The sequence below is a fragment of the Oncorhynchus masou genome, chromosome 32 (genome assembly GCF_036934945.1).
Source record: "Oncorhynchus masou masou isolate Uvic2021 chromosome 32, UVic_Omas_1.1, whole genome shotgun sequence".
NCBI classification, from domain to species: domain Eukaryota; kingdom Metazoa; phylum Chordata; class Actinopteri; order Salmoniformes; family Salmonidae; genus Oncorhynchus; species Oncorhynchus masou.
In genome coordinates, this window is record NC_088243.1 from 33,954,042 (window position 1) to 34,026,130 (window position 72,089).

At 40.7% G+C, this 72,089-nt stretch overlaps 1 protein-coding gene and 2 long non-coding RNA genes across 6 annotated transcripts; 1 reads left to right on the forward strand and 2 right to left on the reverse strand.

The window, feature by feature from the left end:
- Positions 1–7,582: 7,582 nt before the first annotated feature.
- On the reverse strand, positions 7,583–21,571 carry LOC135525990 (uncharacterized). Of its 4 annotated transcripts, XR_010453229.1 has the most exons (7): positions 21,430–21,571; positions 20,527–20,685; positions 20,152–20,260; positions 19,738–19,948; positions 15,392–15,423; positions 14,064–14,202; positions 7,583–11,890 (listed from the first exon to the last, which is right to left on the reverse strand). It is a non-coding gene; the product is annotated as an uncharacterized LOC135525990 (long non-coding RNA). The 4 variants fall into 4 exon arrangements; XR_010453227.1 differs by having other exon boundaries at positions 7,583–14,202; XR_010453228.1 differs by having other exon boundaries at positions 7,583–14,202; positions 20,141–20,260.
- Positions 21,572–21,690: 119 nt separating this feature from the next.
- On the forward strand, positions 21,691–26,537 carry LOC135525989 (paired box protein Pax-1-like). Its single transcript, XM_064953990.1, has 5 exons — positions 21,691–21,932; positions 22,398–23,024; positions 23,978–24,111; positions 24,440–24,647; positions 25,850–26,537. The coding sequence occupies exons 1-5, from the start codon at positions 21,929–21,931 to the stop codon at positions 25,942–25,944; spliced, it is 1,068 nt and encodes a 355-aa protein (XP_064810062.1). The 5' UTR covers positions 21,691–21,928; the 3' UTR covers positions 25,945–26,537.
- A 3,481-nt stretch (positions 26,538–30,018) lies between these two features.
- On the reverse strand, positions 30,019–59,288 carry LOC135526979 (uncharacterized). The gene is made up of 5 exons (XR_010453376.1): positions 59,222–59,288; positions 49,481–49,654; positions 42,212–42,309; positions 35,271–35,332; positions 30,019–30,727 (listed from the first exon to the last, which is right to left on the reverse strand). It is a non-coding gene; the product is annotated as an uncharacterized LOC135526979 (long non-coding RNA).
- Positions 59,289–72,089: the final 12,801 nt, after the last annotated feature.

Here is a 72,089-nt window from a genome sequence, read left to right on the forward strand (position 1 = left end):
CTTTCTACGCATTACTACCTTAGATCTTTCTACGCATTATCACCTTAGACCTTTCTACGCATTACTACCTTAGACCTATCTACGCATTACTACCTTAGACCTTTCTACGCATTATCACTGTAGACCTTTCTACGCATTATCACCTTAGACCTTTCTACGCATTACTACCTTAGACCTTTCTACGCATTATTACGTTAGACCTTTTCTACGCATTACTACCTTAGACCTGTGTACGCATTATCACCTTAGATCGTTCTGCGCATGATCACCTTAGACCTTTCTACGCATTATCACATTAGACCGTTCTACGCAGTATCACCTTAGACCGTTCTACGCATTATCACCTTAGACCGTTCGACGCATTATCGCCTTAGACCGTTCTACGCATTATCTTTGTGGACATTTCTACACATTATCACCTTAGACCTTTCTGCGCATTACTACCTTAGACATTTCTACACATTATCACCTTAGACCTTTCTACGCATTACTACCTTAGACATTTCTATACATTATCACCTTAGACCTTTCTACGCATTACTACCTTAGACCTATCTACGCATTACCACCTTAGATCTTTGTGCATAATTACCTTAGACCTTTCACGCATTATCACCTTAGACCTTTATATACATTATTTGTCATCTAGACAGAAATTGTCCTTGTATGTGTTCTTCTGTCACACAATGCTTTGTCTTACTGTAACTTTATTCCTTCTTGTTCAAAATCATTACGATGTTCATAATATCATCCTATGTTATATAGAAACAAATGTTTGATAATAAAGTTGCAATGTGTTCAGTGATTACTGGTTCATCAAGCACAAAGATGATATAATAACAAAGTTGTCAGTGTTACGTGGCAAAAGACAAGTGGAGTCATAAGAGATTGTTCAAGTCCAAGTCTGTCTGAAAAATTCCACTGTTTGTGTGTTGGCCAGAATTCTATTTATTCACCCCCATAGGCCCTTATTTCCACCTGCATGTTCAGGGTGTTTATATGTAAACTACTATGGGGGGGGGTTCACCCCAGGGCCTATTTACTGTTAAGGAGCAAGGCTCGGTCATGCTTTCTCCCTCTCTCTCTCTCTAACACACACAAACATGCATGCAAGCACATACACACATTCTCTCTCTCTCTCTCTGTGTGGTGTGAAGCGATAACTGGTGCTGGAATTCTCCGACAAATGAAAACAAACTGTTCTTTATGGCCCTTTGGCACGATTTTAATTCAGTGGTTTCAGCACTCTTCAAACAGTTCTTCAGTAAAAGCATTTCATTTGAATTGTGGAATGAGGACACAAGATCATCAGAGGATACAATTAAAATCGTCCAAAAGAAAAGTTCGATGAAGTCAAGCTATGGGTATGCAGTGATGCAGGATATAAAAGAGGCCTCTTGTATACTCTAGTTATATCACTGTCCTCCACGACTTTGTTGTTTTCCTTGTCTCTCTGTTTCCAATTACACTAAGACATGAGCTTTATGAGCTTGTGTTAGAAGTTCTCTGGTTGTACTGTTGAGCAGTGGTGTAAAGTATTTAAGTAAAAATACTTTAAAGTACTACTTAAGTTGTTTTTGGGGTTACCTGTACTTTACTCTACCATTTCTATTTTTCATGTCTTTTACTTCACTACATTCCTAAAGCAAATAATGTACCTTTTACTACATGCATTTTCCCTGACACCCAAAAGCCAAAGGTACTTGTTACATTTCGAATGCTTAGCAGGACAGGAAAAGGGTCCAATTCACTCACTTCTCAAGAGATGTTCTGGTCATCCCTACTTTCTCTGCTCTGATGGACTCACTAAACACAAATGCTTTGTTTGTAAATGATGTCTGAGTGTTGGAGTGTGCCTCTGGCTATCTTTAAAAAAAGGGATCTGGTTTGCTTAATATAAGGTATTGAAATGATTTACATATATTTTTTACTTTTGATACTTAAGTATACATTAGCAATTACATGTACGTTTGATACATAAGTATATTTGAAACCAAATACTTTTAGACTTTTACTCAAGCAGTATTTTACTGGGTGACTCGCTTTTACTTGAGTCATTTTCTATTAAGGTATCTTTTCAAGTGTTACTCAAGTGTTACAATTGGGTACTTTTTCTACCACTGCTGCTGAGCTATCTCATAAACACTAATGACTGTAGTAATGGGGCTCTCCTCACTGGTCAGTCCGCTGAAGGCTCGTGGTTCTGTCTGGAGGAAATAGAAGAGAAGTAGGATCATACTTTTTGCTGAAAGGAGACATATTTAGCAGTGTGAAAGAATAAAATACGCTGTTGACGCTTCTCAGATTTGATTTATTTAACTTCAGAAGCAGCAAATCAGACTTAGTAGCTGAAATGCCAAGCTCAAGCTCAGTTCGTCTCCGTCTTGACTGAGATGCCAGGTGACCTCTGAACGACGCGTTCCTATTCACCCGTGGCCTGCGCCTCGTTAGAGGGCCTGATTCTGCAATCGTGTCATCACTTCGCACCGCCTTATCGACAGCATCTCAGCTATCTACATTCTCCCTGAGAACTCAATATGACCCAGAGTGCAGTGGAGGGGGATGGGGGATGTCTGTATGTTTGCAAAGGTGCAGAGAAGAGACTTAAAGGCACAGTTCAAAGGGATTGGGCTATCGCCGCTCATCCCACCTTTACTGTCCTGGGCCCAGTAAAGGCTTTAAGCCACTGGGTTTAATGATGTTGCACCTCTGTAAAGTTCTACCACATAGTAGTTTCAAAGCACCACATCCATGAACAAAACCTGAATGAAGTTGGCCCATTTGAAATGGCAATCAATTTTTTTTTTTTTTATGATTTACACAGTTCTACATTGTTAAATTGTATTTTTTTCTTCAAGACATCTTTAAAAAAAGACTTTTTTTTTTGCTGTGCGCGAGCAGAAAAAAAGAAAACTGTTTAAACCAGCCAGTCAAATGTGTCCTCCAGGATTTGCTTGTGCTTGCTTTGGCTTAAGTTCAGAAAAAACGAGGGGGGAAAACATCTACTGATAGAATTAATCATCGGAAGACAAGGAGACAGTGACAAATCCATTTCTACTTTTAACTCAAACATTTAAACTCTAGAATGCTAATAATGTCACGCTTGATTTAGGCTGGCTTCTTCTAAAGAAAGTGTATCACTTTCAACCTGTTCCTCCAGTTCTGAAGAGCAATACAGTACCACTGAGGAATAGCCTACAACTGAAATACAACTCAAGCAGCCAACACACAAAACCCAAGAATAATGAGCTAATTGTACAAAAATAATCACATTTTAAAACTAAAAATGATATATATATTCTTATTGTATTCCGGTCATTCCTTTTTTATTATTTAAAATGGATATTATTGAGTTTTCTAATTGAATTCTCATGCCGATATTTTGATATGCTGATAGAGATCTAAATCATTGAACGGTAGCTTATAGGCACTGTTAATAATTTTCACTATACATGCATCCCAGTAGAAAGAGGAAGGGCCACAATCTGGCCTCCCATCCTGACTTCTCTGGAAACTCAATGGCAATGAGACCTCGATTTGTTTAGATTGTTAATCAAGGCCCATTATCACTTTGATCTGGAGATGTAAACTCTATGTTTGGGAAGGGCCTGGCTACATGGTGGGAGAGCAACAGGATACACAGAACAGAATAGCACAGCACAGGAGGCCTGCTAGTCACTGCTTGGCTCTGAGGTTGTGGGCCCGTCTCCATGGGGAATTGGTGGTCTATTTGGGTCTGGAATCCATTCAAGCCTCCCTGGCGGGGCTCCCCGAATGTTCCTCTCTGAAACCAGGCATTCTTCCGTGTTATTGATATTAAAGCAATGCCGCTGACGGAGCACAGCTTAACCTGGCTCTTACCATTATCAGGCAAATCGATCATTTCCATACTGACAATTTCTCAGTGCACAAGAGACCTCAAGTCATCCTCCTCGGGAGGGTATCTCTTCTCAAGTGGTCGGGTTTGACGATGCACATCTTCATACGCAACACTTAGAGGTTATGTTTACACACTGATGTCACTGCTGGCAAGTTCAAAATACACCCCACTGAATCCAAGTACTGTGTTTCAAAATAGTCAAATGAAAGGATGCAATCATCTTCATCACCACCCTAACAATTTTCAGCTTTATCTTCTTCATGATTGCAACAAAGAGAACAGCTTTCCTCTTCAGCCCTCCAGTTGCTCTTAGCACCCAGTCTTGTGTGATGATGACTCGGTGCTCTACTTCATTCAGAGGTCCTTGCTGTTTCATCGAGTGAGGGTAGCTCTGGAACCGTGTCCCTACATCTACTGCCAAGGAAAGATTCTCCTTCTCTCGATTTGGTGTAGTAATTTTCTCTCCCTGTTGGGCAGAAGGTCTGGGACCGGTTCCTCTTCAAGGAGAGACACTCAGACTTCCATTTCTCTGGATGTTTTTGAGATGTAGTGTAAGGTTATGCTCTGCAGCATATGGAGACACTTTGAATCTTCCATGAAAGCCTCTCCTTTGAGGTAATTGCACAAGGATTCCGAGAGGGACGCTTTGATTTAGCAACAGCATTGTTGACATCAAGTTTCCAACCATTCACGTTTCCATTGGCAGCACTGCCTTGATAGGAAGAAAGTAAGTCCAACGCAAAGGTGTTTGCCATATAGCTGAATGGCATAAAATGATCCTTAATTGATCCCTTTAAACAAACTGTCTGTGAGATAATGACAGGGTAGCATTATTGAGGTGGGGGGGAAGGATAATTTCCCTTTGTTGCAAATTTCTGCTAAAGGTGTGAACCTCATCTAATTATACCAGATTAACGTAATCTCTCCTTGACTTTTCATAGCACTGCGAGCTCTCTCACATGCTTGTATGCACAAAGAGACACCTTTGACCAACCCTGTAATTACCACTATCACTATTAAGACACTGACTTTATATGGGGAAAAGATGGTTTCATCAACATTGCATATTGACATTTAGCAATCTCTGATGTTGTTCTCTATGCAAAAGTGGTTCAACTAAAGTCTCATATCTGAGGCCTCTACACCCCAAACTTGCCACAAAATCATTCTAAAATGAACATGAATGGAGTAATAATTGACATATAACATTCCCATGTCAGTGTCATCATGTCAGTCAATGTCTTATTGTCTTTCAGGATGGTGCATGGTAAACTCAACGGGGACATGACTAGGACATTCCTCTGCTAAAAACCCCAGTCACCTTTATTTACAGTGCCTACAGAATGTATTCACACATTGTGTTGTGTTACAGCCTGAACTGGATTCAATTTAGATTTTTGTTTTACTCTCAGTACTACTCATCATTTATTCAAGCATGGTGGTGGCTGCAATATGTTATGGGTATGCTTGTCATTGACAAGGACTATTGATTTTTTTTAGGATAAAAAGAAACGGAATAGAGCTAAGCACAGGCAAAATCCTAGAGGAAAACCTGATTCAGTCTGCTTTCCAACAGACACTGGGAGACAAATTCACCATTCAGCAGGACAGTAACCTGAAACACAAGACAAATATACACTGGAGTTGCTTACCAAGATGACATTGAATGTTCCTGAGTGGCCTAGTTACAGTTTTGACTTAAATCAGCTTGAAAATCTATGGCAAGACATGAAAATGGCTGTCTAGCAATGATCAACAACCAACTTGACAGAGCTTGAAGAATTGTTAAAATAATCATGTGCAAATATTGTACAATCCATGTGTGCAAATCTCTTAGAGACTCACCCAGAAAGACTCACAGCTGTAATTGCTGGCAAAGGTGATTTTAACATGTGTTGACTCAGGGATGTGAATTTTTATGTAAATTAGATATTTCGGTGTTTCATTTTCAATACATTTGAAACAGATTCAAATGATTCTCTTTAATGTAGACTATTTTGTCAAAGAATGCATCTTGTCCGCTGCACCCCATGGTCAGTAAGTGGGAATACAGAGCGCAGCTAATCTGCGACTACACCACCTATAGGTTTTGTAAATTAATCTAACAGAGCTCTCAGCCTTGTCCAGTGTCCAGGCATATAAAGACTTTTCAGGAACAACAAGCACAACAGGCTCCTGGTACAGCAGTTGAAGGTTAGGATGTGTTTGGGGAAGGTGTGCAAACCTAGAGAACTTCTTGTTATACAGGTTGTCATGTGCTTTCAGCTACAGCGCACCTCCTCTCCTGACGTATCTGTTCTATCCCGTAGCATTCACTGATACAGCCAACAGAGGCATCATGGCAGTTCGTTTGTTTCTCATTTCAAACATTCAAAAATGTCCCACCGGTATTCTCTTATTGCCCTGTCCATCTATTAGGACATACTGTATATGCTCTGCTTTTGGACATTTCACAATGAGGTAAACTGAACAGCCTCTCACTGCTGATAAAGTAAAGTGGGGGTGTGTGGCTGTATGTTTAGAAGGGGATTTCTAATCACATTGCACTGTGCAGGGGCTAACTCAATGCAGGGCCCAACTCAATTATAGCACATACAGATTATCTTAATTTGATCACTCTGTTGTCACTGAATGTCCCTGAGCTGCAGGGAATGCAGATGAGCTTTGGGATTTACAAATATTCACTGAAAACCTGCTGTAACGATTCTCCTCCTCTTCTGAAGAGGAGTAGGAAATATCGGACCAATGCGCAGCGTGGTAAGTGTCCATGTTGTTTATTATAACCGGAACACTGAAACAAAAACAAAAGTAGAACAAAACGCAACAGTTCTGTCAGGTACTCACACAAAACAGAAAACAATCACCCACAACTCAAAAATGGGAAAACAGGCTACCTAAGTATGGTTCTCAAGCAGAGACAACGATTGCCAGCTGCCTCTGATTGGGAACCATACCAGGCCAAACACATAGAGATAGAAAATATAGAATGCCCACCCCAACTCACATCCTGACCAAACTAAAATAGAGACATAAAAAAGGAACTAAGGTCAGGGCGTGACAGTACCCCCCCACCCCCCCAAAGGTGCGGACTCCGGCCGCAAAACCTAAACCCATAGGGGAGGGTCTGGGTGGGCATCTGTCCGCGGTGGTGGCTTTGGCGCGGGACGTGGACCCCACTCCACCATAGTCTTGGCCCACTTAAGTGGCGCCTTTGAAGCGGCAAACCTCGCCGCCGACCACGGACTGGGGATTCTTGCAGAGGGCCCCGAATAGACGGGAGACTCCGGCAGCGCCGGACAGGCGGGAGACTCTGGCAGCGCCGGAGTGAAGGGCGACTCCGGCGGCGCCGGAGTGAAGGGCGACTCTCGCAGCTCCTGACTGACCGGCGGCTCTGGCAGCTCCGGATAGACGGGAGAACCTGGAGGGGGAGACCTACAGGAGGCCTGGTGCGTGGAGGAGGCACCGGATGGACCGGGCTGTGGGGGAGCACTGGAGCTCTGGTGCACAGCCTTGGCACCACTCCTCCAGGCTGAATGACCACTTTAGCCCGGACCCTCCAGAGTGGGTAAGCACTGGAGATCTGGTGCATACCACTCGCACCTCTCCCTTAGGCTCAATACCAACATTCGCCCGGCACAGGCGGAGCGCAGGCATAGGACACACTGCACCCTCCCAGTGACCCGGAGACACAGCATGCACCATGGGCCGAAACGGCATACCGGAGACCAAACACGCTGGGCCGGCACAATACGCCCTGGCTGGATGCCCACTCTCACATGGCACTTAAGGGGGGCTGGGATGTAGCGCACCGGGCTATGAACACGCACTGGAGACACCGTGCGCTTGACCGCATAACACGGTGCCTGACCAGTACGACGCCCGTCACGGTAAGCACGGTGTGCCCCCAAATTATTTTTTTTTGGGGGGGGCTGCCTCTCGTGCCTGTTGCACTGCCTTACCTCAAACGCCTTACCTCAAATCACCGCCGCTTAGCTTTCGCTGCCTCCAGCTCTTCCTTGGGGCGGCGATATTCCCCAGCCTGTGCCCAGGGTCCCTTGCCTTCCAGTATCTCCTCCCAAGTCCAGGAGTCCAAAACCCTCTGCTCCAGGTTATCACACTGTTTGGTCCTTTTTTGGTTGTGGGTGATTCTATAACGATTCTTCTCCTTTTCTGAAGAAGAGTAGGAAATATCGGACCAATGCGCAGCGTGGTAAGTGTCCATGTTGTTTATTATAACCGGAACACTGAAACAAAAGTAGAACAAAACGCAACAGTTCTGTCAGGTACTCATACAAAACAGAAAACAATCAACCACAACTCAAAAATGGGAAAACAGATCAGAGACAACGATTGCCAGCTGCCTCTGATTGGGAACCATACCAGGCCAAATACATAGAGATAGAAAACATAGAACACAAAACATAGAATGCCAGCCCCAACTCATGCCCTGACCAAACTAAAATAGAGACATAAAAAATGAACTAAGGTCAGGACGTGACACCTGCACATGTTTATATTGGTATTGCACATTCCATGGAGCCTAAATTTGACCAGTTTACATCCTAACCACCAATCAAGCAACATTATGGACTAAACGTTCATATCCTGTTGCTGCAGGATTATTTTGATGTGATAATACGTGTCAAATTAAGATCCTCTATCTGTAATTCTAAAGTAGTGATTTCTGCAGTATGCACCCTCCATCTACTTGTGTGTTTGGGTGTGTGTGTGTATGTTTGTGTTTTTTCTTGGCCAGCAAGTCCAGGCTTGGATGTAGTCCTGCCTGTCCCTATTCTATGCAAACATGTCAGGCATTTCGCCACTTGTATGAGTGAGCTACGGTCCCCCATTTTGGAAGGTTTAAAAGAAGACTTATTAAATCATGTGTGCACTGTATTTCAAATACTATGAAATTAAATCTAATTTGGATTCTGCAATTGTTCAAGTGTTACTTAAGTTTAAGTGTTAAAGTAAGTGTTATTCAAGAGTTATTTTCTAGAATGCAAAGTACTTTTTTAATGAGTAGTAAATTCTAAATACTCTAAACTGACTGTAAGATTCAGCTGGTTCAACATTCAATACTGATTTGAATACCCAGGGATAGGATTACTGAACATAGTTGAGGTTCAAATTCATGTTGATTCTGCATTTATGTGACACTACACTTTGTGAATGTGGGATGTCTAGTTGATTAATCCATGTGTGTCTGGACAAACAGGTCTCCTTTGTACAGACACTGGACTTAACTTATGCAGCTTTCAACAAATCACTGAAATGACAGACGACTACCAGTATGAATACATATGCATTTTAGGAAGTCAGTGGCTCTCTTATGAGAAACGTGGAAGTGAGGCGCTGGCGGGAATACATTGAGAACACCCAAAACAAACCCACTTCTAGCACCAACTGGCATCCACACCATGTTAGAAATAAGGGAACGTATTTATGGGTGTCTGGCAGTGGTTCACTGAGGTCCACACAGATACAACAAGGCTGCCTGGATGCCAGTGCCTTGCCTCCTGATCACCCTAGATTTCACATCCACCCACAGCAACTAAGTGCTGGATTCAATCCGTATCGCTGAAGTATCGTGAACGATCTGCGTGAAAATGTAAAGGTAATTTACGATTGAGGCGACATATGTAGCATTTAATGTGAATGCAGTCTCCACAAATGTGGGAACATTGCCTTTAAATTTCAATCCAGCTATAATGTGTATCTTCCGTGATATTGGGATTGAATCCAGCCCTGAAGCCTGTACGGGAGACGATTAGTCCTCATCTTGAGCCACCAATTTAAAGGTGACTCTCCACGGTTCAGACCACTCTTGTGTCCATGATCACCAGATCAAAAGGGCTTGTGTTTTTCTGCTTTCTACTTTAAAATAAATAAAATCCAATGATGTGAAACTAATTACAGATAAGTGAAATGCTGTTGCATTCAGTGGTATAAGTACATGATAACAATATTCAAAAATGAATCATACATAAATTATTTGGTCAGATTGTAATTTACTGTAATTACTCTTCTCCTCTTCATCTCAAGAGTAAACAAGAATGATAAAGTCACCTAGAGAAACTTAAACCACACTTAAACCAAACCTGAAGTTTTATGCAACTGTTCTCATTTTGGAGTGCATGATATAACAACTCAAAGATGCTGAACCTACATTGCTAAAAATCTATATATTTACCATCCCTACAGATATCAATCCTATTGTTAAAGTTGTTACAGACGAAGGTCAACACATGGAACAAAAGTGGTTCGCTTTTTCCATCCTTAATATAACAAAATCAAGATGGCTATACCAAACATAAGTCTTTAAAACACATACACACATGAGCACACACACAGTATAGAGACAATGTTCTGCTCTGTTGTGACATCAAAACTCACTCTGTCTTTTGGATTCCAATGTCAGGACTTCACTATTATGCTGCTGGTAACACTGACAGATTTTGAGCTTGGCTTTTGGAGGAAGACACACGGTTCTCATAAACCCATTAATCTTGAAAGGAGCAACTGTCAGAAAACATACACTACCCCTATCCCTGACATAGAAAAGGTCTGTCCAAGGCCTTGATTTCTGGTTTGCCGGAAAATGATATCACACTGCCTCTCGATAGCAGGCCTTGAATGTCCCAGAGCACACTTTTCTGGGCTGGCCCTGCCACAGCATTCTTGTATGAACAAGGACAGCACACACTAACCATAACAGAGGTGAAAAAGCAACACTACATATACACATATTCTGAGCTTATACATCTGAGGGGTACAGCTCAATGGGGATTCTCCATGCTCTGAGTTGCTCTCAAAAAGCACAACCCATGGTTGTTGCAGGTTATAAAATAGGTGGGCATGACTTCAAAGCTTCTGTCCCTTCAAGCCTGTGCTGTGTAAAATTATACTAGAAATACTTGACATGAAAACATCAGAGGAAAAGTGCAATGAATTAAAAATAAAATGTTGTTACTATACAACTCTGGGGTCAATAATATTTGTCCTTATCAAATTTTTCAATACTACAAATCACATTTTATTGTCAAATGCTTCATAAGGAAAAGATGTAGAAAAGGTGTAGAGAAACTTACCCACAATGCAGAGGAAAAAAAGTACATAATGAGTAATGATACGAGGTAAATTGCTTAGATACAGTGCATTCGGAAAGTTATCAGACCCCTTCCCTTTTACACATTTTGTTACATTACAGCCTTATTCTTAAATTGGTTAAATATGTTTTTTTTTCCTCATCAATCACACAATGCCCCATACTGACGAGCGAAAACAGGTTTGTAGAAATGTTTGCAAATGTATTAAAAATAAAAAATGGAAATAAGCTTCATTACATGAGTATTCAGACCCTTTGCTATGAGACTCGAAATTGAGATCAGGTGCATCCTGTTTCTCTTGATCATCCTTCAGATGATTCTACAACTTGATTTGGAACCACCAAGACTCTTCCTTGAGCCGGCCGCCCGGCCAAACTGAGCAATAGGGGGAGAAGGGCCTTGATCAGGGAGGTGACCAAGAACCCGATGGTCACTCTGACAGAGCCCTCTGTGGAGATGGGAGAACCTTCCAGAAGGACAACCATCTCTGCAGCACTCCACCAATCAGGCCATTATGGTAGATTGGCCAGACTCTACAAGATTCTCTGGTCTAATGAAACCAAGGTTGAACTCTTTGGCCTGAATGCCAAGTGTCACATCTGGAGGAAACCTGGCACCATCCCTACGGCGAAGCATGGTGGTGGCAGATGAACGGAGCCAAGTACAGAGAGAAACTTGATGAAAAACTGCTCCAGATCGCTCAGGACCTCAGACTGGGGTGAAAGTTCACCTTCCAAAAGGACAATGACCCTAAGCACACAGTGGCTTCGGGGCAAGTCTTTGAATATTCTTGAGTGGCCCAGCCCCAGCCTGGGCTTGAACTCGATCAAACATCTCTGGAGAGACCTGAAAATAGCTGGCAGCGACACTCCCCATCCAACCTGATAGAGCTTGAGAGGATCTGCAGAGAAGAATGGGAGAAACTCATTAAATACAGGTGTGCCAAGCTTGTAGCATCATACCCAAGAAGATTTGAGGCTGTAATCACTGCCAAAGGTGCTTCAACGTAGTACTGAGTAAAGGTCTGAATATTTACAGTAACATTCAAAAGTTTGGACACACCTACTCATTTCAGGATTTACTTTATTTTATTGTTTTCTACATGATTTTCCAGGTTGACTGACCTTCATGTCTTAAAGTAATGATGGACTGTCATTTCTCTTTGCTTATTTGAGCTGTTCTTACCATAATATGTACTTGGTCTTTTACCAACTAGGGCTATCTTCTGTATGCCACCCCTACCTTGTCACAACACAACTGATTGGCTGAAACGCATTAAGATGAAAAGAAATTACACAAATACATTTTTAACAAGGCACACCTGTTAATTGAAATGCATTCCATGTGATGAACTCATGAAGCTGGTTGAGAGAATGCCAAGAGTGTGCAAAGCTGTCATCAAGGCAAAGGGTTGCTACTTTGAAGAATCTAATTTGTTTAACACTTTTTTGGTTACTACATGATTCCATATGTGTAATGTCATAGTTTTGATTTCTTCACTATTTATCTACAATGTAAAAAATAAAGAAAAACTTGAATGAGGAAGTGTGTCCAAACGTTTGACTGGTACTGTATGTAAAAGTGATATTTCTAAAAACCTGTTTTTGCTTTGTCATTACGGGGTATGTTGTGTAGATTGATGATGGGGGAAAAAATGATTTAATCCATTTTAGAGTAACACGGAACCCAAACTGGCTGCGCGCATGCGCCATCGGGCATACATTTATTTTGTCCCCCTACACCAAACGTGATCACGTCACGCAGGTTAAAATATCAAAACAAACTCTGAACCAATGACATTCATTTGGGGACAGGTCGAAAAGCATTAAACATGTATGGCAATTTAACTAGTTAACTTGCACTTGCTACCTATTTCGTCCTATTTAGCTAGCTTGCTGTTGCTAGCTAATTTGTCCTGGGATATAAACATTGAGTTGTTATTTTACCTGAAATGCACAAGCTCCTCTACTCCGCCAATTAATCCACACATAAAACTGCCGACCAAATCGTTTCTAGTCATCTCTCCTCCTTCCTGGCTTTTTCATCTTTGAACTTATATGGTGATTGGCATCTAAACTTCACAGTATTACCACAATGACCGGCAAAACAGTTAGTCTTTCAATCACCCACGTGGGTATAACCAATGAGGAGATGGCACGTGGGTAGCTGCTTCTATAAACCAATGAGGAGATGGGAGAGGCAGGACTTTCAGCGCGATCTGCGTCAGAAATAGGAATGACTTCTATTTTAGCCCTTGGCATCGCAGACACTAGTTGGCATGCGAGCAGCGTGGGTGCAATAATTCAAAATGTATTTTGCGACGCTCGCGCATGCGACGTGTCCCGTCTGGTCTGCATGTAAGGCTATAACGTAACAAAATGTCGAAAAGGTCAAGTGGTTTGAATACTTTCTGAATGCACTGTATGTACAAATTGGTAGGGATAAAGTGTCTCGGCAACAGGATAGATAGATAATAAACACTAGCCATGCTGTAGCATAGAGAACAGTCCATAGTATACTATAAGGTGTCACATATTTATAAAGTAAAAAGAAAAGAAGTCAATGCAATAATACATCTACAGTATGGAATCCAGAATTGTTCCATATCATGGGAAGATATCCAAGTAGACCAAACATGAGTCAGTAGCCTTCTTTGGAGTTTTAAGTGTTCCAGTAAATTGATAGCAGACCAAGAGAACACCACTCAAACCCAGGCATGCCACACTGCCAAAAACCAACAATGGAATGCCAACGGCGTCACAGATTATAAAACCTGTAGTAGAAACATTACAACACAAATACCTAAGAAGGCTCTACAAGGTCATATGCAAACATTATCAAGCCAATTAAAACAATTGCATTGATCCAATTAGGATTAATATCTGGGTAACATGCCTTATAAACAATACACTGATGTAGCCAAATTAAGCTTAATAGAAGACTTAATCAAGAATACAGAATAGATTTAGTCACAGAATCACACAAAGCCAAAATATTATTAAAGGAATACATGAGTATGTGATCACTTCATATTGAGTGTTTCCAATGAATTCCTGAACTTTTGCAACACAAACCCATGAAACTATGTCAGTTTATAATTTCGGAGGCCTTCATCATCTTTTGATAGCCCATGCTCTGGTCTCGTCTTGTCTATCTCATATGTAGAGGCAGTTCTAGTAGAGGTAGTATTCGAATGCAGTCTGTCCAGGTCATCTAATAATCAGGAGAAACACAAAAAGGGCAAACATTATGATTATCTTCATTCACATTACTTGTTTAAAAAAACACACACTACCTGATTCAACAATCTGACCATCATCCCTCAGCCATTGCATTCATACACACTGTATCTGTGTGATCCCTTTCACGTCTTTGCAGTTTTTGCATTCCGTTATTGCTAATTAGTTTCATGCTAGATGAGGTTTGAGAGAGGATGATGTATCTTTGTCTTGGTTAACCCCTACGTTAGATGTTACACACAGGCGTGTCTCATTATGATCCTCTAAGATAATATTTCCATATGGACAAATTGAATTTGTGGTCACTGATTACTGTGTTTTTATCTTTGTAGGGGACACTGTTCCATTCTCTCCAGATATGCCTCTCCTTGCGTGTATTACAGTAAGCCTTCATCTATTAAAGCAGTGAATGCATTGTGGGACTCAACTATCTGTGAGTAATGAAAAGCGCTGGTTTATGGTTGTGTTTACCAGATATGCTTCGCTGATGGGTACGTGAGAGTAGTGTGTAGGGTGGTGGGAGGGGGGGGGGCAACAAGTCTAAATAGACAGAGATCAAACTGGGAATGTTAACAATCACCCTGTTCATATTTTCTGACGACATTATATTGGATCACTGCACAATAAATTTAAAAATGACCTATTTTATATTTTCCTTGATATATTTCCATGCTTAATGAAAGCCAGATTTGTCCCCAATATTTAGCAACACTGTCATGGATTTCAAGTGCAGCCAACACTTTAGAATATAAACAATGTAGCATGCTATGGATTTCAAGTGCAGCCAACAATATAGAATATAAACAATGAAGCATTACCTCAACTAACCTGTGCTCCCCACACATTGACACCTGTTTATAAGCTCACTACTGTTCTTTTATTGTTTATCTTTAATTATTAGTTATTTTTACGTTTTATTTAAATTTGTTATGTTTTTTGTTGTTGTTTTACTTCAGATTTTTTTGTAAATACTTTCTTAACAGTTGTTTTTCTTAAAACTGTTGTTGGCTAAGGGCTTGTAAGTAAGCATTTCACTCTAAGGTCTACACCTGTTGTATTCAGTGCATGTGACAAATAGCTGGTCTCTTATTGGTGCCATAGGACACACACTCACAAACACATGCACACACACACACACAAACGCACAAATATCCAGCACTTACCAGCCATCTCTGCCAACAATGTCCATTAATTCCTGTAAAGGAAATACATCATGAAGTGGAGCCATTTTAGTCCACAGCCATTCATTCTTGTTTTTACACTCCACAGTACAGATAATACACATTTAACAAATGAAATCCAAATGAGTTCACTTGCAAGCCCAGCTGTGCTACATTGCGAAGCATATTTATTTGGGGACAAAATATGTTTGTTTTTCTCTGTATAAAAGCTTGGTTTCTGAGATGGAGGAGTACTGTACAAATCTAATGTATTTGCCTGAGTGGGTTTTTGGATTGCTGCACATACAGCCTAGAATCAAAAGGGATGCATATTCCTACACGGCTAGACAAGGCTCACTCCCCATGTAACAATTAGACTCCCCTCTGCACACGGGACGTGTTTCGAAAAGGTCACAAGCAATTACTGAACCGGATAAAAGCTGGCATGTCTCACATGGCACTGCACACTCTCATTAGGCGTGTACTGCAGCCTAGAGTGGGTCTCTGGGCCATAAAATCCCTGTGCTGCTCCCTGCCTTCCAACCCTCCTCTAATAGGTCTGCACCCACCAGCGTTAGCAGCACAAGGGAAACTACACATCACCTCTGGATCAGATATGAGGGGAAAGGAGTACTGGCAAACACTGTGAGAGGATGAGGGCCTACTGTGCATCACAGTGCTTACTCAAAACCTGACAAGGGAAGGACATGGTATTTCCCCAATCATAAAGACAGGCTTCATTTGTATGGATGTTTTAAAAGATGGGATTAATAGAAATAAAAGAGTATGATTATTATGTGTATCTATGAATATAGTCATACTCATGAACCATATAGGTCCCATACAAATTCAAGCCAACGAGGAGATAAAGGCATGGGAGGAGTCTCTAAACTGCACGAAAAGGCAACAGAGATCCTTTATTGATGTGTTCCATGCACAGGATACCTTGCTCTCAGGGCAGATTCCGAACAGAATACTTGTGGCCTTATTGAAATTGAATTTTAGTACACCCAGTTTTACACTCTGGCCCATGTCGATCCAAGTGCGCTAGATGCACTCATTGTGGACCCTGTCTAACGCTTTCCATACTGAGGTATGAGATCACAAAACTCACAAACACGAAATCAAAACCGGAGGTCTTCAATAAAACACCATGGCCCATCAAGTAGAAAGGGCCATTTGAAACCTTAACTAATAGACAGTACTGTATATCATATACATCTGCCTTTTCGTCTGAAGGCCAAATGCATGGGGACGATTTTTCCGCTAATAATTCATATGGAAAGTTCAAAATGTGTATCATGCTATTAACAGTTCATTTAAATCGAGCATCCTATTATATGAAAAATATAATTGATATAAATATCACACACACACACACACACACACACACAAACACACACACACACACACACACACACACACACACACACACACACACACACACACACACACACACACACACACACACACACAGAAATAATACTCACGTGCCTCCAGGTCACACACACACACGCGCATACAAATAAATAAAATGTAAATTTCAAAAAGGCACAATGCAATGGAGAAGTTGGTATTAGGCTAATATGTAATATTGCTAACCTAAAATGCCCGATAAGCTATAGTGAATTAAGTTGTGGGTAAGTGCAATTCATTATTAAACAGTCGATTTGCATATGTTTCGTCTATTCCACTGGGAATAATGGCCAGTAATTTCACTAAAGAAGAAAGAAAATGTATTTATTTAAGGTATGAACTAGCCTCCGCTATATGAAAACTAAACATCTAAGAAGTCCATCATTCACGGATAAGATCATGCACACTTGAAGAGAGGATTCCTCAACGTCACTTGATACAAAGATCAATCAATACTGAAGGACTGGGTCTGTGCACCTGCAATCTTCAACCGTATTCAAATGCAAGTTAAAACAAGCGACGGATATCCACCCAAATGTGTTTGCATCTCTCTATCATTGAAAACTATGAATAAACATTTTAAAACAATGTATCAATTCACGGGGAGATGAGGCATGTGTTGACAGTAAACCATAGCAAGAAATGGTTGATTTCTTTTAATGGCCAAATATTATTTCGATGATCAATCGTTGAAATAGGCAACTTTTGGAACGATTTCTAAACGAAATATAATCGAAAAGGCAACTTAACCAAATGTAAGTGGGCTAGCTGCAAAATCGAAATGTCATGCAAAATCGAAATGTCATGCAAAATCGAAAAATAAAATAAAATTGAGGAATCAGACGGGTTTATTCAGAATTGCTGGTGCATCGCGGTGTTTTTCTTTAGTAGTAAACCGTGGAGGGGGTGATCGGTAAAACAACTATGCATTATCGTTTATTACGCATGGGCTTATCTATTGAGCAGCATATGCGCTCAGAATATGGGCTGTCAGCGAGAATAGGCCTAAGTAGTTAAATACCGGACTACCGTAAGACCTAAAGCCTAATACAAGGCTATATGATGTCATTTAAGACGATTGTGAATACCTACAGCAACGTGTGAAATATAATTAGCCTGCAGTGTTCACAAGACACAACTAAAGGTTACAAAGGTCTCCGCTTCAGCTAAACATACTTATAACCCTGATGTGTGCACGGCGTTTAATGCACAAGGCATTGAGAACACTACCCATAGGCCCTACATATACAGTGACGAAACCGCCAGTTTGCCGAAAACGACAGCTTCCTTGCAACACATCCAGTGATGCGGTGGTGATGTGTGTGCCAAACTAAAGTAAGCGCATACCAGCCTCCTGCGTCATGGGTTGTAACCACAGAGGTGACATGAGACAAGAGGTGGACACCTGTTGGGACCCAGGTCCGCGCGCATGCTGGCCTTTCTCCAGCCGCTACCGCAACTGGAGAATGTGCTAGTTTGAGGCGCTCGAGACGAGGATATAGCCCATACAGAAACACCAACTTTTGAGAAACTATTCGATCAAACTAGTAATGGTAAAGCATAACCTTTTGGTGTCAGTTCATATTTTTGTTGGCGTGATGCCAGTCGTTAATGGTTGAAATGATGCATACAGATTGAACTGAGACACATCTAACTCCTGGAAATCAAACATGAGAGACAAGAGATGTTTTGGGCTGATTCGTTATCTAAAATATATTCTATTTCAAGTATGTTAGAAAGTGATAATATCTTTCAACCGTTACAAAAACTACATTTAATTCATGCAAATGTTAATCGATTCACAACGGGCATTTAGGGAACTTCATAACTGTTTGTTTGGTTTTGTCACGTGACTTTTGCAGCGCCACAGTTGAACACGACCTTCCTACTTCACCAGCAGGTCATTCTTCTCCCAGACATGTATTTATGCACTTTTTTAATCAGGAACATGCACAAAAAAAGACTCCATAGACCTAGAAAGACTTCAGTCAATTTTGAGGGCCTTTATGTACATAATGCAATATTGAAAGTGTTAAAACTATTGCGCAATAGGCTAGCGAGCAGATACACAGTGTATCTGTCACTACATTTTACTGACACAATCGTACAGCCTAAAATAATATTACTCCCCAGTCCCTTTATAAAAGTCATAATTATCCTTTTCAATTGATCATTGGTGCTTATGTATCTAGTACGCAAATATTCAACAATGTCGAAGATTCGTTTTGCATATACCTTTCTCTACAGAGATAATTAAAATATTATACGTAATTGGCCTTTGATTGACGAAAGCACAAACTCAAAAATGTTCAACAAGTTATAGGCTACAGAAATAATCAAATGTAAATCATATGTTATTGAAATGCCATCTAGCCTATTGCTTATAATCACACTATACATGTTGCACTGTTTCTGAATTTTCCTGAAGAAAAAGGAAGATTAATAAAAAACAAATGCATGTAAACCTACTTGACCAAATATCTAACGGTGCTAATAGTAATAAATAAGTAAGTATTCATTAATTTTAAAAGCTATGGATAACAGTTTAATTAGCTTGTTGACATTATATAATATTGCCTGTTAGCAACAGAAATGTTTCATATTTTTAGCGTCAAAGTGCAGACGTTTAAACGATTATCTTCTCAAACATGCCTTTATAAAGACACAATGCAAAACTCGAAAGAAAATAAATATACTTTGTAATTTTGTAATTGATGAAAGTCGACCCATTGATTTGTAATTTGCTCTGCAGATTTAGTAAGCGGCTGAATCAGCTCTATACCAGATAGGCCTACCAGTTTTACCGTGCCTCCAAAGTACAAATTTACTCGCAATACATTCAAATACAGCTCGTATTTAAACTTAAACTATTTCACGTTGTAGTTGTTTTCAAAAAAGTTTCTGAAAAATATATTTGAAACATGCATTTATACCTGACACATCACGACATGTTGGTGTTCCAGTGGTCCTCTTAGCCAAATAATCTGCACAGTTATGGCAGTATGTTGGAATCTGTTAAAACTAGATGACTGCATGCGAGGTGTAATTCCTATTCTTTCCAGATGAGGGATGAGTTTCTGTTGAGCAGTCCTATGGATTTCTAAAATAGTTTTCAACAGAATTCCACAGAATCCAAACAAAAGCCTGTCAAGAAGATAAACAACAGATAGATAGACCTAATGTAGTTCTGTCGCATATCACTTTATCAAGATAGTCAATAAATGATGCTAATTTCATTGAGAAACATTCAATATAGCATTGTATACATTATGTTTGATTTCCTATTGCTAGCAGACAACCTGGAGAGCAGTGAGCATCAATATCACACTAACTCACAGCAACTGTACCATAATGAGCGATCGCCCTCTCCTCTTATTTCGCCTCCATCCAAAGTTGCTGTGGTGACCCAACCTGATGTTTTCCATGTGTCTCGATCCCTTTAAGACCTGTAGTGAACTGGCCAAGAAAGAGGGGATAGTGACACTGCACCTTGTTACGGTTGGGACGACTGTTAACTTTTACTACAGACCTTTTGCAAGCTTATAAACGATACTTTTTTAACTTCCACAGGAAACACAGAGAACATGCTGTGATAATGCTAGGCTCTGGAATTCAGTCAATACCCTATAGTCTGGGAGCATTACAAGACACAAAGGTATTGATTACATGGGTCCTATAGCATGTTTGATGCTAAGGATGGAGGTGTAAAAAATAGGGCTCACCAGTTAGTGAGTCCCTTGGTCTGGCTTGTAATCGAAACTTCATGTGACACTATTCTATTAGCCCATGGTCTGCTCGTTCTGGCGTCTAATGGCTCGCGGATCAAATCATGGGCTTCAGCTCAGCTCCCAGGTGTGACGCACGGGCGGTCAGTTTGTGCCCTCAATGCCAAAAAAAAAACACATGTTAATTAACGTATGATGGCATTGTAAAGCATACTGGAAAACATATTAGTAATTAAAGACAATTGTAATAACATAATAGTGGGCATTACAATATAAAAACATCGAGGCGGGATTTAGCCTAGTGGTTAGAGCGTTGGACTAGTAACCGAAAGGATGCAAGATCGATTCCCTGAGCTGACAAGGTAAAAAACACTAATCTGTCGTTCTGCCCATGAACAAGGCAGTTAACCCACTCTTCCAAGGCCGTTATTGAAAACAATAAATTGTTCTTTACTTACTTGCCTGGTTAAAAATACATATATTTCTAATCAAAATGGCGTTGGGAAATGGATGGTATGGAAATGTATCAACGTTGATGGATTTAAACGATTCTGAAACATGATGTTTTTATGAAAATAATAAACAAGGCTTAGTAAATGTTTTTGTAAATCAAACGTCATAGAAATATATAATTTCTATCCCATACCAATATTCTTTGCAATTGCACTTTACGCACGAGCCTTTACATGTGCTAATACATTTCGTCCACACCTATAACAGGTTTATAACAGAATATGTGTAATTTTTTAGGGGGGTGGATGCGATTCTAATGGTGCTCTGATCAAAATATATAGGTTTCACTGCATGCTATATTGCCAAGTGTCACTCACAAACTATTATAAACACAATTAACATTAGTGGAAGTGCCTATTTGAAGTCCATCCAAAAGCACAAGCTCACCTCATTTGAAATAATCTCTTCCATGGTTTTGAATAGTCACTCCATCTTTTCTATTTAACCTACCAATGCATCATGTTTGATAAACGTTTTCCCTCAGACACTTCCCCCTATGTAAAACACCCAGAGGTTGAATTGAGCAAACCGGATGGTGCATGTGTGTAACAGCCTTTCCACAGTCAGGACGGCCAATGAAATCATACCAGAGCTCCAACGTAACTGGTAAAATTGACGTGGAGGGACGCGTCAAATGAATCCCAGCAAACTTCAGCCTCCGGTATAACTCAAATTTGCCTTTATCGGATTAAGATCACTTCAGTGCCATTGTACCGAGTAGTTTCTCTCAAAGCACTGTGACAGAAGAGTGGAAAGAACATCGTGAGGAGACTTTTTAGAAGTCCCATTTGTTCTTTAACTTTTTGCTTCCTTCGTGCAGAAGGGAGAACCACCGCATTCAGCCATTGAGGGGCAACTATTTCAAAGCATCTCGAACCACAGGCAAATGGGTAAGCTTGCGTTAACATTTGCATGCTTCAGTGAAAGAAAGCTTATGGAAGCATAACCGTGCTTAACACGCCTGCATAACGTCAGAAAGAACCAAAAAGTTTATTTCGGGGTGTAGGTAAAGTGGACAGACACATCCCTCTCCAGAACGAATGGAAAGATATGCTAATGTGAAAAAATTAATAATCTGGGAGTTGATATTCAATGGTTGATTAAATGGATAGTTAATGTAAAGGATGCAATTAATTTACATAAAACTTAAAAAGTTTCTTAAAGTATCTCTCAGATCCAAGGTAAGTTAAATATAAAGTAAGTTAAATATATCTTCATGCTGTGAATAGTAATAATAACTTGCATTAGCACGCATTGTCCATGGTTAAATTTACTGTAAGTATGGAGAGCATGAAAATAGTTTTGTCTGCTTTTCGTGACAGTTGAATATGTCCATGTATCTTCATTCCCTGCAGAGCAAACCTATGGGGAGGTGAATCAGTTGGGTGGTGTATTCGTCAATGGACGACCGCTGCCCAACGCCATACGACTACGGATAGTGGAATTGGCCCAGCTTGGAATCAGACCCTGCGATATCAGTAGGCAACTTCGTGTCTCTCATGGCTGTGTGAGCAAGATACTAGCACGATACAATGAAACGGGTTCTATTTTACCCGGTGCCATCGGGGGGAGCAAACCACGGGTTACTACACCGAATGTGGTGAAGAACATAAGGGATTACAAACTAGGTGACCCGGGGATCTTTGCCTGGGAGATCCGGGACAGGCTTCTCGCAGACGGAGTTTGTGACAAATACAACGTGCCCTCAGTAAGCTCCATCAGCAGGATTTTACGGAACAAGATTGGAAATCTTTCCCAGCCGAACCAGTATGAGAGCAGCAAGCAAGCCCCCACACAGGCCGGCCTCTCTTACAACCACATATACCCCTATTCATACCCCAACGCTATGTCACCCAATGGCAAAATGGGCAGCGGTCCCGGAGTACCCGTGACGGCCGGGCATGTAAGCATATCAAGGGCCTGGCCATCAGCACACACTGTCACCAACATTCTGGGTATCAGGGCCTTCATGGATCATCAAGGTGTGTAATATTGAATGTACTTTCCAGACAAATGATTGCGTGCTGATCTGAATGGCACCATGCACACACAGTTGTAACCCATTTTCCAATAATTATCCAAGTACATTTGGGGTCACAGGTTCGAGCTATTTGACGTGCTGTTCAGTTTATTACTCATTCTATGATGAATTGATTTATACATCCTGTTTTGACGTTAGTTCATCAGGGAGGAAATGTGCCCTATACATCTTTTTAGGCCTTGGTTTGGTGCCTCACAAGGAAAACAACTTACTCTGTAGGTCTACTCACTCGTGCCTGTAGGCAAACACCTTGCTTAGGCTAGGATACTTATTAAAGCCTCCTCGTTCCCCGTGGGACCTAAGGTCAATATAAGGTCCTACTCGTCATGTTTTTAGAGATGTGTTGCCTCGAGGCCCCAGATTGATTGTTAGCCACGGCATGGCTGCAGTTCTGCCATCAAATAAACGAATTAATTTAGCAAGTAGCCTAGCATGAAAGGGCATAGTTGTGACACATTCTTTAGAACGACGTGATATAATAATATATCATTTTATGTGACACTGACAATTTCCGCTTGATATGAACGTGTGATAGATAGCCTTGTTGCATTTATCCCATTTTCTATAGATTCCAGACCAACCCTATATAAAGTTCTGGATTCAGAAACAAAAACAACAGGCCCTGCTTGGATTCGCACAATTTGGCACACTATTCTTCTTTTGAAAACATATTGTTTTGACAGCATTTTAAGAAATATTGCCGATATAACGCACAATATTAAGTAGAACATGTCATTTAGGTCCCGTTTACTATTTCAGTCACTAAGGCTAGGCTACTGTGTTTCTATTGGATCATTCGATAGTCCTGGTGATGAAAATGCCTAACTGATCAACAATAGATCAGAAACATTTTGATCCGACATTGAAAAGTGCAATCTGCTGTTTCCTAATCAGCTATTGCTGGAGCAGAGGGATATCCACCGAAAATGGAGGACTGGAGTAGTGTCAACAGAGCGACGTTTCCCTCTGCTCATGCAGTCAACGGAATTGACAAATCAGTCATTGATGCGGACATAAAATATGCACAGGTAAAGACAACAGGGACTCCTATGAATGCAGAAGACTAGCTGCGTCCTGTATCTACAGAGAGACTGGACTCGAAGTATAATATAGTGTGTATTGAAAGGGATTAGTCTGTTAAATAAAATATTGTTATTCTGAAGTTGTTTCAATCCCCCCCCCCCCCCATTTTTTTTGTAAGGTTTCCTCCAGCATTTTTCAAAGCAGATTAATATAAATTGGGTTGAATGTATATATAGGCCTACACACTTAGGGTAGGTCATAGATGTGAAATGTTTCGTTCTGGGAAACCTAAGTCTGACATTTTCTGCCTTTGTTTGTATTTTTTTGTTGCAGCCTTCATCAACATTATCCAGTTATGTCCCAGCTTGTTCCTACTCATCTTCGAACCAGTATGGCGTTTATAGTGGGCCAGGTAGCTATGTGACCCCTGGACACCATTGGCAGTCCCAGAACTCGAGTTTGTCCCTCCCAAGCAGCGGCATGACGATGCACGCGGGAGACGTACACTCTTCAATGGCGTTCAAACATCCATCGCGAGAAGGTAGGCGATATCTTGTTTGATAGTGTTCGGTTCTGATCACAACTGCAATAACGTAGTTTTAGCGTAATTTGAAAACCACTGGCAGCTGACTCGTTTCCCTTAAATTGTCCTTAATCTACGGAAAATTATCGTTATTTTAAATTCAATAACAGAGTGTAAAATACAAATTAAGTTAATATTGTCTTATTTTTCTTTTCTTTATATAGCCTATACCCCCCCCCCCACCACCACACACACACACACACACACACACATACACACACACGTTTATAAGGCTACGATTAATCTAACAGCAGATGTCTAATTGTGGAAATTAAGTTATGTTACTGTCAAGCCTCTCAATATATATCATAGAGTACGAATAATGGGAGACTCAAAACTAGGCTATTAGTGTAAAAGCAGTGTAGGACTACATTTGGGTCTCGAAATTGTAGCAGCCTAAAATATTGATGTAGCTACAATATCCTTGATGGCGCGGACCTATAGTGAATATATATCGATGTCAGATAAATACGAAATATTTTAGGCTGAGATAGGCCTAAATATGTCCTTGAAATAAGTGATCTCGGTTGAATGATCTCGGCCCTTATACAGGTATTCTAGTTATGCTTCGATTAAAACGTTTACCTGTCATTTTTATATTTATATTTTAATTTCAAATTAATTTATGAAGTTAATCAAAGTGTTATAAAAAGTTTGTTATTAGCCTACATTTACAGATGATATGACGTTGACGAAAATGATGCCTATGCATGGATAAATTCGAATGAATCGAGGTGTGAACCCGAGAAGACGGAATTTGAAGGTTAAATTGCAGCTTGCGATAAATGTTGTCAGTAAATTAATGAAAAATGGAGGCCTAAAATGTAAATGTCATGTGAAGGTTAAAAAGGAAAATAATAATTGCCATAATAATAATAATAATCCATAATGTATGGATAATTAAAATATGATGTCAAATGAATAGCCTTATAGCCTAACATTGACTATTATAAATATGATTATTATAATCATTATTTATAACCTATTTTGTATTTAAATGTGGCATGCATGGTGTCGTCTTACTTTCAGGTAGGTAGGATATAGGCCTAAGAGAAAACTATTTCGTTTTTTAATAAATATTGCCATTCTTTCTGAGTTTTGCTGAAGTATAGAGTAATTGCTTGTGTGCTATGCAAACGTCTTCTGTTTATGTTCTGCAGGAGACAGAAAGCCCACCAGTCCACTAAGCAAGCAGCAGCAGCACGAGGCGTTGAGCAGTGTACACGGACTCAATCTCCCTACCTCATCCTCTTAAACCAGGGAGCTCGTGCCGCAAACCGAGGACTTATAAATTACAATTGGCCTATGTAACGAGCTGCAGACCCTGCCTTACCTAATTGAATGCATTTCAAGAATTCAAACAGTAAGTGGAAGCACTATTCATGATTTGTTTGCCAAAGTGTTAAATATTGAATGTGCCCTTATAGCCTGACGCATATGCATACAAATGTAGCCAACCATAGATGACCTACAGTCGATATGTGGCTTTACGAATGTAAACTTATGAGGACTAATGTCCTCATGTAGTGGAGGTGGCGGTTGGTGGTTTTGTCATATTTTCATTGAAATAACCTACTTCATGTATATTTCTGTAAAATACAGGATTTAAATGGAATAATGTCTGTCATTGATTTTTCATTTTGATATAGTCTAAATAAGGGGTCGCATTGACAATTGAACTGTATCCTGTATACACAAAACATAATATTTTCTTGATAGGTTTCAAATCTGGTTTCTGCATACAAACTCAACGATGTGAACAAAGTGATGAATTGTAAAATAACTGCAAAAGCTTTAATTATATATTTTTATAAATCCATTGTAAATATTCTAAATAAAGGCATTCTAAAAAAAGAACTGCTCCTGTCATGAATGAACATGCCAAACACATACTGCAAAACATTTTCCCAAGTCACATGTGTTTGATAAGCGACTTAAGGTTCAGCTATGATTTCACTGGGTGCCACAGAACAGTAAAAAGTTGTTGAACGTAGCAATTAGATTTCGATAGGCAGCAAGATGGCCAAAATCGATATGCGAAGTTATCGGTATGAGTGAAATCACTGCAGATAGCATCATGCTGGGCCAACGTGTGGGTGCTAATCCCTTTTCCTCTCATGGGCGCCTTGCTTCTGTGTTAATGGAGCTTACTGCATTCGGCGCCTCCAGTGATGGTATCTTGGCTCCTTCTGGATACTTGCCATGAGGCAAATCAAATAACCGATCAAGTGCATGTTATTTTGCAATAGAGGCTGGGATTACACACACACACACACACACACACACACACACACACACACACACACACACACACACACACACACACACACACACACACACACACACACACACACACACACACACACACACACACACACACACACACACACACACACACACACACACACACACACACACACACACACACACACACACACACACACACTTTAAGGGATGATGTGATAATTGAAACACCGCATTGCATTACATTACTTACAAACAATGGGAATATACTTTGCACATTGTGGAATAACAGTGAAATTATATGGCCTAGATTTGGGTAAATCGTTGCTTATATGTTGGTTGCGTGCTGTTCAGTATGGCATTTTCATTAGAGATACTGTGCTTTCAGCACCTGCCATTCAAAGGTCTGTGCACGGGCCGTTGCAGATTATTGACCATGTCCACACGACTAGGACCAGCCCAACCTCACATTCAAGTCGTGCATATATGCAGCCCCAGCCAAGCACAGCCCAGCCAGCCTAGGACGGATGGCTCCGAAGGATTTGCATTCTCTAATACTAACAATCAGCATATTTATTACGTCCACAAAGGTATTTATAATTCCAGGCCCAACACCCCATCCAAAAGTCAGTGCGTCTCACTGGAGCCAACTATTGACTAACATGTTGTGCGTGCCATAGGCTACAGCCATCCCATAAACTGTACATTCCAATTCATCAAGTAAAATGCACATCGCAATTAGCCTACATAGTCTGTATTTGTCATGCATCTCGAATTCGATTAGTTACATTTAAAATTAAATGCGAACATTTTCTAGACTATAGAGGGCGGTAATTTTAGGAGACAAGATACTTTGACCAACAATCAAAATGGGATAGGTCTATCATTTTGGAAATTGTTTATGTTAAATGTTGCAAAACAATATGCATAAACGTAACGTCGTACAGTGAAACATATATTTTATGAGGACACTAACGATTTGGTCATCCTAATACGTCAGTTAGGCTATTAGTGTTATTATGGTTTGTGCAAAACAATGTTGGTGTAGCGCTCTGTAATAATGTACTTTAAAAACTGAATGAAGAACATACATGATAAATATAATCAAAATACATCAAATATATAATAGTATTTCATAGAATTGATTCCGTCTATCGAATTCAAGCAACATGGTGAAAGTAGCGGTTCCATGATAAATGCAGGTGCCTCTGCAAGCTACGCCAGTGAGTAGATTGCTTTTGGGACAATAATAAGATCAATCTCTTTACAAATAATGCAACTTCAAAATCCTTACAAATATGGGCTATTGGGTTTACTGAGTTTTACACATTCAAAGACTTACACTGCGCTGCCACAAAGTGAAAAAGCGAGGAAACACATGTCTTGAAAACCAGTTTAAATTGAGTTTCATTTGATTTTAAATGGGTCGTTAAAATACGTCTTTCCAGAGATTAGTTGAGGAAAATGACTTCAGATAAGATATTTTTACAGTGCCGACTTTTACATGGCCCAGACTACAGTGCAGAGATAGATAGGGATCACCATTAGGCCTAATCCACCTGACCAGCGGTCTCCTGCATCTGTTGACACAGTTTCCAGTTACGCAAATCAACCCCAGAGAACTCTCGATGAGAGAGGACCAATCAATGACCAGGTGTGTTGCTGAGGTGAAAAGGCATTTCTATGTGTATTTCTATGTTTGTCTGATCAATAACAATTGACAATTGTTAATTCTGACAACCAATGCCATCACAATTCCATGTTGAATGTGTGTGTGTGTGTGTGTGTGTGTGTGTGTGTGTGTGTGTGTGAGAGAGAGGGTGAAAGAGTGTGTGTGAGAGAGAAAGAGAGACAGAGACAGAGTTAGAGACAGAGAGACAAAACATTGACTTAATCAAGTACATCTAACCTTGATATTTCATTTTTGTATTCTTCAGTGTTGAACAAGTTCCATACAAACCATCTTTCTCTCTTAAAATTCTCTTAATGTTTATGTGAACACTGTAAGGGACATTCAGCTGCTTTTCAGTGCCAGAAAACACATCTACCAACTTCTGCTGCTTCAATGTAAGACTTGTGTTTAGGTTTTGACCTTTTACTGTAATAGGGTTGCAGCAAATGTAAAGTGAGTGTTACCATTATTCCCTTGATTTCATTAAGAGGGATTCCATCTCAAATCTAGTCTCTTGCCCATAAGATTTAAATCAGACCATGGTTTATCTTAGTTCTAAGACTGTTCACAGGCTTCTGAAACTCCATTTCTCTATTGTACGAAAACATAGTTTAGCTGTTCAAAAAAAAATCTAAGAATATCACAAACTCAGACTCTCAAATTCAAAGGTGAATCATCAACTACTTATGCATTCATGTAGCAGAGGATTGATAATTCCCCATCTACAGGCTTTTGACCAAGTATCTGTAAAGACTCCCTAAGCTCTATTTTAGGAGGGTTAATTCCTTACTCCTATCCTGCGAAGCCCACAGTGACTCGGCATATCCAAACATTAAGATGCCCCACAGTACAAATGCTCAATGACTGGAGTCACTCTTGTTTTTTGCTGGATACCGCTTGGGGTTCAGAAAACACTCCCTCATGGTGGCTGGGTTACTTCCTGCGGGACCTGTCGTCATCAATCAGTGGCTAGAGTGATGCCCCCCCACCACGCCACTCTCTGGACATCTGTACCACCAGAGCAACAGGTGGGAGGCTTTCTGCTGGTAATTTCTCAGGTCAAAAATATGGCCCATGAAGATGTGAAACATGTATATTTTGACCAAGCTATATGAACGTATAACTCTTTGGGTATTTTATATCTGATTTACATTTGGTTCTACAGTTATTGTAGAAAAAATATATAGCCCCCTATTTTCAAACAAGTTATTGTACGTTTAGAGGACTTTCTAGCGCAAAGGCAGAGAGTTAAAAGAAAATATATATAGCAATGTGGGCAGCAGATGCAACAAAAAGTGCCCTCTCTGTGAACCGAAAGAGCTTAAGTGTATACTATTCTGCTACTTAATGTTGTAAAGACTCTCTAGTGTGACAAGCTTTAAAATACAAAAGTCAGTACGCAGGGAAGACTCAAAATCCTTGATACTAATGGGTCTGAAATTAGGCCAAGTGCGTATTCCAAGCAATGACACTCACTTCTGTGACTAGAATGATCCATCAGTGTCTTGTGTGTGTATAGGACAGATTGAGCTTGCTTTGTACAGACAAGAGCTCAATGTATGCACTTGACACTCATCTGGGTATAATTTAGGACTTCAACATTATCACAATGTTTTGAAGGGGGAAACTACCCTGGGCAGGCCAAAAGACTCTTAACGCAGTGTACAGTACCTTTGTGTGTACTACCATTCAGCAAGACAGAGAGCATCTCAGGACGAATGACAGAAAACTAGACAGAGATAGCTCCTGAAAAAGTGCAGAGGATGATACATGAGAAACCTTCTGTGGAGAGTGGGAACTTGGCAACTGTTTGCTGTCTTGATGTCCATACATCTTCTTTTCTATGTGACAGACATGCAGCACATAATGTACAGAACTTAACGAGACTTCAAAAATACAGCCATTTGTAAACTCAAACTAAACTCATGAAAATTAAAAAAACAAAAAAACAATGGTTCCCTAATTATGAAAAACATCAATGATTTCTTTTCCACTCTCTGTCTGTGCTGTCTGTCCTGTCCACATGATTTCCACTGGAGGCTGTAGTCCAGAGAGAGGATGATAAATGTCTCCCTCCCATGTTCTGACTTGCTCTGCCAGCTCACCACATCAACCAGGCGCTCTGAAAGCAAAGGGACAGAGACATGATGATGACATTTGGCTCTTCAAATGAAAACGTATCACTTCACGTATGCTAGGACTGGCTCTCTGGGGGATTCCGGGGCTGTATTGGCCCGCAGAATGAGACAGCAGCAGAGGAAATGAAGAAATAAGAGCAATAACAACAGGATCTCTTTGAATTGCCGAGCCTCAGCTCTGATTATCACATACAGAAGACGAAAGCGGCATGACATTCTGTTTGCATACACAAATAAAATAGTTCCCTTTTAGGACACTGCAGAGAATAGTTTTGCAAACCAGAATTACGCTTGCCATTCCTGCGCTGTATTAGTGTTGGGTATGCAAATATAGCAACAGACTCTTTTGTCATGTGTCCAAAGGGAGAAACAGAACATCATTAAAGAATGTGCATGCCTCCCGAGGGAAAATATAGACTTCAGTGATTGTGTCAGCAGTTTTGAATGTCATAAATGTACAGTATATGTGCTGTGAGAGGAGCTCTCTGGGCAGAAGATGAGAGACACTGACAGGGCCCAGCAGGATTCTCTGTAATTTGTGAAGACTATAGAATGAATGTTCTGCCCATCTGTGACTTATTTAACTGTGCTGAAATACAGTATATACTTTGCTTAATGCTGCCACATACATGCCAAGCGTTACCAGCGAGCTGTGTGGCATCAGATTTAAAGGTTTCTGTCAACTGAATTTTTGGCTCAATTACTTATGAGGTGATAATAGGAAGATGACTCTACTCAGAAAAATGCACGAGTGGTTAGCCACAGTACTGTTTGTCAATTTGGGCAGGAAAATGTATTTGCATGTGAACCAAGTTTGCTGCAGCTACAGAAATGAGACATGATTAATAAGTGCATCACACTGGTATTTGAAGAAGCGTGATCAGAAAGGCAACTAGTGACGAGCATCAACATCAGCAAAAAGGTCTGCAACCACAATATTGATGTCATGTATTTTTTGACTGACAGTAAAGACAATAGAACGAAGGCATAAAACAGCATGATGAACATCATGTTCCTCTTTTGGACAATGACCCCTATGGTTCCCACAAACAACCACGATGTAATAAAACCGACAAAGGTGTAGGAGGTTTATCAAGACGCCATACAGTTAGGTGTATGTTAAAGGATATAGTCACAGACATGGTGTTGAATTGACGCTTGCGTTCCAGTCAAATGCAGCCAACAACAAAGGCATATTGCATGCACAGTCGCTTGTGAAAGTCTACACACCCCCTTCCAGTTTTCCCACTTTGCTGCCTTGTAATGTTATCTCAAAAGGAATACATTGGATTTCTTTCCTACCGATTTACACAACCTACTCCATATTTCCAAAGTTGAAGAAACATTATAGAACATTTTCCAAATTCATAATACATATAAAAAAAAACAAAGATATCTGCATGTAGTATTGTATCGTATATCCGAGATGCATTATTGACATGTATGTGTCTGTTCCGGGAGCGCGTGGACGAACGCACCTGTCGATCGTTACCCTTAACGAGCCCACAATTAAGAAGCGCACCTTCATAGGAGACGCTAATGACCCTGACGAAGGCCAAAACATTTGTGCATTGACCTACCCCTGAATGAAATAAATAATACAACATATGTATTGCGTATGTCTTCACACCCCAGAGATAATACTTGGTGGAAGCACCTTTGGCAGCAATTACAGCTGTGACTGGTTTTGAATACGATTCTACTAACTTTGCACAACTCTTAGGGCAACATTTATCCATTGTTTTTGTCAAACATGGATCAAGTTCATTTGGTTGGGCGTCATTGATGGACAGCAATATAAGCATTTCACTACACCTGCCGGTGACAAGCATACCCATAACATGATGCTGCCACCACAATACAGATGGTTTCACTCTGTGTTGTGTTGTATTGGATTAGGCCAAAAGTGCATTTCTTTGCTGTGTCGTCTTTCATTATTACTTAGCGGCCTTGTTGCAAACAGAATGGATGATTTGGAGTGGATTTTTTAACACAGGCTTTATTCTTTTCACGTTGTCATACAGGACGGTAATGTGGGGTGAATGCAATGTTGTGGATCCTCTGTATTTTTTTCCATTGTGGTGGCAGCATCATGTTATGGGTATGCTTGTCACCAGCAGGGACTGAGGAATTTGTCAGGATCAAAATAAATATGAAAGTAGCAAAGCCCAGGTAAAAAGTCCTCTGAAAACCTAACCCTAGGATATAGTTACACAAATGTTCATGCCAAATACACACCAGAATAACTTTCCAAGAGGTGTTGAGTGTTCCTGAGTGGTCCAGTCTCAGCACTGACGTAAATTTGCTTGAAAAATCAAAGACAAGGTTTAAATATGGCTGTCCATCAATGACTAACAACCAACTTTAATGAGCTTGAGCAATTTTGACAAAAACAGTGGATAATTCTTGCCCTAAGAGTCGTTAATAGAATCTTTTTCAAAATGATTCAGAGCTGTAATGGCTGTCAAAGGTGCTTCCACCAAATATTAACTCTGGGGTTTGAAGACATACGCAATAAATACATATTTATTTAAATTATTAATTTAACTTTGGAAATGTGGAGTAGGTTGTGTAGATTGGTCGAAAATAATATTTATTCCCTTTTCAGATGTAATTTCAAGGCAGCAAAAGGCAACAACATGTACAACTGTACATGTAACTTAACAAAACCCAAGTGAAGTTTTCTAAGTTCACCCAATTGAAGATTTCACATAAACTAAAGACAGTGATGTGCCCCAGCTTAGGTTTTAAATCACTGTCTCCCATTCTTGAGTCTTATACAGAGAATGTAACAATTTAAATACATTTAAGTTGCAAGCATGGCCTTTTTCACCTTCTCTCATATAAAAGAGATGTCAATAGTCTGATTCCTTTCAAAGTTGCGGTAACTATTATTGATTGTATGTTTGTTTATTCCATGTGTAACTCTGGAGCCAACTTCGGCGGGAGTCGTGACACTATGAGCCTTTTTGTATCATCACATACAGTGTAATTTTGGTTGCCTTGATGTTCTGGAATGTAACAGCTGTTGTGTAACAGCTTCCGACACAGGGATTAGGTGTTGCAATGTCAGAGAGCTTGAACCTTTGTATTATAAAGATCAATGATGCTGAGTTCTGAATAGGTATGGTAAGTTTATGTTTCAAACTGAACCAAACTGCAGTGTGTCCCAAGTTTCCAGACCTAAGAGGTGGTCTGGGTTGAGGACGAGTCAGTGATGGTTAACCCAGCGTCTGAAAGCTGAGTGGCCAGCGTTCTGCGCCTGAGGATGACGGACAAAGAGACGGGAAGTTCAGCGGTCCGGGTCTATGCTGAGTGACATGGCAGAGGCATGCAGAACCTGTCGAGCTGCACTGGAATATCATGTACAATAGGCCCTGGAATGAACACTGTCACCGTGGGGTCATTCAGAGAGATAGAGCAACAAAAGGTAAAAGGTAAACAATGCAGGTTGTCATTAATCAACCCCCTGACCGCACCCTGCTCCTGCCACTCCCTTGGGATTTGTGATGACAGCCAGTTAGTACAGCCAGCCAGCAACCAGCAGACATTAGCTTTGTGTTTCTAAAAAACCTCCAGGCCAGGCTCACTGTGGGTTCATAAACTCAGACGGCTTCACAACTAAAGCAACACACTCTTATGTAACCTATTGACTGACAACGTCTGGAACTTACTGTGTGTCTCTGTGTCTAGATACTGCAGGTCACATATATCTCTGTGGCAGCAACCTCATAGCGTAAAGGTAAGGAACGCAAATCGTTTGCTCTTTCTCCCACTGGTAGTTTCATATGTCTTTTGTTGGAGGGTTTACTTTATTTTGTATGTGTTTTCATTGTCCTGTGTTACTGCTGTGTCTCTCCGAAAGTGGCAAGGCTCAAGCTGGTAGAGGCAGCAGGGCACTCCAGCGGAACTATACAGTAGGCTGACCCACAGACAGCAGGGCCCTTTGATGAGCAATGAATGCGTCCAGCCGCGGAGAACCGTGCGTGTCGCTCTATTGGTCCTGCTCACTCAGACAAATCAGCATCTCTCATCTCACTACTCACACAGCTTGACCCAGAAGGTGGCTGTCAATTTGGCATGGAGTTAACAGGGGTTAATGTTAGGTTAGTCAGAGCAAGGCTGGGTTACAGAACGGGAGTGCAGGGCACGTGCCCCACGGCCATCGACCTTCAGAGGATGGGGCACCCTGGAGGTTGGGGGCTTCCTAAAAGCATATGAACACGTTCTAGGCAATGGCAAAATGTGTAGAATTGTAGGACATTTATTTTAAACCACACAATTTCTCTCATCCTCATGACAAAATGTGTAGAATAGCATTATAAAACTGCACATTTTTATCTCTGCCCAATGTCAAAATGTGCTGAAATGCAGGAAGTTAGCTGTTTTCCCCCCAAAAAATATTTGGCGGGTTGGGAAGTAGGTGACCCGGGGCCCCAAATGCGTTAGTTTGGCCCTGTTGTTGAATGTTGAATAACTAGCCCTGCTGCTCCATGGGGATGGGATACTACACCGACCGAGACTCACTGAGCTCACACTGGTTTGAGGCGTTGTGATGACATGAAAAGAGGGGCCCTCGGAGAGTTTTCCTGTTAAAGAAACAAGAACACAAAAACAAAAGGGAAAGTCAATTTCATGAACGAATATGATTGGCTTGTGTTTGATGACATTCAGTTAGAATTGAAAGTTGAGTAATAGGATATGTAATTCCTTTAAGACTAGACAGGCCTCGGGACAGGCCTGTGAAAAGAGAGGAAGACAAGGAAATATGGGAGGGTTTTTTCATATCACTATCACTATCATTCTATCAAAACACACAGCAGACCAGCACTGTCTCACCCAGATTTGTTCTCAGAGAGAAAGGGAAGAAAGCGGAGAAAGCGGATGTGTGAAATTAACTATTTTCAAATGAAGAATGTGTAGAGATATAAACCATGTCTGTCCAATCAGCTCATGTGGTCTTCGTACTTGGAGTTTTGACAGATGGACATTGTACTCATTGCTGTACAGAATAAAAATGTAATTATATTGTACTGTGTATTAAAACATTAAACTTATATACTTTGTTGATGTTCGCTTTGTTATTGCCACAATAATGTGATTTCATTTTACCGGAAGAAGAAAATCACTTGCATATACTGTATATTTTGAGGAAGGAGGTACTGAACCCTTTCATGGAACCATTTCTCTATGGAAACTACATTCATTCTGCTGTATGAATGTTCATTGAGATTCTGTATTTGAAAAATAGTATTGCATACTTAAGGACACATTTTCTGGAAAATACTGACAATTTTGACAACCAGTTCTCTGTTTCATGTAGTTCAATGAGGGTGATTTACCATTATGGTTTGTTGAAAGTACATTAATTCAACAAGTGAGCTATGTTGAAGTTTTAGCCACATCATTATCGTTTTCTCCTTCAAAGTAAATTGACTAATTTTCTGAAACCAGGTAATGGTCCTACAGGTAATGGGGACGGTAACATGATCCTCAAGCATACATCTTTATTTGAGTGGATACATTTATGACGTGGGCCTATGCACAAATGAGGGGCAATATACCGACAAGGATCAGGTTAAGTAAATAGACTCAGAGATCAATTAATAATATGGATCAAAATAGCTTTTTTGCAGGCCTTACAAACAGCTTTCTCTTTCCAATCAGGACAAGCCAGTTGTTAGATGGTTGTTTTAAGCTCAGACAAACATCAGTCATCATCTACCATCACCGATAGAGTCAACCATGAGTCAACACTTAGTTCCCAGTCACAATAGCTAAGGTGGGCCTCCGAAGAAATGCTTAAACTGCATTCAATTGTCTGGTGAGTCCCAGCTTGTTCAGCCCCAATGGCAAATCTGTCATGGTTTTAAAAACTAATGACATAAACAATGATCTTTTTTTATTAAGCAGACCTGTGTTTTACTTTGGAAATGTGGTTAGTGCCTTTTAATGGAAAGTGTGTGTGTGTGTGTTTCGGAATTATGCATAGGATGCACTTGAAGTGCATTTTTTATGGTGGATTTGTGTAGACCCAAGTTCCAACCCAACTTTAAGTTCAATGTCTGTAACCTACTTCTTCCTTCTGAAAAAAAACAATTGTATATCAAACCAAGCAGCACAAGCAAGTGCATTCATTCCGACACAGTGTAAATATGAATCCTCAAAGGATTCGGTAAAACAGCTGCTGTTTTAACAAGTGGCTTCAAGGGAAATACAAAATGCTGTCATCAGTCGCCTCCCTGTACACTATCTCCTGCTAGGCAACAACAATCCATTCACTCCCAGAGGGAGACAAAAGATGTGTGTCAGGCTGGCAGAGGACGGGCCTGTTTTCTCTTCCTGCTCTCAGTGCCAAGAAAGAGAATGTGTCTCCCAATGGGGAATGCCTATCGATTGCAAGGTGAAAAGGTTTCAGAAACTCTTGGTGAAATCCAAGGCTGTCTGCCATTTTACTTCCCCCAAGAAGAAACAGTAAAAAATACCATGGGAGGAACGTTTTCATTTTTTGAATATTGATAGCAGTTCAGGTTTTCTTCCGTTTCAACAAGTGAAGAAAAAAAAACTGTTGACATTTTCCCCAGTAAAAAGAAAACATGGCACTGTATGAATTTAGTAGTATGGCATTCCACCTGGCACCTGCAAAACGAAAACAGACCAATTCTTGTATTAGGGCTAACATGTCTCCCTACAGAATATGCCCTGGTATGCCCCTGCTAGAGGAACTGGCTGGCCCAACAAAAACACAAAGCTAAAACTGTCAATCTTCTCTACAGTATATAGTAACCATTTTAATTCGAAGAAGCTTGAAAATTGATGGCCGTACTATGAATGGACCACAATAATCCTGTCATCAGCATAGTCAATTGTACAAAAGGGATTTTCTATTTTCTATTAATTGGCAGTCTTCCTCATTGGTTTCCTCTAAGACAGGGATCAGCAACTAGATTCACTCGCAGGCCAATTATTTGTTTTAATGGATGGTCAGGTGGCCGGAACACATTTACAAATAATTTGTAGACTGCAAATTGATATGCAAGAAGAGATATAAACAGATATAATATTTGACTAAAATATAATAATTTTATTTTGTACAAGATCACATATACAGTATCTCGCTAATAAGCATGAAAACACTTTGGAACAGATTTCCAAAATTAAAATCACTTGGAGCTGATTTTCAGGTGTTTTTACAGTGTTTTATGTCCAGCAAAATTTTTTAGAACATGGGGATCAAGTAAAATCAACCGCAGGCCAAATTCAGTCCACGGGCCACCAGTTGGGGAACCCTGCTCTAAGACATCAGAGGACAGTTCGGTCTCTTTGAGTTGTAGTTTTTAATTCCCAATGATGCCTGGTTATTAGGTCTTCTTCTTCCTTCTAGGCCTCCTCTAGTAGTCTGCCTACTTTCCTTGCATGGGAATAATAGAGAGGTCAGAAGAATGGTCTCTCTAGTTGGTGTTGATGGTGGGGATAAATGAAGATTGATGCCCCCGGTCTAATCATCACAGGTGTTCGCTTTTATGAGCAGCGTCTTCCACAAGCAGTTTCTCATTACACTGAGCAGAGCAGGAGGGCCTTCAAGCCTCCTGCATTCCTACAATGCTCTGAGGAGTGTGTAATTTAGGAGACTAAATTTAGGGGGAGGCAAATCAGTTTTTATTCGAAGCAGACCTGACTCAAACAGAGATTCACCACACTGTGGTTGGACTTCAAACCGGCTCGTTACTTGCTCTTTCTCATTTTCAGACTGCTGTACATCTCGTTCCGTCTGAACTCAGCGAATAAAGTCATTTGACTTTTGTTTAATTTGTTTCATCATGGCTGGAGACCCTCTTAACCATTTGCACATTGATGGCAGCAGCTGACTGATAATTTGTCATATATATTCTGGTCAATGCACATCAATTCATATGCTCAAATTTCAGAGGACACCTGACAACATCCTGTGGAAACAGTTTGTAAACACACGATAATCTGAGCAATTCCATTTATGCCGACTCAAGTTAAATAAAATAGAAAACACTGCTCTTCCGTAAGAGTGATCTTCCTAGTTAGGATAAACTGAGATGCAGAAGGGTTGGATTCCACCGTGAGTGTTCATCCATCATCATTGGTATACCAGAATAAAGGCCAGGTAAATGATGCTGTTTGTTGTCCCTCAGAGCAAATATTGGATTGTCCAGATAATGCTGTGAGTCGCTTAGGATTTCCCACAAAGCCTAAGGTACACAGATGTCTAGCCTTTTTAATGGAGGAATTGATTCCTACTCTTTCTTCTTCTTTCAAGCCAAACATCAGTAGCAGGCTCAAGTGGCAGAAAGTTTCCGTTGATGATCCAGACTGACACCAAAGTCTACTGGGAGATTAATGAGGAGGGAGTTCCGTCTCACTGACAGACACACGGGGCCTTGTTCAATCAAAACAGGTTACTGTGTTTCCAGAATAAGACAAAAACTTTCAGCACACTATTATTTTTTACTGGTATATGTAAAACTCCCTGTTATTACATATTTGTTACGTAGTAATAACATAAGTCATTCCCTTATAATTAAATTCAAATGGATATGACATAGGTATTAAGCAGATGTTCTAATTTAATTTTAAAGGTATTATGAACCTTCCTTTGAATAAAAAGGAAAACCATCCGGTGGTCAGCTGGTTAAAAAGCCATCCCTGTCTCCTCCACTTTATAGTGCATTATCACCTCATTGGAACCAGTCATCTGTTAAACAAGCAGCCACAACTCAGTGAGAGAAAAGTGAGCCCTCTACTGCTGAGTTCTATCACCAGACTCTCTCTCTCTCTCTCTCTCCTCTTGTGCACACAACCTGGCAATATCAGCTTCTGTTCCCTGCAGCCCTGCAGTGACTATGATCCTGGAGTTATCTGCCTAGTCAAGCACCACACAGCACTATTGTGTTGTAAGTCACTATACAGTATTGTACATGTTAGATCATGCTCCACATTGACAACCCAAAACATGTACATCAGTCAAAATTGTGTACACAAAAAGATAGGCTAAGATGAAAAACATACAAATGTCAGAAGGAACTTTTGAATTCACTTGAATTGCATCAGGAAAATTAACTGGGAACTAACTGTGGAATTGTATGACTGCAAGATAGGCAAACAACGTAGTAATGGAAAATAAAGTGTGTAGATATGACATTCACATAGATAATAGCAGCTTTCCGCTAGACTGGCTCCAAAATGAGTTGAGCACGTCTAACTCCTTGCAGCTCAGCCTTTGATCTTGTGTTACATCTGTGAAGTATTCCGCAAATTTGTGTCCCTGTGTGTACGCCTTAATTAATTGTAGCCTCCCAGTCCTTTGTTTCTTTCGCCTGCAATGATATCACAGGAGCGAACATGGTGTCTCCCAGACTGGTGTGGCTGTTTGAAGTTCCACTAATAGTGAAGAAAAATCATAGAGAGCCAGTCCTAGATGTTTCCCATTGATCTCGCCTCGCTGGCTACCCTTGAAAACCCTCTCGCCTTCAGTCCCACCGATAATCATCTTTAATGAATAGCTGTGTGCCACGGGAGTGCTGACTAATAGGGATCATGTCAAGGTTCAGGTCTCAAAAACAATCAGGGATTTCCATCTTAACCGTCTGGATGTCTTCCATAATGCCACACACTCTGTGATTGCTCTTGTAATGGGCTTACACCGAAAATAAAACTTGGCACCGTCTAAGCATTCTTGCCCAAGCCCAATCCAAAACCCCAAGCTTGAACCCTCCCTGCCTTCTACACCTCCTCGCCGTGGATGTGAACACTGCCTGTTGGGCTGTTTCAGCAGCTCTTTGTTGCTGTGTTCTGATCTCAGGTGGAGATAGCACTGTGCGAGTGATTGCCTTATAAAAGGCAAGATTGCAAAGTTGGCGACTCCTGGCTCAAGCACAGCTCCCTCTAAGTGTGTCTGAAAGGCCCAACTTGAGCCATTTCCCCCACCTCCAGGGAGGCCCTTATCATCTGCAGGGGTCATCTGCAGGGGCCAGAGACTGTATATCACTTACAAAATACTACACTGATACTGTAAATTAAGTTTAATAGCTGTCGAGGCCAATTAAGGATTCTATGGTTTGTTCTTTTCCGATAAATCGGTAGCAGAAAAACGTTTGAATGTTTCTAAAGGAACTGTGTTGCTCAAAGGCTATCAATCAGACAGTGGCAGCTGCCATATTCTGCTGATGTTTGTGGTCTGGCTAATTGTGTCATGTCGAAATGATTGCACATGCCCTTTTCACTCCCCAGGGGCAGATGAGCATCATAATTACTCAAGTCTCACTCTGACAGGCTGCCATTGCTTTGATTTAGGTTGCTGTAATGATGTGTTTGGTAGCATCTAAGGCTTAGCCAGCTAATTTCTTTGTCACAATTGGTGTAATAGATTGAGATAAATGGCTGGTAGAACATGAACACACCTCCCTCATTACTGTAATCACCGCCAATGTTGTCACTACAGTGGTCAGTCGTTTCAAGGGAATTCAGGCAGCTCCCATTTGAAGAAACAACACAGTTAACCATTCCTAGCAACTGCACACACTTCAATTTGAATTGCAGGAATATTTTCAAGAATAAAAAAAAAACACATTTGTCTTACAACATAGAAATAGTGAATGTCTAATACATAATAAACAAATATGACATCTCAAATCAGGATTTGGCCCAACTTGTACTTCCACAATGTCCTCTTATTTCCACTCTGACCTCTGTTAATCGGTGGAATAGAGTTTCTCAACTATCCGTAGAAGATTGCTCCTGTCTCAGTGAAGGTGAGCTGAAGAGGGAGAGCAGACACGTCTGAGATAGAAGCGTTACCTCTGCTTTCCTGGTGCAACAGGTGTTGACCTGCCCAGAACAGCCTGAGCATAGCGAGATATCCCACTCAACCCTGCTGGGCCTGGGTCCACAATGACGTGCTACAGCAGCAGAGATATAGCTCCAATCTGATCATCAGACTGACTCGCTCTGATGGCCCTGGGTTCAACAAAGGTGCCATACAGAGAACACACAATAATGACAACTGTCAGAGAATCATGGCAAATCAGTGAATTGTAAATTACTATCAAACACCATGTTAATATATGGAAATGCAGGTTGTTTACTAAGGTAATTGTAGCATTACTGCAGGTATAAGAGAAACGTATTGTAGTGTTACTTATTTTCCCAGTGTATTCTGATTCAAGTGCGGAGGTAACAATCCTAGTAGATGTAGTCACATAAATCATGACAGCGTCACAGAGATTGCCCTACGTAAACACTACAGATGCAATCATTGCTCAGGGACTACGTGTCCGACTATTTGCGCCATCTAGTGAAAAGTGATACTCTGACCTGTCCAGCAGCACACAAAGCCTGCCTCCATCCTCAGGTGAGATATCTCTGAAAGCTTCCCTCCTGAATCCCTTAACTAAATATTGTGAGTGTCCCTCTTGACATTCTAGAGCCTGCTTATTTACCTTCAGATCCCAAGGATTAGCAGCTTAGCACTTCTCCACAGTGGGCAGGCGGTCAAAGTTCACAATCCCTGAGAGTGGTGGGAGTCCTGGCGTTTAACCTGTTTGAAAAGGTAAGGAGACTGACTATATTAGTTAAGGGATACATTGAGATTGTTCATTTATTCTTTTTCAAAAAAATGTATCTTGTGAGAAGGAAAAATATAGAAAATCGTGAAAATATAGGATATTAATTCAATGCCTCTCAAAAAAATTGTAAGCACTTAAGGCTAATTATCTGATCAGACTCATAATCCCACTAATTCAATATAGATTTCAATACAACATCACCGAGCCAGCCTCCTGAATCCAGTTAAGGGTTTTACCCAAACTGCAATTAGTGTTGAGACTTGGATTTTGTTCTGTAATGACTCAACTGAATTGGACTGCATAGCAGCCCTGTGCAGTGAGTCAAATGACTGCTAACATCCTCCTCTGTGGCTAAAGAAATGCTAGACCAGCCAAAATAAAAATTTGAATAAACTTTAACATGTCAGCAAGCTCTTATATATAATTTATTTTCAACTATCTTGGATGGATCAGAGGGAGATAATTGCTGACGAATTTGCAACAACAACAAAAAATCCTTCCCCCTTCTTCCCCTAGCATAACGTCAGACTTGGGTATGCTTATAGCGCTGGTGTTTTGGTACAGCTGTGTACTCTGACAGGACTATTAAATAATATTACTCTGTGTGATGTGGACTGTAAAGCTTTTAAGTGAATCACATGTACTTTGAATATGTCATTTAATGTTTCCATTTCCAAGCTTTTAGTGGAGGTAGAAGTACAACTTGGTGGTCTGACTTAAGCGCTTGTATGGCTTTGCATATCAATGAATTAAAAACAATAACAAAATTGCAAAAATATGACAACAATGCAACACATTATTTATTGATGTGGTTACACTTATCACCAGTCTTCTCTGCAGCCAATGAAAAGCCCCAATGGAGCACCTGCTCTCCCGTGGCTTGACTAAAGTGAACGGGCCTTGGGCGGACTGATAGAGTGCAAGACTTGACTAAATGAGGGCACATTGACTATGTGCACTGAAGGGAGGAATCTTCATCTGGGAGGCATCCACATGGGTGGTAAAGTGGGAGGTACGACAGCTTGGCCAAGTGGAAATGTTATCGCACCATACAGGTTTCAGTGAAAGCCGCTTTCTATGAGTACCAGGTAAGAAGGGATTGACAGGAACATGTAAAGATGTTCAACGCCACAGACACTGAATACGTTTATTAAAGCATATTCTTTTCACTTCACTTTCTCAGAAGCACACCACACACAAAAAGTTCTCAATCCTTTTGGCTGGTCTAACGTCTGCATGCATCTACATATACTACCACGAAGCTGTCCAATGGAACATATCCTCTCTAGACCACTATGTAGAACCTGGATCCCTCCCTCTTTCTTGTGACGATGCAGTTCTACCTTAACGCTGATCTTGACATCTGTCTCCTGCAAGAAGGACAATAGTGTGCCTATTCCCAACCACTGACCCCCTACAGCTGGCCCCATGCAAATGGAAAGTGTCCGCTTCCAACAGCTGCACTCCAGAGGTAAACACAGACAGAGAGTGCTTGTTCACGCTTATCTCTTTACCTGACATCAGCTTCTTCACTCACGCCTAAATATTTAACTCTAGCCAAAAATCCCCGTAAAAACAGACTATTTGTATCTTATGGAATAAGCGGGGAAAAAGGCCCACAATTGGTTGTCCGATTGATGCCAATTTTCAGAAGATGCTTTATCTGCCAAACTTAAATCAGGGTACAAAAATAGGCATCGCATAATTGTAGAATAGGATTTATTTTTTAATGGTGTTGCATGCAAAAGGAGAAGACCAAGTTTGTGGGTGCATTTCCTCTGGAACACACCATACAGCCAGTGTTGTGCTGTGAATTTGTTCCTTTAGTCTTGTGGTGGGACATCTTTTCCAAGGATGTTTAGCCTAATCCACTTCAGCTGCCTTCATTCAAGGCTGGTAACAGACACCCCAAGAACTGACTCTGCTGGTGTAACTGGGCAACCTGGACTCTGAGGTAGACATAACGTAGTAAACATAAATCTGTCCCCCTCCATTTAGTATGATATGTTACGTTTCGAATGGTATGTATTCATTTGTGGCTATCCATCATCCATTTCGTATGATATGATGCGAATTCTAATGTGCTGTGGCTAACGTTAGATAGGCTAGGGGTTAGGGTTAAGGGTAAAGGTTAGGTATAAGGTTAGAGGTAAGGTTAAAGGTTAGGACCTAAGTTAAAACCTCTTACATCTATGGGGGCGCTATTTCATTTTTGGATGAAAAACGTTCCTGTTTTAAACAAGATATTTTGTCACAAAAAGATGCTCGACTATGCATATAATTGATAGCTTTCGAAAGAAAACACTCTGACGTGTCCAAAACTACCAAGATATTCTCTGTGCGTGCCCTAGAACGTGAGCTTCAGGCAAAACCAAGATGAGATGGCATCAAGGAAATGAACAGGATTTTTGAGGCTCTGTTTTCCATTGTCTCCTTATATGGCTGTGAATGCGAGAGGAATGAGCCTGCCCTTTCTGTCGTTTCCCCAAGGTGTCTGCAGCATTGTGACGTATTTGTAGGCAGATCATTGGAAGATTGACCATAAGAGACCACATTTACCAGGTGTCCGCCCGGTGTCCTGCGCCGAAATTGGTGCGCAAAAGTCACCTGCCAGTATTTTTCCATGCGATACAGAGAGGAAAGCAAGCTTCCACGAACTGCATATCAATGAAGAGATATGTGAAAAAACACCTTGAGGATTGATTCCAAACAACGTTTGCCATGTTTCGGTCGATATTATGTAGTTAATCCGGAAAAAGTTTTACGTTGTAGGTGACTGAATTTTCGGTTCGTTTCGGTAGCCAGACGCAATGTAGAAAACAGAACGATTTCTCCTACACACAGACGCTTTCAGGAAAAACTGCGCATTTGGTATGTAACTGAGAGTCTCCTCATTGAAAACATCAGAAGCTCTTCAAAGGTAAATGATTTTATTTATTTGGTTATCTGGTTTTTGTGAAAATGTTGCGTGCAAAAATGCTACTCAAAATGCTATGCTAGCTTTGCATACTCTTACACAAATTAGTCAATTTCTATGGTTCAAAAGCATATTTTGAAAATCTGAGATGACAGTGTTGTTAAGAAAAGGCTAAGCTTCAGAGCAGACGCATTATTTTCATTTTATTTGCGATTTTCAGAAATCGTTAACGTTGCGTTATGCTAATGAGCCTGAGGCTTTAGTCACAAACCCGGATCTGGGATGGGGAGTTTCAAGAAGTTAAAGGGTTACGGTTAGGGTTCAGGATGTGTTAGCTAACACTTAATTAGAGTTGCTAATTAGCTAAATTGCAAAAGTTGTCCATGATGAAATTTGAACACGCAACCTTTGGGTTGGTAGACGTTCACTTTATACACCTACCCATCCACCCCAACCAACCACCATCCTTTTGTTTTTGCCTTAAGTAATCTTCTGTCTAATGTAACAATAACATATCATACTAATTTAACTGTCCCAGATTTACATTTACTATGTTACGTCTAGTTTGAGACCAGACTGAACTGGGAGACAGTTTTAAAAAAGCATTCGACGAGTCTGGGTATGATCCACTTTTATGAAATGATGAGTAACATTTTCTTATTGCAGCGCGCGCCCCATGCCCCTGCTGTGAGAACTTGCTGCCGCAGATATGACTCTCATTACGTGTGCACTGAAGTCCTCAGGAGAAAAGCCTACCGTATCAGCTTTCCATTTCCACTGCCTTGCCAAATGCAAACCATGTTGTACAGTTGGCATGTGACAAATATTAGAGTTGTTACGAAATATTTCAAGTATAAACATAAATTATTATATGATTTCAACTACATATGAGAACCACTTCCTAAATCACACTTTATAAACCATGTTATTTTCCACATCTTGGTGAAATCTTGTGACCTTTTCATAGCCCGAGTTTCACTGAAAAATGTAGACATGCAGAAAGAAACCATAGATAGAAACACCCAACCAGTGTGGCTGTTGAAACACCCAACCAGAGTGGCTGTTGAATAATACATTTCTTAAGATAAGGTTTGCATATAAGAAATACTGTAGGTTTTATAAGAAATACTGTAAATACCAAACTTTAACTGCAGTATTATTGTGTTTTATTTGTTATATTTGGGAGAGTGCCAGTCTTCACACGTCGCTACTTGTGCAACAATTTTTCATTTTTGAAGGTGTTAAATATACACATCTATTATAAACGAAAGCTTCCTTTTCAAAATAAGCGAATTATGCGGCATCTTCATCATCCAGGATTTCTACATATGGACAGCTTTTCAATTCTGCTGCCTGGGATTCCGCACACCGCCCCTGAGAGTATTTTCCTGGATTCTAAAGGCAGTGGTCGGGTATGACACTGCTGGGTATTCTAACAGATGGAGACTCAGTATGAATCAGGTCTAAGTCTTGGCCAAGGCCTGAATGTGTGTGTTGGACTACACATCACATTTCTGAAGACCACACAGTTTCCACAAGCATGTCTAAATCTCTCTGCTGCCCTCTATCTTAGTCACAACATCTCCCCGTGGGATGAAGGTCACAAGTTCAACACTAACGGGGTACGCTCACAGAGGCCTTGTCAGGCTATTTAGTGCTGCTAATTACCCCTAAAAAATAGATGTATTTTGATTAATACAAATATGTTTCTCCTGACTTTTTATTGGAGATAGGAAAACAATCATGAGGCTAAAAGTATGTGGAGAGCTTACTCACAGACATAGGGATTTGAACCAATCAAATTATTCTACAGGGGATTTTTAACATTTTTAAATTTAAATACCAGTGAGATGGTACATAGTATTTTTCCACTTAGTGGAGTTCAAGGAGCCATTGTGTTTCCCATCACTACTGTTTAAGCCTCCTGTCCAACATCTTTTATGCAACATGTGCTCCCAACCTGCTGCCTCTCCTATATAATCTCAAGGTGTTTATCGGCTGGAGGGAGAAGAACCTCAGCAGTGTGAGAAATGACCCCCCAGCCAGTGATCCCACAGCAACAACAACATCCTCCCAGTCCATCGTATTCCTGCGCAAATATACAGACAAAAAGATGATTTCATTACCTATGGAGCGGGTGTCTGAGCAGCAAGGGAGAGGAAGGCATAAGTGATCTCATCCAATGTGCTGAAGCCTCGCAGTTATAAATGAGTTTGTCATACCACCGTGTTTGGCCATAAATGACCTCACCAGACGTGCTGCTGTAATAAACTAAACTAATAAGAATGTGCAGGAAGAAAAACACTGCCTGCGGCGAGCAAGACTACTAAGGACCGGGTCCCGGCTGTTAAAAACATAAATCTTGCCCCTGATAAATCTCAACGGACGGCTGTCACCTGACTTGGCGAGTTGGAGTGAAGGGTGGGTTGAGTGGGTGGTGGGAGGATCAACGCTAGAGACACTCACACCTTGGACATCCGCAGCCGTGGAGGAAAGCCCCCTCCACTGTGAAAAGAGATTTCCATATGTACTTGTACCTTCTGTGGCCCTTTAACCCAGAACAGATGTCCACAATAAATACCCTTGACCCACAGAGGCAATTCTAGCGTGCTATCGAGGACACTTTTTTTGTAGTTTGCTGAACTTGTTTGTAGGTTTCTGGCTGGTCAACACCTGACCAATCTGCAAGGTTTAATATGGAAGTGTAAAGCTTATTTTTCGGTATCCCTGGACATAGGAGTATAGGAAAGAGCAATATATTAACATCTAATTGGGTAAAGTAACAGCTTAGCTTGCATATACTGCTGGCTCCCGGGGGAACCGTGTGCGAGCTGTTACAATCTGCCTCCTGTTATGAGGTGTGGTAATATCAACTTGCCATTTTACTCTTTTCACTATACGGAGATATTTGCATGTTCATTTGTAATTTATTGACATATTGACACAACAACATATTTTTGGGGAACCCGGATTCGAGTCCTTATTGAAGGTTACCATCTGATGAAGAATGAGATATCTGAAAGGGATCACAAGTGGAGCATTTCAAAAGACAAACAAATGATGCTGCCAGGCCCATTCTTTGGTAAGGGTGGTCACTTTGTGATCAACCATGCGAGGAGGATAAAGACTTGTTCACATGCTATTCAACAATATCCAGGTCAGATAAGTATGCTAATTGCTCACTATGTAAAATGTTTATTTTGTGGAGGAAGCTCAAACAAACTAAACCAATATTTACAGAGGTACTGCAGCCAAATATTCCCACTGTTTCCCAGGAACTACAGCTAGCTCATTTATCTTGAATTCGCTTGAGCACAAAGTTGTCCCTGACACTAAATGTCATCTGACTGTGATGCAGGAAACCAATGCTTGAGTACATGTTCCTGAACAATTTTTTAGTGTGGTATTAGTTTTAAAAAGCTTTATTGACTTCTTCAGGATCGGTGTCCCTCCCATGGGATGGTTAAGCTAATGTAGGCTTATGGGATTAGCATGAGGTTGTATGTAACAAGAAAACTTCTCAGGACATAGACATATCTGATATTGGCAGAAAGCTTAAATTGTTGTTAATCTAACTGCACTGTCCAATTTACAATTATAGAGTACCATGCTATTGTTTGAGGAGTGCACAGTTTTGAACATGAAAAGCCATTAATAAACAAATTAGGCACATTTTGGCAGTCTTGATACAACATTTTGAACAGAAATGCAATGGTTCATTGGATCAGTCTAAAACGTTGCACATACACTGTTGCCATCTAGTGGACAAAATCTAAATTGCAGCTGTGCTGGAATAATACATTATGGCCTTTCTCTTGTGTTGCAAAGATGATGGTACAAAAGAAATACAAACGAACGGTTGGTCTTTTCTTTGTATTATCTTTTACCAGATCTATTGTGTTATATTCTCCTACATTCCTTTCACATTTCCATAAATGTCAAAGTGTTTCCTTTCAAATGGTACCAAGTATATGCATATCCTTGCTTCAGGGCCTGAGTTACAGGCAGTTCGAATTGGGTATGTCATTTTAGGCGAAAATTGTTCATGTCAACTGATCAGCAGTCTGTATCACAAATTAGGACATCTCGGAGTTTTAAAGATTTGAAAATGGCTATGAGTAAGATGGGAAGATGAACTTGGGTTAGCTTTAGCTTCATTATGGAGATCTTGAAGAGGAATTGGCTGTGCATGTCAGTAGTCATAGAGATCAAGCACATGAACTTACCCAATGTCACCCTGATCTTCAGGTTACCGTACATCTGTGAACCCTGCATCACATGCTTGATGGCGGAAATCTTGGTGGTCTGTTGTTGGTCACTATTAAAACTGCATTATTTTTCTTCCCCTTGATCCCTGGAAATGTCTACAACACCAAGATGCCCTCTCTTGGAAGATGCAGCTGTGTGTGGTTACAAAACAGGAAACAGCTGTTAGGAGTGTCCCTATGCAAAGCTCTTTAGGTCTGGGCCCAGACTCCTGTACAGGTTGTCATGTTTGTTTTCAGAACAAGCAAGGTTCGATCTGAGGCGTTCCGGAGTCAATGGGCTAGAGGAATTTTAGGGTTCACAGGCAGATACTTTGTGTCTGGGGGTAAGTGACAGTACATGGCTAAACAGATGACCCATAAGTACACTGCACTTCTGTTCATATTACGTCACTTAAAAATAATATCCACATTCCATGTATTTTATGTTGCTTGTACGTGAGTCATGTTCAATAACCTTTTAGCATTAATATTTGGAGACACCACGTCCAAAATGATTGTCACCCTTTATGAAAATAAGCAAAAAAGACTGTATAAAATAAATAATAGAAATACTGGGCTATATTGTATGTTATATTATTTTATAGTAATACAATTGCTCAGAAAAAAAATAAAATCTTACAAATAATTTTTTTTAAATCACAAAAAGACTAATGACACTGTAACTTTTTATAAAATGTTTCATGAAATTGCAGAAAACATTAGGACGGATCTGAGCAGTGGTGTAAAGTACTTAAGTAAAAATAATTGAATGTACTACATAAGTAGTTTTTTTGGGTATCTGTATTTTACTATTTATATTTTTGACTACTTTTACTTCACTACATTCCTAAAGACAATTATGTACTTTTTACTCCATACAGTTTCCCTGACACCAAAAAGTACTCTTTACATTTTGAATGCTTAGCAGGACAGGAAAAATGTCCAAATCACGCACTTATCAAGAGAACATCCCTGGTCATCCCTACTGCCTCTGTTCTGGCGTACTCACTAAGCACAAATGCTTAGTTTGTAAATTATGCCTGCGTGTTGGAGTGTGCCCCTGGCGATCCCTCAATGAAAAACAAGAGAATCGTGCTGTCTGGTTTGCTTAATATAAGGAATTTGAAATGATTTATACTTTTCCTTTTGATACTTAAGTACATTTTAGCAAATAAATGTACTTTTGATACTTAAGTATATTTTAAACTAAATACTTTGACTTTTACACAAGTAGTATTTTACTGGTTGCCTTTCACTTTTGCTTGAGTCATTTTCTATTAAGGTATCTTTACTTTTACTCAAATATGACAATTGGGTACTTTTCCACCACTGGATCTGAGACCATTCATTCATACATACTGTAATCTTTCCAGATCCTTGATATTCTTCATCTGCCCTTATGGACTCAAACCAAATGGTTTTCAAGTCGAGACTGAGATGGCCATTACAAAATGTTGATTTGGTAGTCAATAAACTATTTCTTTGTGTGCTTGGGGTTATTGTCTTGCTAGAAGATTCACAAAAAAACATGTACGCTACTGTATTTTCTTGACAAGTACATAAGCATATACAGTAGGCTAATTTGTAGCAACACTGAACCATGCATGAGAGCACCAGCTGTTCCGGTTGACTGTGTGATCTCGCTCTCCATAGCCAATGTGAGTAAGACCTTTAAACAGGTTAACATTCGCAAGGCCACAGGGCCAGATGGAATACCAGGACCCGTACTCAGAGAATGTGCTGACCAGCTGGCAAATATCTTCACTGACATTTGTAACATGTCCCTGACCCGATCTGTATTCTGAACTTGTTTCAAGCAGACCACCATAGTGCCCGTGCCCAAGAAAGCCAAGGTAACATTCGTCCCATAGCACTCACATGTATAGCCATGAAATGCTTTGAAAGGCTGGTCATGGCTAACATCAACACCATCATCCCAGACACCCTGTAACCACTCCAATTCACATACCACCCCAAATGATACACAGATGACGCAATCTCTATTGCACTCCACACTGCCCTCACCCACCTGGACAAAAGGAATACATATGTACGAATGCTGTTCATTGAATACAGCTCTGCATTCAACACCATAGCCCCCTCCAAGCTCATCACCAAGCTCAGAAACTTTTGACTGAATAACTCTCTCTGCAACTGGATCCTTGACTTCCTGACAGGCTGCCCCTAAGAGGTGATGTTAGACAACAACACATCCGCCACACTGACTATCAACATGGGGGCCCCTCAGGAGTGTGTGCTTAGTCCCCTCCTGTACTCCCTATTCATGACTGCATTGCTGCGCATGACTCCAACACCATCATCAAGTTTGCTGACAACACAATGGTGGTAGGACTGACCACCAATGATGAGGCAGCCTATAGGGAGGAGACTTGTCAGTGTGGTGCGTGGACAATAATCTCTCCCCCAATGTAAGCAAGACAAAGGAGCTGACCACAGACTATAGGAAACAGAGGGGAGAGCACCCCCCCATCCACATCAATGGAACTGTAGTGGAGCGGGTTGAGAGCTTCACATTCCTCTTTGTACACATCACTAAGGAATTAACATGGTCCACACACACACCCACACACTTGTGAAGTGGGCACGGCAGTACTTCTTCCTCCTCGGGAGGCTGAAAATATTTGGCATGAAGCCCTCAGATCTTCAAAAAATTTAAACAGCTGCACCATTGAGAGGATATTGACTGGCTGCATCACCGCTTCCTAGGGCAACAGCTAGGCACTCGACCGTAAGGCGCTACAGAGGGTAGTGAGTATGGCCCAGTACATCACAGGGGCCAAGCTCCCTGCCATCCAGGACCTCTATACCAGGTGGTATCAGAGGAAGGCCCAAAGACTCCAGGCACCCAAGCCATAGACTGTTTTCTCTGCTATCACACGGCAAGCAGTACCAATGCACCAAGTTTGGAACTAACAGGACCCTAAACAGCTTCTACCCCCAAGCCATAAGGCTTCTAAACAAGACTGCTAAATAGCTAATGAAATGGCTACACAGACTACCTGCATTGACCCTTTTTTGCATGGACTCTCTTGCACTGACTTTATGCACACGCACTGGACACCTGCAGTAGCTGTGCGTGGGTAAAATCACTGGGGAAGTTGTTTGCTCTATAACTTGTTAGTTCATATGCCTTGCGACCGTGATATATGCTTAAAACTAGTTAGGGATAGGCGGGACGCAAATGTCTCAACTGGCCAATTGCCAGGGAAAATGCAGTGCGCCAGATTCAAATAAAATACTATAAAATTCAAACTTTCATTAAATCACACATGTAAGATACTCAATTAAAGCTACACTTGTTGTGAATCCAGCCAACATGTCAGATTTTAAAAATGCTTTTCGGTGAAAGCATAAGAAGCTATTATCTGATAGACTGCACCATCTGTACCAGCAGTAAACAAAGGGGTTAGCATATTTCAATCCTGCAGGCGCTACACAAAAAACTGAAATAAAATATAAAACATGCATTGCCTTTGACGAGCTTCTTTTGTTGGCACTCCAATATGTCCCATAAACATCACAATTGGTCCTTTTGTTCGATTAATTCCGTCCATATATGTCCAAAATGTCCATTTATAAAGCACGCTTGATCCAGAAAGAAAACAGCTTACAAAAAACGCAACGTCACTACAAAATATTTCAAAACTTGCCTTTAAACATTGCCAAAATATATAAAACTACTTTTGTAATACAACTTTAGGTATTTTTAAAGGCTGTCTTCCACTTGTCTCCCTCCCGTACGGTAGGCATTCAGAATGTCCAACTTGGAGAAGATGACTGCCCCCTGGAGACGCTCGAAAGCTGAGGAGATGAGTGGTAGTGGGTAACAGTTTTTAACCTTAAGGTCATTAAGACCCCGGTAGTTGATACACAGACCCAGGGTCTTGTCCTTTTTCTCCACAAAGAAGAACCCAGCGCCGGTGGAGGAGGCAGATGGACGCATAACCTTGCAGTGAGAGAGTCCTCAATATACCTTTCCATCGCTTTGGTCTTCGGACCCAACAGGGAATAAAGCCGCCCCCAAGGCGTTGCAGTGCCCAGGAGAAGGTCGATAGCACAGTCGTAGGACCAATGCAGAGGAAGAGATGTGGCGTGGGCAGAGTTGAAAACCTCCTGTAAGTCCTGGTACTCCGTGAGAACGGAGGAGAGTTCAGAGGTTTTACCCAAGGCCGCAAAGAGACGTCCCTGGGCAGGCTGCGCTGACATCAGACAATGTGCATGGCAAAACGGCGTCCAACCCATGATGGTTTACTATTGTGGCTTGCTGCCTAGTTGGGAATCTGCAGAATTGCTCCAGCAATGTATTGAACACATGGTCATGGATTTCTGCCAGGGTATGGAGTCCCTCCATAAGGCTTTGCAGTAACTCTTCTAATGATGGCTCCTTGGTAGGAGACAGCATTGCGGAGCTGGTCAGAGTGTGCTGAGTCAGTCATGGCCAGTTCGTACTATCACGGCTCAGGCTAAGACCCAGATGCAGACACAGGAGGCGGATAGTATGAGTCTCAGAGTTTATTTCAGTACAAGGGACAGGCAAGCGGTAGGTCAAGGCAGGCAAAGTCGTAATCCATATCAGAGTCAGGCAGGAACAGGGTGGCAGGCAGGATCAGGGTCAGGACAGGCAGAAAGGTCAGAACTGGGAAAACTAGGAAAAGCAAAAACTAGAGCACAGGAATCACGGGAACATGCTGGTAGGTCTTGACTGGACAAGACAAACTGGCAACAGACAAACAGAAAACGCAGGTATAAATACACATGAGGTAATGGGAGACACTTGTCAGGGGATGGAATCAATCACAAGAGAGGTGAAACAGATCAGGGTGTGACATATTGGCTTTTATTTGATACTTTTTTATCAAGGGAGGCCAAGTGCTCGCTGGGTTACCTTGCATTCAATGCTATGGACGGCAACAGTGTCAAACTCTTTATGACCAGACCGCATCAGATAGACGGCCTACACATTCAGATAGAGTGGCGCTGTTTCGTTCGCTCGGATGCTTTCTACGGTGAGATACATTCAACCTCTTGCGCAATGACGGAAAATTATGAAAATACAGGGAGGTGAAAGATAAATTATTTTATATATTTTCTTTTATTTATTTTGGGTGAGGAAGCATCCACAAATATACAACGTTGGACACCTGCTGTTACGAAGCATGTAAATAATACAATTTGATTTGATTTGATTTAAATATTGTTACTATGTGTAATTCTACATGGTTGTACATACTGTATGCACAATTCAGAGAGCTTGGCTTGTTTAAAATACTTTAATTTGGACTCACCCATCTGACAGCTCTTTTTTTGGCAGAAATGTGACTGCGAAACAGCAGGAAACAGTAGCCTCTATACAGAATGTATTATCATAAGAAGTAAGAACAGTTGGTATACCAGCATTAAGTGGATATATCAACATTTATATAAAAAACGTGCAATGTAAATACTGTATTCTGGGACTATGGCCAGCCTAAATATTGAGGTTTGAGTCGCTACCTTAATGGCATTCTCCTTCAATACATTTTTGCATTGAATACATCTTGAGTATTTTCTTGGGTGAGTGAATTCTGTCCCATGGTCTTTTGCTACAAATCTCCACCACATTCAGCAAGAGAGATAAACACACTGAGGCGAACATGATGTTGATGAAGATGGATTATAAAAAGCACGTTAACCAGGTAGAACACCAGCAAGTCACCATTGATTTGACATTCTATTTCTCAGCAGGGTATTCGGGGGACTTAATCATTTGTTCATCCAATGATTATTGCTGAAGGCATTGTATCACTTTGTTTTTTTTGAACGGTGTGGAGAATGTACCCGAGGGTAGTGGTTAGGGCTGTCCTGGTGACCGTATTACCGCCACACAGGTGGTCACGAGTCATGAAGGCAGTCAAATTCCATATGACCGTTTAGTCATGGTAATTAGGCTTCTCCAAGCTCTGATGCTGCTGCTGGTCATTAGTAGCCTACCAAACGTACTAACTGCCTGTTACTCAGCACTCTGTTGTACCTCTTATCACTCTGACATCAATGCAAATGTGATCAAAAATCTATCACTTCAAGACAGCCCATGAGCTCATGTTGCGCAACATTTCTATGGGCTATACAATTGCTCAAGAAAACAGAGTGATGGCCTCTACTAAAAAGAGGATCCATCAGCTTTCTATAGGCTAGGCCTACTATATTTATTTCTCAACATTCCTAATATTAAGCACATTGCTTATATTTACAACAGGAGTATAGCCTACCTGGCTGGCATGAAAATGAACCATGGGAAGTGTCCTCAATTTGTTATTTAAGTGAATCGATCACATATACTGTATATGTATCTTTTCCTGCTCTCCATGTTTTGATGAAGGTGCATGATGATGGTCTATTATAGATTTTAAATAATTCACATATAATATTTTGTATTTGTAAAGACTATTAAATCAAGTAGTCTGATGGGTGACAATATTAGCCTATCACTTGTGACTTATATATTATCACTTGTGAATGATGCCCAGCATAATAAAAAAATGCCTCTTTTTGCGACTTTTCCTAATAATAGTCGCTCACCTAATGTAGCCTAGCCCATAAGCCTATATGTTTTGATAAGGTTTGTATCACAACTAAAGTGACCAAATAAAGTCTTAAAATTAAGCACATTAATCCGTTTTACGAGGGGTGTAGAGCCTAACTGGCATACAGTTGAAGTCGGAAGTTTTCATACAGTACACAGTACACATACAGTACAAAACTATCGTTTTGGCAAGTCTGTTAGGACATCTACTTTGTGCATGACACAAGTATTTTTTTTTTAAACAATTGTTTACAGACAGATTATTTCACTTATAATTCACTGTATCACAATTCCAGTGGGTCAGAAGTTTACATACACTAAGTTAACTGTGCATTTAAACAGCTTGGAAAATTCGAGAAAATTATGTAATGGCTTTAGAAGCTTCTGATAGGCTAATTGACATCATTTGAGTCAATTGGAGGTGTACCTGCGGATGTATTTCAAGGCCTACCTTCAAACTCAGTGCATCTTTGCTTGACATCATGGGAAAATCAAAAGAAATCAGCCAAGTCTGGTTCATCCTTGAGAGCAATTTATAAAAGCCTGAAGGTACCACGTTCATCTGTACAAACAATAGTACGCAAGTATAAACACCATGGGACCAAGCAGCCGTCATACCACTCAGGAAGGAGATGCGTCCTGTCTCCGAGAGATTAATGTACTTTGGTGCGAAATTGCAAATCAATCCCAGAACAACAGCAAAGGACCCTGTGAAGATGCTGGAGGAAACACGTTCAAAAGTATCTGTATCCACAGTAAAACTAGTCCTATATCGACATAACCTGAAAGACCGCTCAACAAGGAAGAAGCCACTGCTCCAAAACCGCCATTAAAAAGCCAGACTACGGTTTGCAACTGCACATGGGGACAAAGGTCGTACTTTTTGGAGAAATGTCCTGTGGTCTGATGAAACAAAAATAGAACTGTTTAGCCATAATGACTGTTGTTATATTTGGAGGAAAAAGGGGGTGGCTTGCAAGCCGAAGAACACCATCCCAACCGTGAAGCACAGGGGGTGGCAGCATAATGTCGTGGGGGTGCTTTGCTGCAGGAGGGACTGGTGCGCGCCACAAAATAGATGGCATCACGAGGACGGAAAATTATGTGGATATATTGAAGCACATCTCAAGACATCAGTCAGGAAGTTAAAGCTTGGTCGCAAATGGGTCTTCCAAATGGACAATGACCCCAAGCACATGTCCAAAGATGTGACGAAACGGCTTAAGGACAACAAAGTCAAGGTATTGGAGTGGCCATCAAAAAGCCCTGACCTCAATCCCATCATTTGTTTTTGGGTAGAACTGAAAAAGCGTGTGCGAGCAAGGAGGCCTACAAACCTAACTCAGTTACACCAGCTCTGTCAGGAGGAATGGGCCAAAATTCACCCAACTTATTGTAGGAAGCTTGTGGAAGGCTACCCGAAACGTTTGACCCAAGTTAAACAATTTAAAGGCAATGCTACCAAATACTAATTGAGTGTATGTTAACTTCTGAACAACTGGGAATGTGATGAACGAAATAAAAGCTGAAATAAATCACTCTCTACTTTTATTCTGACATTTCACATTCTTAAAATAAAGTGGTGATCCGAACTGACCTAAAAATGGGAATTTTTACTGGAATTAAATGTCAGGAATTGTAAAAAACTGAGTTTAAATGTATTTGGCTAAGGTCTATGTAAACTTCCGACTTCAACTGTACATAAACAGTGCGCGAGTTTCAAGTTTGAGGAAGATAATTTTTACCCTATAATAAAAGCATTACATGCATAATTGCATTTGCGGTCACTTTTGGTAATGGTGTTTTCTGCTAATGGACCATTTGCGCTTATAGCCTACTACCATTGCTGCGCTTATAATGTGAAGAAATAGTCTAATTGTTAATTTGGAGAAAATATTTTGTTCAATTGTATACTTCATACTTCATACTGTAAAATAATGCCACGGAATTCTAAGAAAATCTTGTCTGCTAAATTAACTAGTGTAGCCCACAGCCATTTGTCATAGCCAGATCCGGACCTAACATAAGGACAACTCATACTATGCTATTCTGTTCTTCTGAAATTGACTACATTTTCTTCATATCATGTTTCTTTAGACCTGTCTAAAATAAATAATGTATTTATTGGTGTAAGCTATATTACACGGATTTAGACTTTTTAAAATGTAGATGTTCCAAAGGTCAGCATCAGTGTGTGGAAACCAGGAGATGCTAAATGTGTGGCTTGTATGGAAACCAGGAGATGCTAAATGTGTTTATGTTCATTAACGGTCAATTACTGTGAGACCGTCAGTTATTTGCTTGACAATCACCGGCTGACGAAATTTCATGACCGCTGCAGCCCTCGTTGGGGTCGACATTAGGGTGATTTGAAGGACCCAGAAGCAGATATGGGAGATAGGAAAGGCTTGGTTGTAGCAGACTGGTCTTTTTTAACCTTTATTTAACTAGGCAAGTCCATTTAGAACAAATTCTTATTTACAATGACGGCCTACCCCGGCCAAAACATGAACGTAGCTGGGCCAATTGTGCGCCACCCTATGGGACTCCCAAACACGGACGGATGTGATTCAGCCTGGATTCAAACCGGGGACCTTAGTGACGCCTCTTGCACTGAGATGCAGTGCCTTAGAGAGCTGCGTCACTCGGTCTACATCCTGTCATCTTAGTGTCGCAGACAAACTCTGATTGTTCTTCCACCCACACCCTATCCGTTGCGGCCCCCAACACCACAATTCTCAACATGAACAAAGCGGAGAGCAAGTCTTCCCTATGACCATAGGTTGGGACTGCACTTCATCCAGCAGCCGACTTAGTAATGTCCAGTTTCTCATTGTCCAATTAGTGTGGAACCTAAAAAAATAAATGTGGAAGTGTTGAGAAAAATTAAATAAATCACCATGACCAGAAGGCAATATTGCATTTTCAGAAATATACATTGTTGCTGGTATAGTGTTCAGCTACACTTTCTTTTGAGGTGAATTCAATTGATGATTGTCCCACTATAGAACTGAAGGCCTGAAAGCTGCTTTCTTTTAGTTTCCTTGCTCCCAAGTTTGAATACATCTCCCATCTTAATAACATGTGAACAATTACTTTTAAAATGTATTTTGTATAGATATTTTATGTTATAGTACCTGCTGGTCAGCCTTTGTTTTCTTGTTGGTGCACAAGTAGTGGGAAAGAGGATATTTAGACTTCTTGCAGTGATCAACCAGCTAGAATGCTATTTGTAATTCCAGATGTTTTTTTCAAGAAGAGGGCTCAGTGGGCGGGATAATACGGGAAACATTGTGCAACATTGTGCAAACAATCTGCGTTTTTTCTTCCAGACAAAGTTCAGGATCAAAGGTCCATGTTCGAAAAGAACACAGCACTTGACATCAGCAGCGTTTATTGTGTACGGGATCTCCACAAACGTCAAATAGCCAACATTGCTTTTAATATCCTCGTTCCCTCTACTTGTGCACCAACAGTTACGACAGAGCCTGGGCGTGAACCCAGAGTCTCTGGTGGCACAGCTGGAGCTGCAGTACAGCACCCTTAACCACTGCACCACCTGGGAGGCCCATAAAAGGATTTAAAAGACAAATACTCAATATAAATCGGTTATGTTTACGCTCCAAGATTGTATTTCATAGACATAACTATTTAATGAGGACAATAGATATCAATTCAATTCATTAACCCAAGTTTAATTAATCCAACTGCAGTATTAAACAAAACAAACAAAAACATAACAGACATTAATAACATTGAGGTCATCAGAACAGGTCATCTGGTCAGAACAGGTCATCAGAACAGGTCAAGAGGTCAGAACAGGTCAGAACAGGTCAACAGGTCAGAACAAATCAGATCAAATTTATTTGTCACATACACATGGTTAGCAGATGTTAATGCGAGTGTAGCGAAATGCTTGTGCTTCTAGTTCCGACAATGCAGTAATAACCAACGAGTAATCTAACCTAACAATTCCAAACTACTACCTTATACACACAAGTGTAAAGGGATAAAGAATATGTACATAAAGATATATGAATGAGTGATGGTACAGAACAGCATAGGCAAGATGCAGTAGATGGTATTGAGTACAGTATATACATATGAGATGAGTAATGTAGGGTATGTAAACAAAGTGGCATAGTTTAAAGTGGCTAGTGATACATGTATTACATAAAGATGCAGTAGATGACAGAGTACAGTATATACATATACATATGAGATGAGTATTGTAGGGTATGTAAACATTATATTAAGTAGCATTTTTTAAAGTGGCTAGTGATATATTTTACATCAATTCCCATTATTAAAGTGGCTGGAGTTGAGTCAGTGTGTTGGCAGAAGCCACTCAATGTTAGTGGTGGCTGTTTAACAGTCTGATGGCCTTGAGACAGAAGCTGTTTTTCAGTCTCTCGGTCCCTGCTTTGATGCACCTGTACTGACCTCGCCTTCTGGATGATAGCGGGGTGAACAGGCAGTGGCTCGGGTGGTTGTTGTCCTTGATGATCTTTATGGCCTTCCTGTGACATTGGGGGGTGTAGGTGTCCTGGAGGGCAGGTAGTTTACCCCCGGTGATGCGTTGTGCAGACCTCACTACCCTCTGGAGAGCCTTCTGATTGTGGGCGGAGCAGTTGCCGTACCAGGCGGTGATACAGCCCGACAGGATGCTCTCGACTGTGCATCTGTAGAAGTTTGTGAGTGCTTTTGGTGACAAGCCGAATTTCTTCAGCTTCCTGAGGTTGAAGAGGCACTGCTGCGCCTTCTTCACGATGCTGTCTGTGTGGGTGGACCAATTCAGTTTGTCTGTGATGTGTACGCCGAGGAACTTAAAACTTACTACCCTCTCCACTACTATCCCATCGATGTGGATAGGGGGGTGCTCCCTCTGCTGTTTCCTGAAGTCCACAATCATCTCCTTAGTTTTGTTGACGTTGAGTGTGAGGTTATTTTCCTGACCCCACACTCCGAGGGCCCTCACCTCCCCCCTGTAGGCCGTCTCGTCGTTGTTGGTAATCAAGCCTACCACTGTAGTGTCGTCCGCAAACTTGATGATTGAGTTGGAGGCGTGCATGGCCACGCAGGACATCAGAACAGGTCAACTGGTCAGAACAGGTCATCAGAACAGGTCAACTGGTCAGAACAGGTCATCAGAACAGGTCAACTGGTTATCAATCATAAATACAATGTGTGAACATTATAACAATTTTAAGGGGTATGTATAGGCTCCCAGAACCTATGTTACTACAGCTCTGTCACCACGACCATCCTCTACACTCCTCAACAGCTACTGGACGTATGGAAAGACATGGGCCTGCCTGTTGAAACACCACAGGCTGGTATCCCACTGGCTACACTTCCTATATGCAGGCTGAAGCTTTTTTGGGTATATTGTGTGTGTGTGCATATATGTGGACATGGGAACACTCAGGGGCACCAAGGAGCAGGTTCACAGGTAAGTAGATACACACATACACAGTTTCACACTCATCATATGCTGCTGCTAATCAGTTCTTTATTTTACTATTTCTATCCTGATGCCTAAACATTTTGTGTCTGCCTTTATGTGCATATCTACCTCAAATACCTCATACCTCTGCGCAGTGATATGGTACTGGTTCTCCCTGTATATAGCTTCGATCTTGTGTATTTTATTACTCTTGTTTCAAATTTAATTGTTCTAATTTGTTTTACTCTGCATCATTGCGAAGGGCTCGCATGCCAGAAATTCATGCTAAAGTTTACACCTGTTGTATTCAGCGCATGTGACAAATAACATTTGATTTGATTTATTGCACGTTCAACTTCCCTATCCATATGTTATTGTACACACTATGAACCATAGTAAATATTCGGTAACATCCATGGCTAATGACCTTTCGTGGTGCTTTGAGGCCTCGTGTGAAGTCACCTCAAACCCTTACTCTGGTGGAGCTGTTGACTTGTGATGGAGAATTCCTAATGAGAGGAGAAAATCAAACCTTTCTGTAATTGGACACTGTACTGTACACAGTAAAGATTCTCCAACTCCCCTGCCCCTGAATAACTTCACTACCTGATCAAAAGATTGCCGAGGGTAATAAAAATTCCTCAACTACAGTTAAATTTACAGCAGCACTCATTAGTTGAAATAAAACAGATTAATACAAGTGCAACAAAATGTGACCTATAGGTTTAATAATGAAGTGGAGTCTACTTAAGCATGTCCTTTCCATTCTCTCCAGCCATCCTGGACTTCACGTAAAAGCCTTTAATGAAGGTGTACACTGGAAAAGGTGGCTGTGGAGAGTGTTGAGGGGATCTTAACTGCCCTCTGGTTCTGTTTGTAACCTCTAAATAGAAACGTGTGATTCAGCACACCTACAGTATCAAGATCTGTTGACCAGTATGTACGTTGCACATCAACTCTGTGCACTTCTACGAGCCAGTCTTAGTCTACTTTGTTAGAATAATGCAAAAAATAATAATACATTGGATGCTTCAATGATATACTGTAAAATGCTCAATTTATGGGTTAAATGAAAAGTATTGAAATAAATTGTTGCTCCAGTATATTTTATTTGAATCTTAAATGTGTTTAAATCTCAGGGCTCTAGCACGTACCAGTCTGATGTATTTATGTTAATTAAGCTTTAGTGTTAGCCCACATCATGTATTCCCACAGGGACAGGCTATTAGTTCAGAGAAAAGGAAGCCACTACCTTATTATAGGGCTAATTTTAGGCACCAGGAAAAGATATTTGGAGAGTCTTGGCGCAGGAGCCAAGTGCTGAAGTACCCTTACACTGCTCCCTATTCCCAGTGGTGAAGCAGGGGTGATTTTGGTACTTGAATGAGATCGCATAAACAATTTACAACGTATACAGTACAACTTCAAAAGTGGCTTATCGGAACAGGCATCAAACATGAATGATTCCACATGAAATAGCAACGCAGTATTTACCATAATTAGGGAAATATTTGTTCCATTAGTAAAGGACAAATAAATGAACATGGCTTTGGTTGAGAGGCTGTTGTGTAAGCGCACATTTTGAAGGATTATTGTAACATGAAATACAATGTGAAACTTTTGCAATGCAATTTAATGCAAAATGGTTTGATTTCAGATACTATTGTGTTAGAAATGCACTATTAAAGCATTCTAGCTATCAACAGTTTCATGATAAGTATTTACAAAAATAGTATCTGACCAGTCTTGAATATGAAGATTTTCAGACATCAATATCTGTAGGATTACAAGGAAATAAAAACTTGAAAGCTTGTTGAGTGTCAGAACTCTCTTAAATCTTGGAGTCGGCTCTGTGCTAACTATAAACCTGGCTGGAGCAGTAGGGAGGAAAGGGGGGAAACTTAACAAACTCACATTAAACATGATGGCTGATTCATTGCAGATGAAACAAGTGAAAAGGACACTTGGACATCAGGTTCCAAGTAAATTATTTTAAGTAGCAGAGTTGACTCGAGAGATGTGGCGCCGGGCATCTCTTAAAACTCTGTGATGTTTATTAAGTCTCGACCAGTGAAAACCTATCATCTTCAGAAGACATCCCGCAGGTTGACAAAAAAAATAAATACAAAAAAAAAGAGTACGCTCCACTAATATCACTGTGTGGCAGTAATCCTGAGTAGGAAAAGGGTTGAAATAAATTCAGTTGAAAGAAATAAAGGGGTACAAAAAAGTTAAAACAACAACCCCAAAAGTACACCAGTCTGAAGGATTAAACACACTTAGTTTGGGTTTATCGTGCAACTAAGCAAAGTTCAAATAAAAAATATAACTTTCACATGATCAAAAACTACCAAGATGCAATATCAAATATTGCTTTGAACTCCAAATATATAAGCACAAAGGGGTATCTATGGGAAATCATCTGATTAACCTCTCTATAAGAACCAGGAATTTGCACCCATTGAACATTGTGTAAATATGCTACTTGACCTCATCAGGGTAGTTCAGCAGGAGGGTGAAGTTTAAAATATTTGTTGTTCTAATGTGACATCAATCTACAGCACACATTGCACACTGTATGTACATACGAGCCTCCACCCCTACTTCCCCAATCGGGCAGGACCACCCACCCACGCAGTGCTGAAACGGAGTCTAGAACTGGTCATTAAACTGTTTCCCCAGGTCAGTCAAATCAGACTTGTTAAAGCTGTGAAATGGGGGAAAGAGAGACCCCGCTGGAGGCTGTCCAGAAATCTCAGGCCTCAACAAACTGATCTTGATAATATTTCTGTTTGCTCCAGCTACAAAGACATTTGCATCGGTCCACAACATTCTATCATCTGCCTGATGTCCTTAAATATGCTGGAGTGTGAGTGTTTGTATGTCTGATGTTGTTATATCTTTATATATTATAGTGTGTGTGTGTGTGTGTGTGTGTGTGTGTGTGTGTGTGTGTGTGTGTGTGTGTGTGTGTGTGTGTGTGTGTGTGTGTGTGTGTGTGTGTGTGTGTGTGTGTGTGTGTGTGTGTGTGTGTGTGTGTGTGTGTGTGTTTGTGTGAGAAAACTGTCCAGAGTGAATATTGTATGGCTGAAAATAAGACCACCATGGCTCCAGAAGTTTCTAAAAATGGTTGGGACATGTCATACTGTAGGCCTATGTGTGCTACATGTTTACCATTGTCATCTAGTCCAATTTCTACAGTCCTCACTGGAATATCAGAGGATAGTAGTGCAATGAGACAGAGTGGTCTATTTGTGCAACTCATTTTGAAAAGGACAGCTTTACTCATTCCAAATGTGTAAAAATGTTAACCGAATGGACGTTAAGCTTCCTCAGAAAGTTGGCTCACATGGTCCTGTGATTTCCGGCTGCGCCTCGAATTGTGTTGGTGGAAGTTCTATCTAGCCATTTCCTCACTAAAATACTCATATGATATTCACGTTGTCACAGCTCTGTCCAAATCTGCAGAATGTGCTGGGCTACATTATGAGAGTGGTCAGCAACGAGGCCCATAAATCTCCTCTGTGCTAATCAGTGGGATGACATAGCACAGCTCAGGGACTTTGCTGGAAGGAAATGGCATGTAAAAAATAGTCAAAAATATCCCTCACAGAAACCCTTTCCATCCCTAGCAACAGCAAACAGGTCCCATTGGGCGATTCTCTGCTCTCATAACTAACCTATTCTCTGGAAGGGGGGAGTTAAGAGGTATCATAACAATATGGCTGCCAAAATCAGACTGTAGATATTTACATCTGCAACAATGGCCTTCAAGATTCGCTCTGTGAGACATAAATGAAGAGGTTATGGCAGAATGATGAGGGGATTGGAGGCCTTAACCTCACGCTGAAGAATTTCACCCAGTGTTTTGGCTGTTAACCTGCTGAATAGAAATCATTTTGATTTTCGCACCGATAACATGGGAAGGTTTGCATACCAGGGAAAGCGGCAAGACGATTATTTGTGATCAAAGCCGGTGCAACAGGGCCACCGTGTCTTTCTATACACGGGCAGCAGTCCGCACAGGGGAAGAGTTCATGACGTCACCTCTTTAACTCTTTAACCAATGAGCCGTACGGTATGCACACATGGTCGCAGAAACACACACGCACACACATAGGCCCACACTACGTTCAAGTTCATTTCATCAGAAGCCTGTTACCTGGGCATGCGGTGTCACACGTTAGTCCTAATATGGGACACCTTTTGGGCATCTTCCCCTTCAATAACATACAATCATGAGTAAATTCATCTATTCAAATTGTGGTGGACATTGAAAACAAAAAAGGCAGTGGGTATTTAAAGTTAGAAGGGAAGTGAAGAGTGTAGGTGTTAAAGCCAATCCAAATGAGCAGTGTTACCAAATCATAGCCTCCTTCTTTCTGTTCCCAGCCAATGAATGATGGGTGAGTCTCTGATTCAATAGGCCTTTTTCACTTTGGGAGGAATTCTCTTCTGGCAGTAGCATAACCCATAAATAGGTTCTGGTTACAGATTGTCTGCTGTCTCTTTGGTAAAGTGTGGGTGGCTTTTTGGAACTACTCTTCATTTTAAGCAGACAAAAAAGCTATGAACAAAACCTCATGGGGCTACACTTTGGGTATTTTTTTATTTATGTTTTATCCTGCATGATATTTTTCAATTCTATTTATGATTAACACATGCAGGATCCTTCACTTTATGTTTGAGCACAGTGCCCTCAACATTGTTAACCAAAGAAGGCTGACAAAAACATGGGCAGAACATTAGTCAATGGTTTTCTAGGTTGACTCTCTCTTTGATTTTTGAATATTACATGTTAACTTGCATTCCCGAAAATAACGTCTTTGGACTGAGTCTCATTACTCTGTGGTGACCAGATCTGAAATGTAGTAACATCCAGCAAATGTTAACATTTAAAAGTCACTTATCGAGAACATGGAGAAAATGTGCCATGACCACATTAACAAATGCCTGTTAATTGATCGTGTTGATGCAACAGCATGTTCAACATGCTTTTGAAACAGCAAAATGGGTATGAGTGTCCTACCTTTTAATGCATGTGTAGATAAACATAGAATAAGGATACTTGAACAAAAACACAAGTCAAGGGGAAATAATAACCAGAACTCAACTAAGCAAAGATCTAGAAAATGTACTTCTAAAGGAATGCTGGCCCATTATCAACACAACAATACGGTTATTAACAGACACAAATACTCCTGGCACCACACTGCAATTTTAGATACCCATGGAATAGTGCTTTGTGAAAGTGTGAGCAGGGCCGTTTCTAGCGTTTTGTGAGCCCTAAACAAGTTTTTGGCCACTACCTTTCAGGCAAAACATTTGAGTAGCCCTGACCTTGGCAGCGGAGAGAAACAGTTGCAGATTTAAAGTTAATGTTCTGCTATTCTACACGTTTTGCCATGGGGCGCAGATTTTTTCCCCACAGTTTTAAAGCTAATTTCCTGCAGTTCTACACATTTTGCAATGACTTATGCCATGTTCATATGATATCTGAGTGATAGTGACTAACATAAACAATGGGGGACCACTCAAGGTCAGGGCCCTAGGACACATGCCTTACCAAATTCTGAAATTGCTCGTTGTGTATTCAACTCTCCTAACTAACAGTAAGATGGGCCCCCTAGTGATTGCTGGGCCCTAAGTGACTGCTTATGTTGCGTAGGCGTAGAAGCGACACTGAGTTTGAACTAGGGGTGGAGCCTTATTCTCAGATGCTACACATTGGTGGCCACAGCGGAAATCAATCCCATGACCCTTGACATTGCAAGCGCCATGTTCTACCGACTGAGCCACACAGGATCACCGGCCACACAGGACCACCATTGATAGACACAGTCACAGAGTATCATTCCCTAAGTTGGGACCTTTAATTACACTCTTAGAAAAAAGGTTCCAAACGGGTTCTTTGGCTGTCCCCATAGGAGAACCCTTTTTGGTTCCAGGTAGAACCGCTTTTGGTTGCAGAGAGAACTATTTTGGATTCCATGTAGAACCCTCTGTGTAAAGCAGTGGAGGCTACTGAGAGGAGGACGGCTCATAATCATGGCTGGAACAGAGCGAATGGAATCAAACCATAGCCGAGTTTGAATACTCTTACTAACGGCACTAACCAAGCTATTTGTGATGTGAATTGAGTTTATAGTATGCTTATTGGTCATAGTATGGATATAGTTAGTATGCCAAAAGTTCCCGGATGTCGTACTAAATTTGCCAAAATACAAAGTAAACACGCAGTGGACACTATTTCCGTGCTTTTAGGGTCCATACTGCAATTCTTCAGAAAATGGGAGTGGCTTCACAACGTTTTCAGATTTGAAGAAAATGGCGGAAAATATGCAGCCGAAGTCCGATGAGAGCAGATACAAAGTGTTGAGCAATTTAATAATAAAGTAATGACTTTTCAAATAAGTCACGTTATGCTTTCCGTTGGCTGACAATTTGTTAGCTACGCTATCCTCGTTACTTAACGTTATTTGGCTACTAATACATCGAACTTACCAGGCAGTATTATTAACTATCTTCTAACTAACTACCGACGTTTCTTGACTTGATTATTCACATAATTCTTAGCTAAGTTGTATAGTTGTTGTGCGTTTCAATGGACATGGTTCATTCTGGCTATCTACTCCGATTTCAGAGCACTCTTGCGCAGAATAATTGATGCATTTACAAACGCTCAACACCCATTGAATATGGCCGGTGTAACGTTAAACATCAGCAAAATAAAAAGCGTAATTAAATTGTTGCCAGCAGCACAGTTATAGTCACCAACACTCTGGATAACATGAAAACAGCCTAACCAGCTCAACTAGGGCGAGTAAAATGGTCAGAGTGAGGTGTCTCATTTGTATCTGGAAGTAGCTAGCCAACATTAGCCAGTTAGCTTGGGTGCAGTTGAATGTTTGAATCAACCCTACTCCTTGGCCAGGGCATCCAGTGTGCACTCTGAACGCTCCGAGAGCGAAATTAAGAACAGTATAATTTGCAAATAAATTCATTAAAAATCCTACAATGTGATTTCTGGATTTTTTTTCTCATTTTGTCTGTCATAGTTGAAGTGTACCCATGATGAAAATTACAGGCCTCTCTCATCTTTTTAAGTGGGAGAACTTGCACAATTGGTGGCTGACTAAATACTTTTTTGCCCCACTGTATGTAGTATATACTCATTAAGTATTTATGCAGTGTACAGTATGTTAGTATGGGTATTTGAACACAGCTCATGTGTTTGATACCATTTTGCAGATTCCACTCCAGCCATTACCATGAGCCCGTGCTCCCCAATTAGGGTGTCACCAACCTCCTGTGGTGTAAAGGGTTTTACATGGCACCTTTTTTTCTAAGAGCGTACTGGTATGTAAAAAAAACAACGTTTTTCTCTTAACGTTACCATGTTAATTGTTAGGCTTTCCGTGTAATTCTGTAGGGAAAGCTACCCTTATATTTCATAACTAAACAACATTAGCTTGGAGGATTGTCAGTGTCCATCATAACATTTCTTGAAGTAGCAACTATTTACAACATGAACAGTTTAATCTGACAGTTTAAATAGTTTAACAAGCTCTCATGATTTTTCTGCCTACTATAATGGAGGCACTGAGAGTTGCTAGGATCTGTAACTACAGTGTAATATAGGCAAGTTCCAGTATCATTACTGCAGATAGTTTAGTGCTTCAATTAGAAGGAAAACCATCCATATGGCACTGATATGCATCTGCAAGTAATAAAGTCTGTCTGGGATGTCATGAGTAATTATGTCATTCATTGCTTCTGGATTTATTTGAATCATGCAACATAAATTATGTGGTGCAATACTATGTAATCAACGTTAACTAAACATGTCATAAACTGACTACCATAGATAAAAATGATTAAGTTGGGCAAGGATTGCGAAACTTTGGAATTCTTTGAAGCCATCCCGATTCCCACTAAAGCCAGGCGGGAAAATAAGTAGATTTTATTTTACATGATGATTCATGGTGACTTCTGAATAAAGTCCTTGGCCCTTGCATCACTATGCAGGTAAATAACATCGGAAAATTTGCTGTGCCAAGACATTCACGGCCAGGGCATCTTTGCAAGAGACAACCTGCAATATGGGCTAGCAATAATGTGGGCCTTTTTTTCTCCTCTTTCAGCAGAAGGTGAGAAACCCAGCTACCAGCATTTCAGTCGTATTTGTAAGCAAAGTTCTTGAGATAGATAGTGGGAACCTAGAAGCTATGGGTTGTTATAAATTACCTGGCGATGAGTGTGATAAACCTTGTCCAAACAGCTCCCTGCTGGCATGGGCAGCGTCCAGATCTTCACCCATCTCTTCCCACAATGCTTTGTCACATTTGAGGCGATCTGAATCTGGATGTGGTTGACTTGGGGGCAACAACAAAAAATGTCACATACGATAGTTATTAAGCATATGCAACACCAAGCTATTGTGTACCTCCTGAAGCTGTCCACCCACGGGGAGGGACATTGCATGATGGGAATAACAAAATGCTGTTCTTTGATGGAGTTGGTTGAGATTTGAGAAATAGTTTCAAGTACGCATGAGACTTCCATATTCTAACATTATAAAGATTCCAACTTTGTAGTTAATTTGTTCAAGGTCAAAACGCTGTACTGTCCTCTTAGCCAAGGGTATTTCGGTAGTTCTCAATTTTCTGGCAGTGTTGTTTGCCTTTTATAAGGATGTACAGTACAAGTTATCTATGGACAAAGTGTGTGGTTTAAAATAAAGTACTCCTTAAGCATTTGTAAAGTCCTGTTCCCAAACACATGAAAGGCTAGGTTGTACTCCACCAAAGGTTTCCCAAATCTAAACATAGCATTTCTTCACATAGCCAGACAGTTAACCACGTAATGACGATGATAAGACTGTTCTTTATCTGGCTAGAAAAAAGGCTTTGAGGATAAGACTCAGTGGATACTAATTAAGACAATACAGTCAGTCAGAGCTTGGAAAGAACAACTTCATGTTTAATTGCTTAAATCAACATGATAAGATGCTCTTTAAATGTCTGCGCTAGCCTGGAAGCATGCTGACATTTCGAAAAGGCATTCGTTGTTTACTTATTTTCCAGTCAAGCCATCCATTTAAAAGATCCAATCGAGCACAAACATCAAGGCGGAGACAACGCAAAATACTAAACAATACCATACAAAAATGAAAAAACAAAATATTTTTTCTGAATATTGCAGATATCCAAGATAATAGATCATTTTTGGGGCTTTGCAAGGAGCTAGCCAAACGTGAAGAGGAAAAGTTAATGAGTACAGTCATGATATTTCAGTGGTGGTCTCCTCCTACTCATCGGACTAGACTGTTCAGAACCAACTCTATCTCATTATCAATACCATTACAGATGAAAGCCAAAGCCCAATTCAGAGTGGCTCCAATTGCCTCAATTAAATATGTGTGGTTGAATGATAATATCTTTTCCTGAAAAAATACAAGAAAAAGACTTCAGCATGAAATAATCCTACAATCAAAAACAATCAAGTTCAACTTTGATGTTGTTGTTCTACCAAATCTTAGGAATACATCTGGGGTAGAAATTGTGTTTTGGGCTGAGCCGGCAGGCGCCGCTGGACCGCTGTGTCCTGGGCCATGGGGTAGGCCCTCGTTACTACGGTTACCATGGGGTTCCTGCTGGCAGGCTGAGGACTGCCTGCAGGAACCCGCCCACCGAGTGAGAGAGAGAGAGCTCTACTCCACCAGACCAGACTGCCTGAGCCCCCAATCCTCAGTCCTTTCAGAGCCGTCCAAAGGCTGTCCTGGCACTGTCTCATCCCTGCATCAAAACCAGCTGAGGAGGAGTGTCGTGTGTCCAGCAGTCGTGCTCAGACATGTTTGTAGCGCATTGCTATTCTAGAGACAAACTGAATTGTTAAGTAAACGAACAAGCTATACTATTGATGGTGGGAAGATATCACCGCACCTCCATCAGTTTAATCTGTATTTGTACAAATGAAGGGAAAGGGAGAAAGGGGGCCACTCTACTGTATACAACAAACAAGTAACTGAAACAGTTAACATAATATAGAGTGGGGTAAGTTGAGAATTTATTTACATTTAGTATCACTCCGTCAAGGGAAATATAGTTTTCTTTCTCACAAAGATATCTACATACATTTCAGGATGTTGTGTATACCTGGAAATAAATCAGAATTCATGTAAACATTACAGTTTTGAAAACATAGCTTGTCCAAAAAAAGTGGTCTCTTGGGACAGGTATCGAGGTATCGAGTAAGCTGATCCACAGGACAGGGTATGTTAAGCCACCTATACATTTCCGCACTGAAATAAATGTTACAACTACCTTCTTAAAACCATATATCTTTATTTCCCAAACACAATTCAACACATTTTGGTCTTTTAACACAGGCTTTGTACTTGTTTAAACACTTTTAACATAGGCCAGGCCATTTTGTTACCTGCCTTGCATTTTGCCTGGGAAGAAAACACTTCAATATGCTCAAATTGCCATTGACTCAACCATTGGCTCAATTTACCCCATGGCAAACATTTTGACTATATTAGCCCACACAGCTAC

Coding starts and splice junctions, on each gene's coding strand:
- LOC135525989 (XM_064953990.1), top strand. Junction 24,112..24,439: donor CGGACATAAAATATGCACAG/GTAAAGACAACA, acceptor TTTTTGTTGCAG/CCTTCATCAACATTATCCAG. Junction 24,648..25,849: donor CAAACATCCATCGCGAGAAG/GTAGGCGATATC, acceptor TATGTTCTGCAG/GAGACAGAAAGCCCACCAGT.